Raw genomic sequence first — 51,504 nt, forward strand, 5'->3', positions numbered from 1 at the left:
TAAAGATCTATATATCCCAGGCATTAGTGAGCTGAAATAGACTGGTATTGGCTATTTTGAATCAGACAATCATATGGTCTACTATGCCAGGAATGATAAATTTGAAGAGGAATGGTGTTGTGCTTATCGTCAAAAAAGAACATTTCAAGATCTATCCTAAAGTACAATACTGTCGGTGATAGGATAACATCCATATGCCTACAAGCAGACCAGTTAATAGGGGTATTATTCAAATTTACCCACGAACCAGTAATGACAAACCACTTCTGCAGTCTGAAATTGATCAAACATGCAATCAAGATGCATTGATAATTACTGGTGATTGGAATGTGAAAGTTGGAAACTAAGAAGGATCAATAGTTGGAAAATATGGCCTTGGTGATAGAAACAATGCCGGAGATCACATGATACAATTTTGTAATACCAACAACTTCATTGGAAATATCTTTTTTCAGCAACATAAACAGCAACTGCATACATGAACCTCACTAAATGAAAAACACAGGAATCAAATAGACTACATCTGTGGAAAGAGACAATGGAGAAGCTCAATATCATCAGTTAGAACAAGGCCAGGGGCCGAACAGATCATCAATTGCTCATATGCAAGTTCAAGCTGAAGATGAACAAAATTATAGCAAGTCCACGGAGCCAAAGTATGACTTTGATTTTATCTCACCTGAATTTGCACAGCACCTCAAGGATAGAATTGATTCATTGAACAGTAATGACCAAAGACCAGATGAGTTGTGGAAAGACATCAAGGACATCATACATGAAGAAAGCAAAAGATTATTAAAAAGACAGGAAAGAAAGAAAAGGCCAAAATGGATGCCAGAAGAGACTCTGAAACTTGCTCTGGAATGTAGAGTAGCTAAAGCAAATGGAAGAAATTATGAAGTGAAATAGCTGAACAGAAGCTTTCAAAGGGTAGCTCGATAAGACAAATTGAAATATTATAATGAAATGTGCAAAGACCTAGAGTTAGAAAACCAAAAAGGAAGAACACACTGGAGAAAAAATTTGAGCCTCGAGCTGCAATTTTGAAGGATTCTATGGGGAAAATACTGAATGATGCAGAAAACATCAAAAGCAGATGGAAGGAATACACAGAGTCTGTGTACCAAAAAGAACTGGTTGACGTTCAACTGTTTCAGGAGGTAGTATATGATCAAAAACCAATGGCACTGAAGGGAGAAATCCAAGCTGCACTGAAGGCATTGGCGAAAAACAAGGTTCTAGGAATTGACAGAATACCAACTGAGCTGTTTCAACAAACAGATGCAGTGCTGAGGCGGTCACTCATCTGTCTGTGCCAAGAAATTTGGAAGACAGCTACCTGGGTCAATGGACTGGAAGAGATCCATATTTGTGCCCATTCCAAAGAAAGGTGATCCAACAGAATGCCGAAATTATCAAACAATATCATTAATATCACACACAAGTAAAATTTTGCTGAAGATTGTTGAAAAGTGGTTGCAGCAGTTCATCAACAGGGAGCTGCCTGAAATTCAAGCCAGATTTAGCAGAGAATATGGAATGAGGGATATCATTGCTGATGTCAGATGGATCTTGCCTGAAAGCAGAGAACAACAGAAAGATGTTTACTTGTGTTTTATTGACTCTGCAAGGGCATTTGACTGTAAGTATCATAACAAAGTATGGATTATATTGTGAAGAATGGGGATTCTAGAACACTCAGTTGTGCTCATGTGGAACCTGTACATAGACCAAGAGGCAGCCATTCAAACACAGGAAGGGGATACTGCATTGTTTAAAATCAAGAAAGGTGTGTGTCAGGGTTGCAGCCCTTCACCATACTTATTCAATCTGTATGCTGAGGAAATAATCTCAGAAGCTGGAGTATATGAAGAAGAATATGGTGTTAGAATTTGAAGAAGACTCATTAACGACCGTGATATGCAGCTGACACAATCTTGCTTGCTGAAAGCAAAGAGGACTTGAAGTACTTACTCTTGAAGATCAAAGACCACAGCCTTCTGTATAGATTACTCCTCAACATAAAAAAAAAAAAAACTTCACAACTGAATCAATAAGCAACATCATGATACATGCAGAAAAGATTGGCATTGTGAAGGATTTCATTTTAATCGATCCACAATTAACATCCTGGGAAGCAGCATTCAGGAAATCAAACGACCAATTGCATTGGGCAAACTTGTTGCGAAAGACCTCTTCAAAGTGTTAAAAAAAGCAAAGGTGTCACTTTGAAGACTAAGTTTTGCTTGACCCAAGCCATGATATTTCCAATCACCTCATGTACATGCGAAAGCTGGACAATGAATAAGGAAGATCAAAGAAGAATTGATGCCTTTGAATTATGGTGTTGGTGAAGAATATTGAACATACCATGGACTGCCAGAAGAAGAAACAAATCTGTCTTGGAACAAATACAGCTAAAGTGCTCCTTGGAAGCGAGGATGGTTAAGACATCCTCTCTTGTACTTTGGATAAGGACATCACGTTTGGTAAAGCAGAGGGCCAGCGAGATAGAGGAAGACCCTCAACGAGACGGATTGACACAGTGGCTGCAACAGTGGGCTCAAACATAACAATGATTGTGAGGACGGCACAGGACCATGTTTTGTTCTGTTTTATGCATGGTCGTTATGAGTCTGAGCCAACTCAACGGCACCTAACAACAACAACGATATATGTTTATTCAACACTTATTGAGCACATGGTATTTACTATGTACAGTGCTGGTCACTGAGGATGCAGTTATGAGGGAGATTATATTCAATATGGAAGGCAGTGTCTCAGGAAAATAAAACTTTCACTGCAGTCAGTGAGACAGAGGCATAATATGGTGACCATGCTATCTAATTTTAATCTGGATTTCTAGACTAACAGCTATGTTATTTGAGAAAAACATGTTTTTCTTCAGTGGTCAAAAGCAGGATGTGAAACCATATGCCCCAAGTGGTTTTAACCAGGTGATCACCTTCACCCCTCAAAATACACACACTCAGGAAGAGTGCTATCTGGGTGCTGTTGCCAACAAGATATTTTTGCAAGCCAGGCAAAGAAAATACATGTAAGCTTCTTGTGACCATGATCTAAGCATCCTGTGAAACCATCTGTAATCACTAACTATGCTATTAATAATCAGTAACAATTTTTTTAACCAATCAGAGTGTGATTATTATAATATTCATTGATTTTCCTGTGATTGCCCTCCTTATGGTTTGGTTTCTCTTTTTATACCATAAGAATACTTGTGTAACGTAACTCCCCAGGGACTACTTGGTTCCATTTTCGATGGGCTAAGTAGTTCTCCAATTGCAATTGTTTTAAACTCTTGATAAACCTCTCTGTATCAACTTGAAACAGCTTTTAAGTTTTTCTCTACAACAGCAGTCTTTAAGATTAACAGCTATTTTGAAAGAAATAATGCGTGTCATGAACAGGAAAAGACTTGGTTTATGCTTTCGTTTTTATTCGATGTGAGTGGCAATTAAAAACATATCTTTTATAGATTACAAAATTCAGAAATGTATTTTTTAATTAAAAAATTTGAATATAGATTGTAATATTTCTATCTCATCATCCAGGAATAATCCGCAGTGAGTGGCTATTGTTTTAGGCATCATCAAGTCAATTGTGACTCATAGAAACCCCATGAGACACAGTAGAACTGCCACATTAAGTTTCCTAGGCTGTAATCTTTGTGGGAGCAGATTGCTAAGTCTTTCTCATGCTGAGCCACTGGGTGGGTTCCAACAACCAACTTTTCAGTTAGCAGCCTAGTGCTTAACCATTGTGCCATCAGGGCTAGTCTTCCATATTCTTAAATACATATTCACTTTTCTCTTTTATTTGTAATTATTATTTATCATTGTTATTACATACAATAATTATACATATTTTATTATTTATGAAAAAATGGGTACATGAGATGAGGAGAAGTGCTAGGTGTTCATGCTGAGAAACACGGCTTCCCCCATGTCATGGACTGAGTTGCGTCCCCCAAAAGATGTGTGTCAACTTGGCTAGGCCATGATTCCCAGTATTGTGTGATTGTCCACCATTTTGTTATCTGATGCAATATTCCTGTGTCTTGTAAATCCTGTCTCTATGATGTGGACGAGATGTGATTAGTGGCAGTTATGTTAATGAAGCAAGACTCAGTGTACAACATTAGGTTGTGTCTTAATTCAATCTCTTCTGAGATATAATAGAGCAAAGCAAGCAGAGAGACATAGGGACTTCATACCACCAAGAAACAAGAGCCAGGAGAATAGCACGTCCTTTGGACTCAAGGTACCTGCACTGAAAAGCTCCTAGTCCAGGGGAATATTGATGACAAGGACCTTCCTCCAGAGCCAACAGAGAGAAAAAGCCTTCCCTTGGAGTGGGATTTGAACTTCTAGCCTACTAGCTTGTGAGAAAATGGATGTCTCTTTGTTAAAGCCATCCACTTGTGGTAGTTTCTGTTATAGCAGCGCTAGATAACTAAGACATACGACTAATCTGTCAGTTTGTAGTACTGTGGTGGCTTGTGTGTTGCTATGAAGCTGGAAGCTATACAACCAGTATTTCAAATACCAGCAGCAGAGCTTCCAGACTAAGACAGTCTAGGAAGAAGGACCTGGCAATCTACTTCTAAAAAAATTGCTCAGTTACTCGGGGAGCCAGCACAACTTGCCCAAGGCAACATCATGGACGCTCCATAGATAACATCCAAACTCCCCGAGGGACCAAATTATTGGGCTGATTGCTGTGGGGACTATGGTCTCGGGGAACATCTAGCTCAACTGGCATAACATAGCTTATAAAGAAAATGTTCTACATTCTTCTTTGGTGAGTAGTGTCTGGGGTCTTAAAAGCTTGTGAGCAGCCATCTAAGATACTCCACTAATCTCACCCTGTCTGGAGCAAGGGAGAATGAAGAAAACGAAAGACACAAGGAAAAGATTAGTCCAAAGGACTAATGGACTATAACTACCATGGCCTCCACGAGACTGAATCCAGCACAACTAGATGGTACCCAGTTATCACCATTGACTGCTGTGACAGGGATCACAATAGAGGGTCCTGGACAGAGCTGGAGAGAAATGTAGAACAAAATTCTAACTCACAAAAAAAGACCAGACTTACTAGTCTGACAGAGACTGGAGAAAGCCTGAGAGTATGGTCCCCGGACACCCTTTGAGCTCAGTGCTGTAGTCACTCCAGAGGTTCATGCTTCAGGCAAAGACTAAACAGGTCCATAAAACAAAACAAGACTAAATGAGCACACCATCCCAGAGGCAAAGATAAGAAGGCAGGAGGGGACAGGAAAGCTGGTAATAGGGAACCCAAGGTTGAGGAGGGAGAATGTTGACATGTCTTGGTTTGGCAACCAATGTCACAAAACAATGTAATAATTGTTTAATGAGAAACTAGTTCTGTAAACTTTTGTCTAAAGTACAATAAAAAAAATTAAAAAAAAGAATCCAATATTCAAAAAGGAGGCGTATATATATATAATTTTTGTTTTCTGGGATATGTATATATATATATATGTCAGTGAAAACCTTATAACTAGCAGGGGAACACTGTCTGATATGGAATCCCTGGTGGTACAGTGGTTAAGAGTTTGGCCACTAACCAAAAGGTTGGCAGTTCAAATCCACCAGGTGCTCCTTGGAAACACTATGGGGCAGTTCTACTCTGTCCTGTAGGGTTGCTATGAGTCAAAATCAACTTGATGGCAATTTTTTTTTTTAATTGTGTGATACAGTGCCAGAAGATAAGTCCTCAGATTGGAAATCACTCAAAATACAACTGGAGAAAAGCTGCCTCCTCATTAACCCTAATGAAGTGGATGGATTAAAACTTCCGGGACCATCTTTTGCTCATGCAGCATGACTCAAAATGAGAAGAAACAGTTGCAAATATTCATTAATAATCAGAACATGGAATGTATGAAGTATGAATCTAGGAAAATTAGAAGTTGTCAAAAAATCGAATGGAAGAAATAAAGACTGAGGCATTAATGAGCTGAAAGGCACGGGCATTGGCCATTTCTAATTGGACAATTATATGGTCTATTATGCTGAGAATGACAAATTGAAGAGGAATGGCATCACATTCATTGTCAAAAAGAACGTTTCAAGATCTATACTGAAGTACAACACTGTCAGCGATAATATCCCTATACCTACAAGGAAGACCAGTTAGTACGACTATTCAAATTTACACACTGACCACTAACACCAAAGATGAAGAAATTGAAGATTTTTACAAACTTTTGCAGTCTGAAATTGATCAAACACTCAATCAAAATGCATTGATAATTACTGGTAATTGGAATGTGAAAGTTGGAAACAAAGAAAAAGGATTGGTAGTTGGAAAATATGGCCGTGGTAACGGAAAAGACACGGAGATCACACGATGTTATTTTGCAAGACCGATGACTTATTCATTACAAATACCTTTTTCCAGCAATATAAACGGTGACTATACACGTGGACCTCACTGGCTGGAATACACAGGAATCAAATCAACTATATCTGTGGAAAGACACTATGGAGAAGCTCAATATCCACAGTCAGAACAAGGCTAGGGGACGACTGTGCAACAGACCATCAATTGCTCATATGTAAGTTCAAGCTGAAGTTGAAGAAAATTACAGCAAGTCCGCAAGAGCCAAAATATGAACTTGAGTGTATCCTACCTGAATTTAGAGACCATCTCATCTCAAGAACAGATTTGATGCATTGAACACTAATGACCAAAGACTAGAGGAATTGTGGGATGACATCAAGGACATCATACATGAAGAGTGCAAAAGGTCATTAAAAAGACAGGAAAGAAAGAAAAGACCAAAATGGATGTCAGAAGAGACTCTGAAACTTGCTCTTGAATGTCTAGTAGCTAAAGTGAATGGAAGAAATGATGAAGTAAAAGAGCTGAAGAGAAGATTTCAAAGGGCAGCTCAAGAAGACAAAGTAAAATATTATAATGAAATGTACAAAGATATAGAGTTTAAAAAAGAAAACTAAAAGGGAAGAACATGCTAGGCATTTCTCAAGCTGAAAAACTGAAGAAAAAATTCAAGCCTCGAGTTAAAATTTTGAAGGATTCTATAGGCAAAATACTGAACAATGCGGGAAACATCAAAAGAAGGTGGAAGGAACACACAGAGTCACTGTACCAAAAGGAATTGATAGACGTTCAGCTGTTTTAGTAGGCTGCGTATGATCAAGAACCCATGGTACTGAAGGAAAAAGTCTAAGGTGCATGGAAGCCGTTGGCGAAAAACAAGGCTCCGAGAACTGACGGAATACCAGTTGAGATGTTTCAACAAATGAAAGCAATGTTGGAAGCACTCACTCATCTATGCCAAGAAATCTGGAAGACAGCCAACCAACGGGAAGAGTTCTATATTTGTGCCTATTCCAAAGAAAGGTGATCCAACAGAATGCGGAAATTATCAAACGATATCATTAATATCACACACAAGTAAAACTTTGCTGACGATAATTCAAAAGTGATTGTAGCAGTACTTCGAAAAGGAATTGACAGAAATTTAAGCTGGATTCAGAAGAGGACATGGAACAGGGATATCATTGCTGATGTCAGATGGATCGTGGCTGAAAGCAGAGAATACTAGAAAGATGTTTACGTATGTTTTATTGCCTATGGGAAGGCATTCGACTGCGTGGATCATAACAAATTATGGGTAATATTGCCAAGAGTGGGAATTCCAGAATACTTAATTGTGCCTGTGAGGAACCTGTACATAGACCAAGAGGCAGTCTTTGGAAAACAGGAGGGTACTGTGTGGTTTAAAATCAGGAATGGTGTGCCTCAGTGTTGTATCCTTTCACCGTATTTGTTCAATCTGTATGCTGAGCAAAAATTTAGCAAATAATCTGAGAAGAACATGGTATCAGGATTGGAGACTCAGTAATAACCTGCGATATGTGGATTATACAATCTTGCTTGCTGAAAGTGAAGAGGGCTTGAAGTACTTACTAACGAAGATCAAAGACTACAGCCTTCTGTATGGATAACATCTCAACATAAATAAAACAAAAATCCTCACAATTCAACCAATAAGCAACATCATAATAAACTGAGGAAAGTTTGAAGTTGTCATGGATTTTGTTTTACTTGGATCCAAAATCAATACCCATGGAAGCAACAGTCAAGAAATCAAACAACTTATTGTACTGGTCAATTCTACAGCAAAAGACCTCTTTAACTTGTTAAAAAGTAAAGATGTCACTTTGAGAAATAAGTGCACCTAACCCAAAACCACTGCCGTCGAATGGGTTCAACTCATAGCCCCCGACCTAAACAATGATATTTTTAATTACATCACAAGCATTCGAAAGCTGGACAATGAATAAGGAAGACCAAAGAAGAATTGATGCATTTCAGTTATGATGTTGGCGAAGAATATTTAATATTCCATGGACTGCCAGAAGAAGGAACAAATCTGTGATGGAAGAAGTGCCGCCAGAGTGCATTTGTATCTTGGAAGCAAAGACGGAGAGACTTTGTCTCATGTGCTTGGGATATGTTATCAGGAGCGACCAGTCCCTGGAGAAGGACATAATACTCCACAAGTCCGAGGGTCAGGGAAAAAGAGGAAGACCCTCAGTGAGATGGATTGATACAGCGGTTTCAACAATGGACTCAAACATAGTAGGTATTGTGAGGCTGGCCCAAGACCCGGCAGTGTTTCTTTGTGTTGTACACAGATAGGGTCGGTATGAGTCGAAACCGAATGGACGGCACAACAAACAAAAAACAACATTCGCTTTTCTCTTTTCTCCTAGTTACTATAATTATGAAAAAAAATGTGTGCACAAGAGGAGGAAAAAAGACACGGTCTCAGCTCGCCTCTACTCCCGTTAACACCGCTTTCTCTAGCCTTCCTTGATTTGGCTCTTCTCGGACTCCATGGAGGTACTTGCCGCAGCGATTCCTGGGAAATGCAGTCCGAAAGTACAAGACTTGCAGGTCAGCCGTGGGACCCGGTGGTTCTGCAGTGTACAGGCGCACTTGCGCCGGGCGGCCTGGAGGCGGTGGTGGCTATTGTACTGGCCCAAGGTGTTAAACGATCCTCTCAAGTACGGTCAGTACCTCCGCATCCCCACCGCGGCGGGCCCAGGTCCAGGCTGGTGGGGATGGCGGGACCGGGACGTGCCGCTCCTACGGCGGAGTCGAGTGCAGACGGCTGGCCGCTGCGCGAGTCCCGCCGAATCCCCGCGCCCCTGCGGCCTGGGCAGGTGGACGCGACCCGGGTGGGGGCATTGCCTGGGGAGTCCCCCATGGAAACCAGAAAAGGGAGCTGCCGCCGCCAGATCCCTGGACCCTCAGCTCTGATCAGGTTCCTGGGGGATGGGCCCCAACAAGTAGATCGGATAGAACTCTGGCTTATTTCAGGGTTCTTGAACCCTGGGGCGGTTTTTGGCTTTTAGGGTTTGTTCGCTCACCCCTCCCCCCAGTTTAAACTTTGTTTTTATTCATTTTTGGCAGCCTAACTTGTTTGGCAGTGTTTTCCTAGAGTGAATCCGAAAGTGATTTAGCTGTTTTCTTTGGAGTAATTTTGCCCGCTTGCTAAGTTAGTTCTCTTTTCTCTAAAATTTCAAGTCACTTCTGGCTAATGATACTATATTCCTTTTCAGCCGCGTTTTTTGGGAGGGAGAGATTGGGAGTAGGTAATGCTTCTTTTACGTGTAAGCAACTCGGAGAACTCTTTTTTTCATAAAGGAAACAAAACTTCCATTAGGAAGAAAAGAGTTTAGGGTTGGCTGCAGTGGGTTGGGTCCTTGAAAAAGGACACCAATTCTTCATATGGTGATTTTCATGTAGAAATACCAAATGCATATGTATGGAACATGTGTGTCATATCTCACTAATTTAGCATCTCCTTTAATCCCACGTGGCTATGTCCTTTACTCTGTTAATGCAATCAGATGGTCACAATCTTTGTTCACAAACAGCTGGCTGGAAAGTGTTGTAGGGGAAGAAACGTCACAAAGTTTAGTAAAACAAAAAGAAAGTTTTATTTGGCATATATTCAAAAAGGCAAAAGTGGGAAGTGGACAAACATGCAGCCAGAGCTAGTGTCTGCCCAAATCCAAGGAAATATTACAGAATAAACAAGAACGGGAAAATGGACAAGCATGCTGCCACGGCCATGTCTGCCTGAGTCCAGAGAACATTACAGAGTCATCAGTATATATTAACACTGCAAATGCGCAAAACTATTGAAAGCTTCACCTTTTAACAGATTGGCTAGGAACTGTGATCTTACATTTTGAATCGTTTTTCTTAACGATCATTGGTGCAGGTTTCAGTAACCCACAGTTAGGAGGGTCTTCATTGGTCCAAAAAATTTTCTATTCACTAAATGTTAATAGAAAGAGAGGTAAGAGTGGAAAGTCTTTTTTGTTCTGTTTGATTGGCTTTATGTGAAAAGTTCCCTAAAGGATATTTTTCTTCCGTAAAAGATAATTTCTAAGATTGTCCCATCTATTGTCTTTATCTCAGGGCCCAGTTGATATGTCCTTGTGAGTCCTTGTGGGCCCACCTTCAGCTGGGTCACATTTTCTTTGCTCAAGGATAGGGAATAATGACTCCAATATTATTTCTTAAATCAAAGGTCACCGGCCCTGTGACTAGAGGTGTGCTTGCCGCATACGCCTTTGGTTTTGGTGTTCACATCCTTGAGTGCCTGGGCTGCATCAGATTCTCTCTGGCTTCCCTCTCTGCCAGGTGTGCAGTGAGTGGAGATTTCGAACCTGGTCCGGCCTGATGAGGATGGGAGTGCAGGCAGAGAGGCCTCACAGCTTCTTTCTCCATTCCAGGTGACTCTTAGCACTCTGCCCTTCTCCAAGAGGGCCAGGGGGAGGGAGAAATGGCCACAAGGTTGCTGCCAGCCCAGGCACAGGTGAGTGGAGGCTTCTTTCTTGAATTGCCTTCTGGGTTCAGAGGTGGTGAATATGTTTCCGTCCACTGTTGTGAAGTCCATGGAGGGACTAGAGGGCTTGGTGGGTGAGAAACTTTTTTTTTTTCATTGAACTTTAGATGAAGGTTTACAGAACAAGCTAGCTTCTCATTACACAGTTAGTACACATATTGTTTTATGACATTGGTTAACAACCCCACGACATGTCAACACTCCTTTCTTGACCTTGGGTTCCCAATTACCAGCTTTCCTGTCCACTCCTGCCTTCTAGTCCTTGTCCCTGGGCTAGTGTGCCCCTTTAGTCTCATTTTGTTTCATGGGTCTGTCTAAACTTTGGATGGAGTGTAGACCTCAGGAATGACTTCATTACTGAGCTAAAAGGGTGTCCGGGGACTATACTTTGGCAATTTTTCCAGTCTGTCAGGCTAGTAAGTCTGGTCTTTTTTTGTGAGTTAGAATTTTGTTGTACATTTTTCACCAGCTCTGTGGGACCCTCTGTTGTAATCCCTGTCAGAGCGGTCATTGGTGGTAGCTGGACACCATCTAGTTGTACTCGGTCGGGGGAGGGGGGAGGTGAGGAACTCTTGAAGGAAGGCATTTCCCTTGCCTCATGGGTAGTCTCATTGTGAATTCTCCACCCAGTTAAGTACTTGTTGAACAGGAATTAAAATGGCTTTGAACCCTTGCTCACTGCCACACCCGGAGGTTTGTTAGGGTCAGGAATCTTAGGTGTTCTTTTGCCCTGTGGAGGGCAAAGACATGGAAGAGTCATATAATTTCTTTGTGACACCAGGGATACAAAGAAGAAAGGCACCATCTCTGCCCTCCAGGAACTGAGGACCATCAGTGTAAGGGAATACATGGTAAGGGTCCAGGGGATTTTCTAGGAAGATCTAAGACCTCAGTGCCAGCTGGTGTGGTCTGGGAAGACTCCCTCGCAGTGGAGTGATTTCCAGCTTACACTGAGGACAGGCTCATAGAGGTGGTGAACAGAGACCATCCACAAGTCCCAGCCTGGGTAGTGGTTCCAAGGGACAGATTTGGGGAGGAGAGCCTTCCCTGAGGTGGGAAGTGATTTTTTCCCCTTCCTACCCTGCTCTTTCATGGCATTTACTCTCTGTCTTTGATAGGTCGGGGAATATCCCTGGCCTTGTGACCTCCCTCTGGGTTTATGGGGATGGGCCCCTGGATGGTGCAAACAGTTTACTCTCAACTGTTAACTGAAAGTTTGGCAGTTGGAACTCACCCAGCAGTGCCACTGACGATTTTCTTCCATAAAGATTATAGCCAGGAAAACCCTATAGAGCAGTTCTATTCTGTAACACATGGGGTTGACAAAGCCAGAAATCAACTCAACAGCAAGGAGTTTGGTTTGGTTTTAACCTTGAGGCAGTGGTGGTTCAGTTGTAGAATTGCTGCCTTCTGTGCATGAGACCTGGGTTCAGTTTCTGGCTGATGTACCTCATGTGCAGCCACCACCTATTAGTGGAGACTTGAGTGTTGCTATGATGCTGAGCACGTTCAGCAGAGTTTCCAGACTAAGATGGACTAGGAAGAAGGGCCTGGCAATCTACTTCTGGAAATCAGCCATCGAAAACCCTATATGAATCGTAACAGTCTGATCTGCAACCAGTCATGAGGATGGTGCCAGGACCAGGCAGCGTTTTGTTCTGTTACGAATGGGGTCGCCATGAGTTGGGGCCAACGTGATAGCAGCTAACTGTAACAACCTTGGGAATGATATACCTCTAGAAATGTACCCTAAGGAAATACACTTTGTACTTTTGTCTGATGATGTACAGGGACATTCAGCCCATCATTTTTTTGAGTAGTGAAAAAGTCAAAATAACCTAAAGGTCCATCAGTAGAAGATCAGTTAAACTGGTTCATCCATACAATAAAATATTGGGCAGCAATTAAAAAATGTTGAATGAGAGGTGGTTGTCTGTGTAATATGATTTTATTTTTGTCTAAGTACAGTATTTAATATTTGCACGTGAAAAGTCTAAAAGAACATACAGCAAAAAGTTAACAAGGTTTGTTTCTGGTGGTAGAAGTTAGATTGACATTTCTTGCGTTTATTGGTCTTTCCAATTTTTTTTTTTTTTTTAACACAATGATCCTTAATAAGAAAGAAAAGGAGCTACTAGTTTAAAAGAGGTGGCTTGTGGTCCAGCGAGACAGGAGAGAAGTAAAAGGCTTCCTGGAGGGAGCGGGAGCATCCTGACTGCCACCTTCTCAGCTGGGTCTTGTCGAGAGGATATACAGCCCACCACTGTCTACCCTCTCCTGACAAGGCCAAGTCTGGGGCATTCTCAGAGCCTCTCCTTACTGTGAATGTCAGTGTCTTCTTCCCCAGGGCACAGAGGTTGCCTAAGGTGATGACAAGGCTGACTGGTCTTTCTCCCAGGCACCTCCTCCCACCTCCTCCTCCCTGAGTGGTATTCTGGAGCCTCCTAAAACCTGATTCTCATGGTCTCATCTATAAAATAAGTTTGGTCTAGGTGATTGTACACTTCCAAGTCTAAAGTTCTGTGCTTCTCTCATTCTGGTTTTGTTTAATAGTTTCGGGTGGTTGCTTCATCTGGCTGTGAGTTTAAACTTTCTGAGGCCACAGCGGTTCACTCAACAGTGGGTATGTGATAAATGTGCACCCAGTTAACTGAGAGATTGTCAGGAAATACTTGACCTGAAACACTCAGAACCCTGAGTTATGACAGGGTTGCATCTCACTGTGGCGATGGCCTTTGGTGAAGAGGAATGGGTTTGTCATTACAGGAGTTTGTGATGTTCAGGGATGTGGCCGTATTCTTCAGCCAGGAGGAGTGGGGACAGCTGGACACTGCTCAGAGGGCCCTGTACCGGGAAGTGATGCTGGAGAACTACAGCAACCTGGTCTCACTGGGTAAGGAGCTTTCCTTGTGAGGCAGAATGTGCCGTGGGAACATCCTAGTGCCCTCTCCAAGGAGGAGGGGCTTGGCCAGGCTCATCTGCAGGTGGACTCAGAGTGCCAGTTGCTGTTCTCCTCAGTTGCTGGGGTGGGTCTCGGCTTGGTAGAGTTGGCAGTGGGCATCTTTACTGTGCTTTTCCTGTCTCCTGCTCCTCCAGTTCTGTCTCCTGGACCTCCCAGGGGTCTCCAGCATAGAGGGGTGCACAGCCAGAATCCTAACTTTCTGTCCAGGAGCACCTCCCGACCATCCCCCAGGTGCCCGGTTTTAAGCCCCTCTCAGAACACACCTCTCTGCATCCTTGGACTATTTCTCTGCACCGATATTCCGGGGCTGATCTGAGGGCAGGATGGCTGCTCATGTCTGCAGCCTGCATTCAGTTTCTTTTTCTTGTACGTGAACAGGGATTCCGTTTTCCAAACCAAAGGTCATTTCCCAGTTACAGCAAGGGGAAGACCCCTGGATGGTGGACAAAGGAGTTCCTCAAGGTGCCTGTCAAGGTGAGTGACAGAGCAATGGGAAGTGGGCGTAGTGCATTCTGATGGCCTGGGCGTTGGTCAGTGAGGTGGCTGCACTCAGGAGACACTGGCAGGAGCTTCCTTGATGTGCCAGCCAGGTGGAAAGTGCTGGAAAGAGCATCTCTCTCGGTCTACCTCTTTAATTACTTGGTCCATCAGATTCAGGGGGAGAGTTGATTTCTCCTAATATGGGTGCACCTTAGTCAACTTTCTCCTGTGACTTCAGTGCAGAACATGTAGTGCAGTGTATAATGGGTAAAGGTTTGTGATTCTCATATCTTCCATTTTTTTTTTCTTGCTTTGACTGGCTTGATCATTTTCTTAAATTATGTGCCTTTAGTGGCTTGAACTACTTTTTAATCAGCATAAAACATCCCTCATTGTTCCATATTGGGCTTTGACTTTGGCTTTGTTGTCTGCTATTCACGTTGCCACACTGTCTTTTTTCTTTCGTGTTCTTTTTTTTATTATTTGCATGCTATATCTTTGTCCATTTGCTTAATTTTCAGATTTTCCGACAATGTATTTTAGCATTTTTTCTTCTAAACATCATAGAGCAGGATATTTAATTTTAAAAATGCAATTGTTTAAATTTTAATGTGGATATTGAACCCATTTGGATTCATTGTAATCGTTCTTGTATTTGTTCTTATCGCTGTCTTTTTTTTGTTTTCTATTTATTATGATTGGATTTTCTTTGTCTTCTATCCTTTTATCCTAATTTTTCTCTATTGTGTACCCTAAAATTTTTGACATTTAATTTGTTTTTTAAGGCAATGTCAAGAATTAATCAGTATCAGTAACTCTTCTCCTCTCTCAAAAAAGGCAAGCCTTTTTTATTTTAGCATACTATGGAAACCCTGGTGGCATAGTAGTTAAGAGCTCAGCTGCTAACCAAAAGGTCGGCAGTTAAAGGCTAGCAAGTTCTCCTTGGAAACCCTATGGGGCATTTCTAACTCTGTCCTATAGGATTGCTGTGAGGCGGAATCTACTCTACAGCAATGAGTTTTTTTTTTTTTTTTTTTAGTATAACTGCACTGCTTCCTATTTTGTCTCCACCACCCAATCCATCTACCCTACTGCCACCCCTCCTTCAAGCTGACTACTATAGCTAAACAAGCTAAAATAATTTAAATTTCATTTTATGCTTTACTGCTCAGTTGTTCACTAGGTTTTTTATATATCACATCTTCCTCTCCCTTAAATTTTTCTTTCTCTATCTCTCTTAAAATCAGATGGATTAGATTTTTTTGAAAGTTTAAAAAAAAATCAGAAGACTATCAACAATAATCAATATCAATGGACCCAAGGCTCAAAGTTAAAAAATGATAAAATCTAAAGCAAAAAAATTCTTTTTAAATAAAAAGGACAGATAAAATTAAAGTCCCCTGTTTCCACTCTTCTCAGTTCCATTTGCTCCTCACCAGAGGTATCCAGTGACATGACTTGGGTATATATTTACTACATGTTTTTTGAAAATAGATATACACAAACACACATATATTCATATAAATGCACACAAACACATGTTGTTGTTGTTAGGTGCCATCAAGTTGGCCCCTGACTCATTGTGACCCTACGTACAACATAAAACGCTGCCTGGTCCTGTGCCACTCCCATAATATTCCAAATTGGACTGTCGTGATCCATAGTGTTTTCACTGACTAACATTCAGAAGTAGATTACCAGGTCTGTCTCCCTAGTCCGTGTTGGTATAGAAGCCCTACTGACACCTGTTCGGCATCACAGCAACATACAGCCTCCACTGATAGATGGATAGTGGCTGCACATGAGGTGCATTGGCCGGGAATCAAACCCATGCCTTCTGAATGGAAGGAAAAAATTCTACCACTCTCTTACCACTGAACCGCTACTACTACTATTACTATTACTACTACTACTACACACACACACACACGCAATCGATAATATTTTTGTATTCTAATTTTTATTATGAAATATTTTAACATTAAAAATAAAAGAATACAGGAGGGGCCAAGAAGGCAGAATAGCCAGACACTTCCGGCGATCCCTCTTACAACAAAGACCTGCAAAAACGAGTGAAACGATTATATTTATGACAAGCTAGGAGCCCTGAACATGAAAGACAAAGTTAGAAAATGGCCTGAGTGGCAGGGGGTGGGAGCGCTGGTTCAGAAGCAGAGAAGAGTTGCTGGACCTGAATCGCCGGGATCCCTCAGGAACTGTTCCCAGTAGCAGCTGTTTCGGGCTGGTGGCAACGTTCGGCTGCAGTTTCCTCAGGGAGAAGCAGCCAGCCGCACAGCCTACTCACACCTCTGGAACCAGAGAATAATTGTGCGCTCATCAAAAGCTAAGTACTCGCGTATATTTTACCGCACCCTCCACCCCCAAGCCGGCTTCAGAGGCTGTTGATTTCCCTGGGCCTGAGATAGGCCCTGCTGAGCACCTGGAGCCATTCTCCCAGCCTTGGAGAAGGAATAAATTTGCAACCTGGGGAAAAGATAATTTGCGAGCTCCACTAACCTGGGGAGCTCCAAACAAAAGCGGCTCCTGTCCAGGCATAAACAGACTGTGGACTTTGAATACCTTTCCCCACTGTGTGGGCCTGTGTGGGCCTGTTTCAGGAGAATACACTCTTGTTGGCAGACTGCAACTGTTTCAGCTGTGTGGTGGAGAGGTGGCTGTTTGATGATTGACACCACTTTGTGTATTAAACAGGATCCTCACCTACCCACATCAGGGACCTAAGGACTGGTGGCTCCACTCAGGTCACCAACCACCTGTGACAGGGGTCCAAAGAAAACTGGTATCTCCCAGTCATTACAGCCAAAAGCATTGGGTGCCCATGGTCCGTCTGTAGAACCCACACACCTGTACGTTCTAGGGAAGATGGACGCACTTCCTGAACAGTAACTTGAGGGATAATTCTCAGCCCCCTGCCTTGTTCAGAGTGTGACCCCTGCTGCAATCAGATACCGGTACCTACAACAATCACCCCTGCGCCTCTAAGACTGTAGGACAGAGCCTGTACCACACATTTGATGATCAGCTATCTGGACGCCTGAGCTGAATTCATACAAGAAAAGTGAAGGGACTCCTAGACTGATATACCAGATAACAGCTCTAACCATCTGGTGACCAGAAGCCAGAGCATCAAAGGCGAAAATAATTGAGCTAGCTCTCTCAAGCAACCCATTTGGGCATAACAAAACAAAACAAAGCAAGAAGCTAGGATGCAGTAAACAAACATAAAAACACAATAACTCATAGATGGCTCGGAAACGACAGTTAATATCAAATCACACAAAGAAACAGACCATGATCGCTTCAACAAGCTCTCAAAACAAGAATCAAGGGATCTTCTAGATGAAAGTGCCTTCCTGGAATTTCCAGATGCAGAATACAAAACATTAATATACTGAACCCTTCAAGACATCAGGAAGGCATCAGGCAATACACAGAAGAAGCCAAGGAACACACAGATAAAAGACTTAAAGAAATTAAAAAAGTTATTCAAGAACATAATGAAAAATTTAATAAGCTTCAAGAATCAATAGAGAGACAGCAATCAGAAATTCAGAAGATTAACAATAAAATTACAGAATTAGATAACTCAGTAGAAAGAGGAGCAGAATTGAGCAAGTGGAAGGCAGAATTTGTGATCTTGAAGATAAAGCACTTGGCACCAATGTGTTTGAAGGAAAATCAGATAAGAATTTAAAAAAATGAAGAAACCTTAAAGAATCTTGTGGGACTCTATCAAGAGAAATAACCTACGAGTGACTGGAGTACCAGAACAGGGAGAGAGAACAGAAAATATAGAGACAATTGTTGAAGATTTATTGGTAGAAAACTTCCCTGATATCGTGAAAGATCAGAAGATATCTATCCAAGATGCTCATCAAACTCCCATAATGTAGATTTTAAAAAGTCACTAAGACATATTATGATCAAACTTGCCAAAACCAAAGATAAAGAGAATTTTAAGAGCAGCTAGGGATAAATGGCAAGTCACCTACGAAGCAGAGTCAATAAGAATAAGCTTGGACTACTCGGCAGAAGCCATGCAGGCAAGAAGACAATGGGATGACTTATATAAAGCATTGAAGGAAAAAAATTTGCCAGCCAAGAATCATATATCCAGCAAAACTGTCTATCAAATATGAAGGTGAAATTAGGACATTTTCAGATAAACAGAAGCTTCAAGAATTCGTAAAAAACAAATCAAAACTACAAGAAATATTAAAGGGAGTTCTTTGGTAGAAAATCATAATATCAGGTATCAACCCAAGACTAGAACACTGGACAGAGCAATCAGATGTCAGCCCAGACAGGGAAATCACAAAAATAAATCAAGATAAAAAGACGCTCAAAACAGGGAAACAGCGATGTTATTATGTAAAATGAGACAACATTATAACAAGAAAGAGGGACTAAGAAATGTAGTCTTAGATCTTTCAAATGGAGAGGAAGACAAGGCGATATAAAGAAATAAAAGTTAGGTTTAAAGTTAGCAAAATAGGGGTAGATATTAAGGTAACCACAAAGGAGACTAACTATCCTACTCATCAAAATAAAATACAAGAAAAAAATAGAGACTGGGCATAAACAAAATCAACAGCAGCAAATAAGAGGAAAATGCGATATATAAAGATAAATCACTCAGCACAAAAAAATTAGTGGGAAAAAGAAACTGTCTACAGCACACAAAAAAAGACGTCAAAATGATAGCACTGAACTCATACCTATCCATAATTACACTCAATGTAAATGCACTAAATGCACCAATAAAGAGACAGAGAGTGGCAGAATGGATTAAAAAACGACCCGTCTATCTGCTGCCTAGAAGAGACACACCTTAGACTTAGAAACACAAACTAAAACTCAAAGGATGGGAAAAATATATGAAGCAAACAACAATCACAAAAGAACAGGAGTGGCAATATTAATTTCTGACAAAATAGACATTAAAGTTAAATCCACCATAAAGGATAAGGAAGGACACTATTTAATGTTCAAAGGGATAGTATACCAGGAGGATATTACCATATTAAATATTTATGCGCCCAATGACAGGGCTGCAAGATACATAAAACAAGGTCTAACAGCATTGAAAAATGAGATAGACAGCTCCACAATAATAGTAGGAGACTTCAACATACCCTTTTGGTGAAGGACAGGACATCCAGAAAGAAGCTTAATAAAGACACGGAAAATCTAAATGCCACAGTCAACCAACTTGACCATATGGACACATACAGAACACTCCACACAATGGCAGCCAAGTATACTTTGTTTTCTAGTGTACATGGAATATTTTCTAGAATAGACCACATATTAGATCATAAAGCAAGCCTTGGCAGAATCCAAAACATTGAGATATTACAAATCATCTTCTCTGACCATGAGGCCATAAAAGTAGAAATCAATAACAGAAAAAGCAGGGAAAAGAAGTCAAACACTTGGAAACTGAATAATACCCTGCTCAAAAAAAGACTGGGTTATAAAAGGCATCGGCTAAGTGCTATGGCTGCTAACCAAATGGTCGGCAGTTCAAGTCTGCCAGGCGCTCCTCGGAAACCCTATGGGGCGTCGCATAGGGTCGCTATGAGTCAGAAACGACTCGATAGCACTGAAAAAAAAAAAAAAAAAGGATGGAATAAAGAAATTCATAGAATCCAGTGAGAATGTAAAAACTTCTATCAGAGCCTTTGGGACACAGCGAAAGCAGTGCTCATAGGTCAATTTATATCAATAAATGCACAGATCCAAAAAGAAGAAAGGGCCAAAATCAAATAATTATCCCTCCAACTTGAAAAAATAGAGAGCAATGAAAGAAACGCTAAGGCACTAGGAGAAAGCAAATAGTAAAAATTAGAGCAGAATTAAATAGAAAAAGAATTGAAAGAATTAACAAGACCAAAAGCTGTTTGTTTGAATAAATTAACAACATTGATAAACCATTGGCCAAACTGACAAAAGAAAAGCAGGAGAGGAAGGAAATAACCCGAATAAGAAATGAGATAGGCAATATCATAACCCCCATTTCCCATCACGTCGAGTCATAACAGATACATAGACCAATAGAACGGAATTGAGAATCCAGTCATAAATCCATCCACATATGAGCAGCTGACATTTCACAAAGGCCCAAAGTCAGTTAAATGGGGAAAGACGGTCTGTTTAACAAATGGTGCTGGCAAAACTGGATATCAATTTGCAAAAAAATGAAACAAGACCCATACCTCACACCATGCACAAAAACTGAATTAAAATGGATCTAAAACAATAAAGATCATGGATGAAGAAATAGGGACAATGCTAGGAGCCCTAATACATGGCATAAACAGTATACAAAACATTACCAACAGTGCAGAAGAGAAACGATAACTGGGAGGTCCTAAAAATCCAACACCTATGCTCATCCAAAGACTTTACCAAAAGGGTAAAAAGATTAACTATAGGCTGAGAAAAAGTTTTTAAATACGACATTTTCCTATCAGCACCTGCTTTGTAAAATCTACGATACTGCAAAAACTCAACTACAAAAAGACAAATAATGCAATTAAAAAATGGGCAAAAGATATGAACAGGCACTTCACTAAAGAAGACATTCAGACGGTGAACAGATACATGAGGAAATGCTCACGATCATTAGCCATTAGAGAAATGTAAATCAAAACTACAATGAGATTCCATCTCATTCCAACAAGGCTGGCATTTATCGAAAGAACACAAAATAATAAATGTTGGAGAGGTTGTGGAGAGACTGGAACACTTATACACTGCTGGTGGGAATGTAAAATGATATAACCACTTTGGAAATCGATTTGGCGCTTCCTTAGAACCACCATACCATCCAGCAATCCCACTCCTTGGAATATATCCTAGAGAAATAAGAGCCCTTACACGAACAGATATATGCATACCCATGTATATTGCAGCACTGTTTACAATAGCAAAAAATGGAAGCAACCAAGGTGTCCATCAACAGATGAATGGATAAATAAATTGTGGTATATTCACACAATGGAATACTAATACTATGCAGTGATGAATAACAATGATGAATCAATGAAACATTTCATAACATGGCAAACCTGGAAAGCAGTCTGCTGAGTGAAATTAGTCATTTGTAAAAGGACAAATATTGTATAAGAACGCTATTATAAGAACTTGAGAAATAGTTTAAATAGAGAAGAAGATATTCTTTGATAGTTACGAGAGTGGGGAGGGAGGGAGAGGGGTTTTCACTAAGTAAGTAGATAGTAGATAACTAATTTAGGTGCAGGGAAGGACAACACAATACAGGAGAGGTCAGCACAACTGGAGTAAACCAAAAGCAAAGAAGTCTCCTGAATAAAGTGAACCCTTCAAAGGCCCACGTAGCAGAGGCGGGGATTTGGGGACCATGGTTTCAGGGGACATCTGAGTCAATTGGCATAATAAAATTTGTTAAGATAACATTCTGCATCCCACTTTGGACAATGGCATCGGGGGTCTTAAACGCTAGCAAACGGCCATCTAAGATGCATCAATTGGCGTCAGCCCACCTGGAGCAAAGGAGAATGAAGAACACTGAAGACACAAGGTTCTTATGAGTTCAAGAGACAGAAAGGGCCACATGAACCAGAGACTACATCATTCTGAGACTAGGAGAACTAGGTGGTGCCCAGCTATAACCAATGACTGCTCTGACAGGGAACACAACAGAGAGCCCTTGAGGAAGCAGGAGAGCAGTGGAATGCAGACCACAGATTCTTGTAAAAAGACCAGACTTAATGGTCTGAATGAGACTAGAAGGACTGTGGTGGTCATGGCCCCCAGATCTTCCGTTAGCCCAAGACAGGAACCATTCCTAAAGCCAACTCTTCAGACAGGGATTGGAATGGTCTGTGGGATGGAAAATGATACTGGTGAAGAGTAAGCTTCTTGGATCAAGTAGACACATGAGACTACGTGGGCATCCCCTGTCTGGAGGGAAGATGTGAGGGCAGAGGGGGTCGGAAGCTGGCATGAAAAGAGAGTGGAGGGAGGGAGTGTTGTGTCTCACGGAGGGGCGAGCATTTAGGAGGAGTATATAGCAAGGTGTATATAAATTATCGTATGAGAGACTGACTTGATTTGTAAACTTTCACTTAAAGCACAATAAAAATTAAAAAAAATAAAGAATAATACAACTCATGTATTCATCACTGAGACTTAACTAATGTTCAGTTTACCCTTTTTTGCTTAACTTTTTTAAAATAAAAACTTACAGATTTTCTTATTTGCTTCCTTCATGAGATGTAACCCTTGTTCTTTACGTTTGCTTGTATCTTTATTGAACATGATTTTATACCATTACCATGTATGTATGTTCCCAATACCAACATAATAATTTTGCTTTTTGTTTTTTAAATTTACATGTATGGTATCACAACTTTTTAAAAGTCTTAGTAGGTGTTTTTTATTTAACTCCTCTTTTTACCTTTATTTTTGTTTCCTGCCCCATTGATCCAATTTTATTTATTCCTCCTCTTTGCCCTCAAATTGTTTAGATATTTTACCTTCAGTTCGTACTCTGTTTATAACTGCCCTTAAACCAAATATGTAATACGTGTTGATTTGATTTCACTGAATGTAAAATTATATTAGGGCCCTGGTGGTGCACTATGGCGTGCTATGGTAGCTAACCAAAAGTCAGCAGTTCACATCCACCAGCTGCTCCTTGGACACCTTGTGGGGCAGTTCTGCTCTGTCCTGTAGGGCTGCTGTGAGTCGGAATCAAATCGATGGCAACAGGTTTTTGTGTATGTGTGTGACTGTTGTCTAGTATTTCAGTTTTATCTTTTTAAAAAAAATCAAAAATTACTTAAATTTCAAAATTGTCGATACTTTTGTAGCTTTGTTTATTAGTTGTGTCATCACGATTGCTTTTGCAATCTACTTCATCCGTTTGGGTTGAAGTTCCTTCTTCCTTTGGTAGGTCTTTCAGGCAGGGTATATGAGTGATAAGCTCTTTTAGTCTTTATTTGTCCAAATGCATTTTACTCTCATTCTTGAATATTGAATTCTAGGGTCATAGTTATTTTCTTTCATCACTCTGAAGCTATTAATCTTTTGGTTCTGTAATTGTTATGACGTGCATCCTAGCAGTCTGATTGTTACACCATTATGTTCTCTTTGTCTTTGATGATCTGTGCTTTTTCCGTGATGTATTTGATTGTGAATTTGTATTTATTTATCCTACACATGCTTTTCAGGACTCTGAGGACTCATGTCTTCTAGTATGGAAAATTTTAGCTATTATTTTTTAAAATACTACTAAACCTCTTCTGCCATTCTCTTCTCTCCTTCTGGAGCCTCTCTTAATGGGCAAGTTGAGCTTTTTCCAGGGCTTTGAACTGGTTAGTTCGTATTCAAACCCCTGCTGAGAATTTGCATTTCTAACAAGTTCCCAGGTGATGCCAAAGCTGCTGATTAGGAACAATTCTGAGAACTACTGGTAGAGCAGTGGTTCTCAGAATTTATTATCATAAGAATCAGCTGGGGAGCTGGTTAAACTGTAGATTCTGATTCATTGTATCTGAAATGGAAATATAAACTCTCAGCAGGGGTTTGAACTGGAATGAACTGGTTTGAAGCCTTGACCATTTCATTTTATTCTCCATGTCTTCTAACTGCCTTTTTTATCTTTGTCATTTATTTATATTTTGTGCTCCATTTTGGGCATTTTCTTCAGATATTTCTTCTAATTCATTCTCATACCTGTTTCTAAAACATTGTTTAACCTGTAAATTGAGTCTTCAATTTTTGTTTTTTATTTTTTGATTGGTTCATTTTTAAAATATGTCATTTTTCCAAGTGTCTTCCTATTTTTTCATTTTTTTCTGTTCCTTTAATCCTTTAGTCATCATAAACATTAATATATTTTGTCCATTTTCATTTTGTCCTGTTTTGCCAGTTTGGGGAGTATTGATACTCCAGCTTAGTGACTGCTGACCCTCATTCTTTGTTGACTAAGTCCTTGTGTGATCTGTAACTCAAAACAAAACATTATGAGCATATCTTTAAGGTTATTTATTCTTGTTTATTTCTACAACAATCTTATTTGCCTTGATTTATGAAAGTGTTGATAGACTCGTTTTCTGTTCACTTTTACCAGGGTCCTACCAGTTTTAATAGCCTTGAATCTTATTTTTATTTATTTTTCCTTTGAAAAATAAATAAAAATTTACACCTCTGAAGGTGTAAATTCAGACTCTGGACTTTTACATGGTACAGATTTGAGGATTCACCTTCTAATTGGTGCCTTTTTTCCACCATGGCTCTGAATATCTTAGATAAACAGCTTTCTTGTTGCTTTCCCAGGTCAGTGGACAGTTTTTTAGGTCCATTTTCAAAGAATGTAAGTTCCTCAGGGCTATAAGCTTCATGCTGGGGGCTCAGTTCCAGATATATTTTTACATGGGCTGGCAACCACATCTCCAACCCACAAGAATGTTCTTATACTTAGGATACGCATACTGAAGTATTTAAGAGCATAACGTCCTGATGTCCGCAAGGTATTACGGTGGTTCAGCAAAAAAGAGAAAGTATCTGTGCATGGATGCATAGACATATAAAAAAAAAAAAAAAAATTTTTTTTTTTTTTTTTATATAGGAGAGAGAAAAAGCAGGTGTGGCAAAATCTTGAATATAGGCAAGTTTGCAATATTCATTATGCCATTCTTCTAATAAATTTCAAAATAATAATGTTCCAGACCCAGCTGCAAGGACGTAGATCTGTCTCTAAAACCACTGTGGGTTATTGTATCATGAGATCTCACTCTCTGTTCTACTTTGAATTCCTTTTTTATTTCTGGCATCAGAGGGTTGCCTCTCTCTTCAGTGTGGCTGTTTATCAAGTATTTATTCTCCATGTGACAGGAGATGGGCTTTCTGCATCAGCTCAGTGTTGTTTCCATTCATGAACTTGCTTCATATTTTTTCTTTGGTGTGGCTGAAATCTTTTCTTGAGTATTTTTTTTTTTCAGAAGGGTCCATGTATGCTATATTTGGGCATGCCTAGAGTCAATTTTTTATCTCTCCTGTGAGAATTAAGTTTTGGGTACAGAATTCTGGCATCCTTTTTTTCATCCCCTCACAAGTGTTCAAACTTTGCTTCACTGGCTTCAGGTACTGAGTATTGCTAATAAAAAGTCCCATTTTAGTCTGATTCTATCTCCTTTGTAGATAACCTATTATTTTTTTCTTTCAGTCTTTTTTTCCCCCTTCTGCCTGCAATGCTACAGGATATCCTGTTTATCCTTGAAATTCAGACAGTTCATTAGGCTGTAGTAAGAAGTATGTTTTTCTTTAAAGTTGTTATCTGGCACTCACTGGGCTCTTTGCTCTGAAGCTTTTTTTTTTTTTTTTTCTGTTCTTTTCAGGGATATTTTTTCTATTGCATATAGAAAATATACAATATATTTTATTTTATGTATACACACACACAGATAATGCTCTTTCAGATTTCACTAACAACTTGAGGGAGTGGGCTGTGAGAGCAATGAAATAATAAAACAGAATGTAATATACTATAAAGAATTATCTAAATTCATGAGGGATTAGAATCAGGATCAGCACAAATCTAGCTCCTATGAGGTGGAAGTCAGGTATATCTCCACCTTCCGTCTTCATTATTTCTGACATCAGACACTCCACCTATGGGATTCTGTACTTCTCTGCAGTGTTCAATAATTTGTTGCAGTGGCCACACAGAACACACAGGCCATACTCACAGTTCTGTGATTTATTAGGGAAGTAATAAGCTACAACTTGAGATCAGGATCAACTTGGAAGTAAAAGAAACAACTTAAGCTCAGAATCAGGAAGGTACACGGGCAAGGTCTGGAAGTGTCCCCAAAGTGAAGAGCACATCCTTCCCTCCCTTTTTCAGTGTAAGACAATTTCCAACCAGTCTAGCTCTCAAAGCAAAAAGGCTCATGGAACAGAACAGCTCTAAGATGGTTCTTGGCCACCGCCACTGCCCTCAGCCAGAGATCAGCAGGTGCAGCATCTCTGCTGGGCAGCTCTGCCTTCTCTGCCAGCTGGGTGCCCCAACCCAACTTCTCTGCCACGTGGCTCCCTCCTGTGCTGGGCAGACTTCTCTGCCATTGGGCTCCCTGCTGTCAGCCTCTTTCCCATCCTTCTCTCCACTGCTAACTGGCCGAACTCATAGTCAGTATAACAGCTTGCTCAGCTTTCTTGGGTGTTCTCTGCTGTCGGGCCTCTCCACTGTTGGCTCTCTGCTGTCAGCCTCTCTGATGCTCACTGGCCCAGCGTCTATCTAGTGTAACAGCTTGCTGAGCTCTCTTAGCTGCTCTCTGCTGTCAGCCCTCTCCACTGTCAGGTTCTCTTCTGTTGGCTTCTCTGCCAGTTCTCTCAGCTGCAGCTTTTATAGCTAATCAGCCCAGCTCTTAACCAACAGCTCTTTCAGATGCAGCTTTTTTTTTTTTTTTTTTAACCCAGGCCTGGGAGGAACCCAAAGGACATATTTCCATCCCTACTTCTGTCAAGCAGGAGATCTTGGAGATCTTGGCTTTTCAGCCCTCTATATATATTTTTTTATATATACCAGTCCTCATCAGTTAAAAGGGGGTCTCCCTCAACATACCAGAGTTCAACCAATCCTCAGTTATCCATGAGATGTCAATCAACTCATGTCTTGTACGAGTGTTTCTACCCTTTGGGGTAGAAAGCACTCTGGGAGGTCCCTCAAGTTGCATCTTCAAAGAATTAAGGAAAAGGTAATTACTCCTCAGGGCTTAGGGGAAAAATCTCCCAAGCTGTTTTACAAAGCACCAAGTTGACACATAACCTTAATGATCACATTAAACAAGATCACATTAGTCCCTAGTAAATAGAGGCCTATCACATTGATACCTGGCAAGTATTCTGTTGTATGATGTATTAGTTTCCTAGGGCCACTGTAACAAAGTACCACAAATTGTACAGTTTATAAACCCATCAATCCAAACCCACTTCTGTCAGGTTTATTCTGACTCATAGCAACCCTATAGGACAGAGTAGAACTGCCCCATAGGGTTTCCAAGGAGTGGCTGGCAGGTTTCAACTGCTGACCTTTTGGTTAGCAGCCAAGCTCTTACCTTTTGGTTAGCAGCCAAGCTCTTAACCAGTGCGCCACTGGGGCACTATGGCTTATAAGAACAGAAATTTACTATCTCACAGTTCTGGAGGCTAGAAGTCCAAAGTGAGGATGTCAGCCATGACTTAGCTTCCTGAGGGCTTTGAGGGAGAATCTTTTTCCATGCCTCTCTCCTAGCTTCTGGTGATGGCCAGAAGTCTTTGATATTTCTTGGCATATAGATGCATCACCCAGTCTCTGCCTCCATTTTCGCATGGCTGTTTTCCTTCTGTCTCACTCTTTGTGTCTCTTCTCTTTTATAAGGACACGACTATACTGGATTAGAACCCTTCTTTCTCATCCTTACCCCTACCCCTGGTTCCAGTGTGATCTCATGTTAACTGATAACATGTTGAAAGACCTTGTTTCCAAACAAGGTTGAATTCACAGTGTCAGGGGTTAGGACATCAACGTATCTTCTTGAAGGATACAATTTATATGAATACTTATTCATATAAATAGGCCATAATTTTATTAAACAGTTTTTTAGAAATTTTAGTTTCCAGTTTTTCTCTTTCATTAATGTGATGCCTATAACAATACAAAGGTATAAAGATAAAAAGATTTACAAGTCCTAAAAAGTAAGTAATTACAGTATAAAGGGATGAGTGTTATGATTGAAAAAAGCAAGGAATATGAATTGAAAATCTAGGAAGGAATTTTTGCAAAATATTCAACATCATTATAATCAATGAAATTCAAATTAAAGCAGTGAGATACCATTGTTCTCTTACTAGCAAAGATGAAGACATACATGTCCAGTGTTTTGTTAGTATTCTGAATAATAAGCAGTATCACAAGTGGGCACAGTCTTTCTGGCGGACAGTTTGTCTGCATTTTTTAAAATGATTCCCATATTTAGACATTTATCTGACAGTAATTGCATAATTTTGCAGAGTTACAAAGATAGTGTAGGTGTAAAAGAATGTTTGTTTTAGCACAAGGATTACTGAGGAAAAAGAAAACTAAATCATTCTCAGAAGGGAAATTACGATATGTTCATACATTGGAATATTATTTAGCCATTAAAATGTTGATTTCAACCTATATTTTTTGACTTGGAGAGAAGCCCACAATGGTTTTATGTGAAGTGGGGTAGAGGGAAAGTTAGTTTCAATGCTTTTTTAAAAATATTTTTTTAATTAAATACAGAAAAATTTTGATGGGCTAAATGCTAAATTTAAATTTAAAGTGGAAAAGAGGAAGACCCTCAACAAGGTAGATTGACACAGCGGCTGCAACAATGAGCTCAAGCATAACAACGATTGTAAGGATGGCTCAGGACCGGGCAGTGTTTCATTCTGTTGCGCATAGGTTCGCTATGAGTCGGAACCGACTCGACGGCACTTAACAACAACAAATGGTAAATATAACAGCGACTCTATTTGCACAGTCTGCATATGGGTAAATTATATTTTCTTAACTTTTCTGTATTTTCTTACAATTATATTTTTCAGTCAAGAGGTTGAATATCTTCTAAAATGTACTCTTTTGCTTTGAATCAGTTATTCCACTTCTTGTAATGTATCCTAAATAATCCAGAGAATAGACAAAATATTATTCTGAATGATATACTCCTCTTATTCCTCTTCCAGTACTCACCATTATATGACACCCATCTCTATCCAGTTGCCCAAGCCAAAATAATTTTTGATTCCTTTCTTTCATTACTCTGTACACCCTATTTATTGAAGATACCCATCAACTCTACTTCCAAAACATTCCAAATATGCCCACCTCTTTCCATTTCCACTACTACAATACCAGTCCAAGCTGTCAGCATTGCCACCTGGTAATACTGTATAGCTTCCTAATTAGCTATTCTACGTCTGCCCTTGTCCTCTTCCCCACCGCAAATTACAGTCCATTTGTCACACAACTACCAGAGTGATCTATTAAAACACAAAACATATAATAGCATGTCCCTACTGGCTTCCAATGATGCTTACAAGAAATTTGAAACTCCTTCCGATTGCCTATATAAGACCCTACATGATATAGCACTACCTACCGCTTTTCCTCAGCTAGTAACACTGTACCCTTATTCACTCTGCTCAAGCCACACTGGACTTCTTTTATGTTCATGGATCACAGACAGCTTGTTCCTGCCTTTGGGCCTTTGTGTTAGCTGTTCTTTCTGACTGAGATAATGGTTATCCCCACAGTTTTGCATGGCTAGCTCTTGTTAGTTATATCCCATCTTCAATTTCATTTCCTCATCACCCAATTTAAAATACCAGCCTGTTCACTACTAGTACACATCACCATGTTATTGTTTTACATTTCTCATTACTCCCTAGTACTTCCTTCTTTATTTGGTTATTTGATCATCGTCAGCATCCTGCTACTAGAATGTAAGCCTCACGAGAATAGGATCCTTGTATGACTTATTCCTTGCAGTCCCCAGGGTTTTGACTTTGTGTAGTGTGTGGTGGCCACTCAGTAAATATTGCTTAAGTGAGTGAGTATCCATTGCAACATTATTTGTAGCACTCAGTTAGATGAGTCCCAAATCAGCACCACTTGATACCCTGTGTTTCATGGAGCTTTTTAGGGCAACAGCTCTTCTACTTTTTAGTTATAGCCCCTCTGCATTTTTCCATGAGGATTTACATGAGTACCCTGGTGTTGAGCTGGGAGATGAAGCTGAGTATTAAGACATCCTGCTGTGTATTCAGAAATGCTCTACTCCCTGAAGACATGCTTTGTTACTAGATCAAGCCTAGCTCCTCCTCCTATTGGGAAGAGGTTCCCTTCGAGTTTCTCAGCTTGTCGACTAATACTTTTTTTTGACCCTTCCCACTCATGCATGTTTTCCATCCTACTTCCTTCTCTTACCCTTTTTTTCCCTGTCCTTTCCTATAAGATTCTCAGGACATATTTGTTAGCTAACCTTGTATACTTTGCTGTCACTTTTCGTTTTCTCCAGTGCAAAAAGGTTTACATGTTCTGTTCATTTTAGGATGGAAGAGCTTCCTGGAAACCACAGTTTCTGAAGGAGAAACTCAGGAAGTGATAATGAAAAAGCTCATAGATGGAGGTCCTTTTAACTTCAAGTTGGGAAAAACCTACATATATGAGGGCAAGTTAGAGAAGCAACAAGGCAAAAATAAACCTTTCAGAAAAGTTTTAGTTACCTTCAAGAAAACGTATGTGAAGGAGAGAAGCTTTAAAGGTACTGAATTTGGGAAAAATCTTGGTCTGAAGTCACCACTTATTAGAACACCCAGAATCATATCCAGAGGACGGAAACCCTATTCACAACAGTATTCAACTGTACTTAAACAACTGGGAATCAGCACATGGCGTAAATGTTATAAATGTAATGTCTGTGGGAAAGTCTTCCTTCATAGTTCTTCCCTCAGTAAGCACCAGAGAATCCATACTGGAGAGAAGCTCTATAAATGTAAGGAGTGTAGGAAAGCTTTCAGCCAAAGCTCATCCCTAACTCAGCACCTAAGAGTTCATACTGGAGAAAAACCTTACATATGTAATGAATGTGGGAAAGCCTTCAGTTTCACCACATCTCTCATTGGACATCAAAGAATGCATACTGGAGAGAGGCCCTATAAATGCAAAGACTGTGGAAAAACCTTTAAAGGTAGTTCATCCCTCAATAATCACCAGCGAATTCATACTGGAGAAAAACCCTATAAGTGTAATGAATGTGGGAGAGCCTTTAGTCAATGCTCATCTCTTATTCAGCATCATAGAATCCATACTGGAGAGAAACCATATGAATGTAGTCAGTGTGGAAAAGCCTTTACTTCAATATCGCGGTTAAGTAGACACCACAGAATTCACACTGGAGAGAAACCCTTTAATTGTAGTGAGTGTGGAAAAGTCTTTAGTTACCACTCGGCCCTAATTATACATCGGAGAACTCACACTGGTGAGAGACCTTATGCATGTAAAGAATGTGGGAAAGCCTTCAGCCAAAGCTCAGCTCTTATACAGCATCAGAGAATTCACACTGGAGAAAAGCCTTACAAATGCAATGAATGTGGGAAGGCCTTCTCCTGGATTTCACGGCTTAATATACATCACAGAATTCATACTGGAGAGAAACCTTACAATTGTAAAGAATGTGGAAAAGCTTTCAGCTCCCACTCAGCAGTTAATACTCATCGGAAAATTCATAGTGGAGAGAAACCTTACAAATGTAATGACTGTGAAAAAGCCTTCAACCAAAGCTCAGCTCTAATTCAGCACCAGAGAATTCATACTGGAGAGAAACCATTTAACTGTAAAGTATGTGGGAAAGCCTTCAGACAAAGTTCATCTCTTATGACACATATGAGAATTCATACTGGAGAAAAGCCTTATAAATGTAGACAATGTGGAAAAGCATTTAGTCAGAGTTCATCCCTTACTAATCATCAGAGGACTCATACTGGAGACAAACTGTGAAAACAGAATGCATGTGGAAAATCTTCCAACTGAAGTTCATTCCATATTGAATTTTATAGAATTCATCCTAGGGAAAAGTGATAAATTGTCATTAATTGTGGGGAAAACATCAGAATTTAGATCTCATCAGATATCAGAGACTTTGTAATGCAGGGTAACTGGGAAAATTAAGATAGCCTCTAGAAATTTTTTTTTGTATGTCCTGAAGTTATTAGATGATTGCCAGAAGAACAAACAAAACTGTCTCGGAGGAAGTACAGCCAGGATGTTCCTTAGAAGCGAGGATGGCAAGACTTTGTTTTACGTACTTTGGACATGTTATAAGAATGAACCAGTACCTGGAGAAAGACGTCATGCTTGGTAGAGGGTCAGTGAAAAAGAGGAAGACCTTCAATGAGATGAATTGACACAGTGGCTGCAAAAATGGGCTCAAACATAGCAAGGATTGTGAAGATGGTGCAGGACCAGGCAGTATTTTGTTCTGTAATACATAGGGTCACTATGAGTTGGAACTGACTCAGTGGCACCTAACAGAGTTATTAGTGACTATGATATTGAGTAAATATTATATTATTACATATTATTTATTTGGATCCAAGATCAATGCCCATGGAAGCAGCAGTCAAGAAATCAAACAATGCATTACACTGGGCAAATCTGCAAAGCACCTTTAAAGTGTTAAAAACCAGAGATGTCACTTTAAGGACTAAGGTGGTCCTGACCTAAACCATGGCATTTTCAATCCTCTTATATGTGTGTAAAAGCTGGACAGTGAATAAGGAAGACTGAATAATTGACACCCTTGAATTATGGTACTGGCGAAGAATATTGAGTATTGTATGGGCTGCCAAAAGAATGAACAAATATGTCTTCTAACAAGTGCAGCCAGAATACTCCTTAATAGCAAGGATGGTGAGACTTTGTCTCACATACTTTGGGCATGTTATCAGGAGGGATCAGTCCCTGGAGAAGGACATCATGCTTGGTAAATTACAGGGTCAGTGAAGAAGAGGAAGACCTTCAATGAGATGGATTGACACAGTGGCTGCAACAATGGGCTCAAACATAACACCAATTATATGGATGGCACAGGGCTGGGAAGTGTTTTGTTCTGTTGTACATGGGGTCGCTATGAGTCAGAACCAACTCAATGGCACTTAGAAAAACAACAAAATATTAAGAATTTGTAAGATCAAGGTGTTGTATTTATTTTCTTCCTAGTGATATATGGTAACAGCCAACAATGTATACAGACATCACTGGGAAGCATGCTGGTTTATTTAAAAGTGCAGCCATAAAATCCAGACCAGATAAATCTAGGAATCTATTTTTTAAAACTGAATTTAAGTGTTATGCAAGCCAGTTGTACTTAAAAGAATATTTTAGAGAAATGTATGCGGGTGACCTGTAGCTACCTCACTGTTAGTAAAATTTGCTTTTTTCATAGTCTGAAAGCAAATTATGCATTTGCTTGTTAAAATTTTGGGGTTGTTTCTGTTTTCTAAGCTGTTCACCTGAAAAGAAATTCACTCTGTAAAGTATACAAATTTACAGTCCTGTGAATTTTCTGAACTCTCTGTTCCAAACTTTGAATCAGATCTAAAGTCACTTTATTTTCAATCACAAAATGCATGGTATTTCACTTCTTTTTTTCATAAAGTGATCACCTTTTCTATATTAAACTGAGAAAGTTTATTCAGACAACTACTGTTTTTGTAATTTCATTTACTGATAAATGGCATTAAAAAATATCTCACAGTTTAGCAACAGGGAGCTCAACTCTTGCTCCCATGCAGTGTGTATTGCTTTGAGTTTGTTACCAGTCACCAAGAAGGCCTAGGAACAGTATGAGACTCAGGTTGTCCTTCCTGTGGGTAAAGTGAGTCAGGTGATTGTCTTAGTCATCGAGTGCTGCTATAACAGAAATACCACAAGTGGAGAACTATAACAAAGAAATTTATTTCCTCACAGTAAAGTAGACTAAAAGTCCAAATTCAGGGTGTCAGCTCCAGGGGAAGGCTTTCTTTCTCTGTCAGCTCTGGAGGAAGGTCCTTGTGCTCAATCTTACCATGGTGGAGGAGCTTCTCAGGTGCAGGGACCCCCGGTCCAAAGGATGTGCTCTGCTCGCAGTGCAGCATTCGTGGTGGTATGAGGTCCCCAACTCTCTGCTTGTTTTCCTTTCTTCTCTTGAGAGATAAAAGGTGGTGCAGGCCACACCTCAGGAAAACTCCCCTTACATTGGATCAGGGAGGTGACCTGAGTAAGGGTGGTGTTACAATCCCACCCTAATCTTCTTTAGCATAAAATCACAATCACAAAATGGAGGACAGTCACAATTCTGGGAGTCATGGCCCAGCCAAATTGATAAACACAGTTTTTGGGGGACATAATTCAATCCATGACTGATGTTTACCCTTCCATTTCATCTTCACCTCTATTAGATGACACTCCTTCCCTCTGCACATTCTGAGGGCCACTAGGCAAAAACTCAGGCTCTGGGTTCACAGGTCTGAGTGAGTTTAAATGCTTTCTCCTCCAAAAACAGATTATTATATCCTTCAACAAGTTATTCTGGCATTTCTAAAATGCGACTAATAATACGAGTACACTAAATAAAACAGTCATCTCAAAAATCAAACTAAACTTATTGAGCATTAAAAAGCCTAACCTCATCTAATTTTCACCAGCTTATCAGGAGTAAGCAAACAGTGGCTGAAATGCCCGTTCCATAAAACAAAGCATTAGTGTCTCCCCCTGTGCCCACAAGATTAAAGAAAAGGAAACAAAAAAATTCCAGAAAAGATGTTGAAGGCTAAGCAAAGCAAAAATCATTGAATTCAGCTTTTTCCTCCCAGTACTAGTCAGTCTCATTGTTTCAGACTTGTGAGTAGCAAATTTTTCTGGGTCACTTAATGCTCCTTTCTCCATAACCATTCTTCTAAGCTTTTCTATCTCTAGTCTCTAAGAAGGGTAAATTTCTAGGAAAATATAACTTCCCCAACATACGAAAATCATCAGTAGTTCTTAAATCATCAAAAAGAATTTATCTGATGATATGGAATGAATCGTGTCATCCATAACTATGTGCTGTAAAACCCCTATTCCTGTGGTTATAATCCCATTTGGGAATGGGTTGTCTTTGTTGTGTTAATGAGGCAGGATTCATGTAGGGTATATCTTGAGTCAGTCTCTTTTGAGATATGAAAGTGATTGAACACAAGCTAGCAAGGACAGGGGTAGGAGGGAAGACACATGCCAAACCACATGAAGATCACTCAGGAGCAGAAGCTCAAAAGACAAGGACTTTCCTCCAGAGTTGACAAGGAAAAATTTCCCCTAGAGCCTGCACCCTGAATTTGGACTTCTAGTCTCCTAAAGTGTAAGAAAATACATTTCTGTTAAAGCCATCCACTTGTGGTGTTTCTCTAACAGCAGCACTAGATAACTAAGAATTTGGTACTGGAAGAGTACTGCTCTAACAGATAGATAAAACGTGGAAGTGGTTTTGGAATTGGGTAATGGGCAGAGGCTGGAAGAATTTGAAGGTGCCTGATAGTAAAAACCTAGATTGCCTTGAAGAGACTGTTGGTAGTATTATGGATAAAAATGGCAATTCTGGTGAGGACTCAGAAGTGAGGAGTGCTATAGGGAAAGTTGCTTTTGCCTTAGAGAATATATATGGTGCCAGCACCGGAATGTTGCTAGAAATATGGATGTTAAATGTGGTTCTTCTGAGGCTTTAAAAGAAAATGATAAATGTGATTGGACAATGGAGAAAGGATGATGCTTTTTCTGCAGTGGCCAAAAAAAAACTTGTCTGAATCATGTTCAAATGTTTGATGGAAGGTACAACTTTTAAGTGATGAACTTGAGTTTCAGCCTATTGAGATTTCTAAGCAAGATCTTAAAGGGCCGTGTGGTTTCTCCTTACCACTTACAGTGAAATGGGAGAGGAAGGAGATGGACTTAAAAATGAACTGTACAAAATGAAAACAGAACTTAAAAGATTTGGGAAATTCTGTTATACAAACTAAGGACATGTGTCCTAGAATGTTCACCAAGGACATGGCTACACAATCTTTTGTTAAAGTGATTAAGCCTGTGACTGATGGATCTAACCAGCTACCATAGCAGAAAACCCATCAGCTTAGACTGAATGAGACAGAAAGAACAAAGGGAAGAACGCTGTTTTCCTCTTGGAATTCTTATAGGGAGGAAACAGGCAAATGAGCTACATCTGCTGTCCCCCAAGAAAAGAAAAGGGATCATCCCTGGAGCAGCTCTGAGATCAGCAGACCTGTTGGAAGGAGCATGGGAAGCAAGACCTCAGTTTCAAAGGCTGTGGCCATGATCCCCTGGAGCTCAAAGGTTTGGGCCACAGCTTCCTAGGTTTCAAAGAGTTGGATCTTCACCAGTTTGGCTCTGGAATGTGGGGCTGCTGTTAAGGTATGCCAGGTTGATGAGGTCACCACCCAAACTGAGGGGGTGGGGCTGCCATGGCCAAGAGGCAGAAGAGCAGGACCTGTCAGGGCCAAGGGAGTGGGGTCACCACTCAGATGGACTAGGAGAATGGGGCTGCCTAAAGTTGAGGAAGCAGAGTTGGAGTCTCAGAGAGCCTGGACGTTGGAGCTGAAGCCCAGGGTCGAGGAGCATCCACCCAGAATCCAGATGTCTAGAGGGCAACACCGAGTCTAGAGGGCAGGACCATTGACCAGGTGGTCTAAAAAAACAGGGTTATTTTTAAACCTTGAGAGTTAATGTAAATTGTTCTTCTGGGTTTTGGACTTGCTTGGTGCCTGTTATCCCTTCTTTCCCACCAATTCCTCCCATTTGTAATAGAAATGTCTACTTTGTACCTGGTACACCATTGTACTTTGGAAACAATAACTTGTAACCTAGATTTCACAGGTTCATGGGTGAAAAGGAAATTTGCTCCAGGATGAAATATGTCTAAAGTCTCACCTGCATTTGATGTAAGTGATTCAGAAGATGAGGTTTTGGACTTGGAGGTGAGGTAAAACTTTTGGATGATGAGATGGGGTGAATGTGTTTTGCATGTGGCAAGGACATGAATTTGGGGGGGGGGCAATGGTGGAATGATATGGATTGAATTGTGTCCCCAAAGTATGTGTTGTAAATCCTAACCTCTATGCCTGTGGTTAAAATCCCATTTGGGAATAGGTTGTCTTTGTTGTGTTAATGAGGCAGAATTAGTGTAGGGTGTATCTAGAGTCAATTTCTTGACATATAAAACAGATTAAATGCAAGGAGACACATGTCAAATCACATGAAGATCACCCATCAGCAGATCAAAGAGACACGGATATTCCTCCAGTGCTGACAGAGAAAGCCTTCCCTTAGAGCCATCACCCTGAATTGAGACTTGTAGCCTCCTAAACTGTGAGAAAATAAATTTCTGTTTGTTAAAGCCACCCATTTGTGGTATTTCTGTTATAACAGTTAAAATCCCACAAAGTAAACTTTAGGTTCAGTTATTTTTAAGGCAGGAACTATCAAACTTTAAGGAAGCATGTCATTGAAGTCTTATGCAAAATCTTCCAGAGAAGACACTTATAAGCACAATAATCTTATTATAACCTAGTAGCAAAATCAGAGAAGAAATGTACAAGAAAGGAAAATTGCAGATCAGTATCATTCCTGAACAGAGATGTAAAAGTCCCTAAAGAAAGCATTAGAAAATGTAAAAATCTGAAAGTGCCTAAGCATCATAATAAATATAGAGAGAACGCATGACTGATTTAACATTAGAAAACATGTAAATCAATCACCGCTTTAATAGATTAAAGGATGAAAATCCATATGTTTATCTCAAAACTGCAAAAACAACCAGAATATGCAATATTCATTCATGGTTTAAAAAAAAAAAACTTTTATTAGTCAACAAGCAGTAGAAAGGAATTTCCTTAACCTCCTAAAGGGATTTAGGTATCGTACCAAAAATTCTACAGAATAAAATGTTAGAAACACTCGTGACAGGAGTATGGGTAAAGAGGGAACTATTGAATAATGGTTCTGAGACATAGAAATGGTTCATTCACACAGAAAAAAATGTACCCAGCCCTCACCAAAACAAAACTATAAGAGGTAAAACTATAATATTTAGAATATATAAGGAATAACTTTATGACAAGGTAGGGAAGAAATATACAAATAAGCTATATTTCTTTATACACTTGCTCACATTAAATAACTTGCTTATCAAAATATACCAAAAAAAGAAGTGAAAAAGCAAGACAGAAACTAGGATGTATTTCCACAGTATGCCCAATGAAAGAAAGATCCAGAAAATGTAAATAATTTGTATGAATATGAAAGACACTCTAGTAGAAAAAGTAGTGTGAAGACAGTTATTTCAGAGAGAAAATACAGATTTCCAAGAATTTATGAAAAGATACTTAACCTAATTTGTAGTTAAAAAACCAAACCTGTTACCATCAAGTTGACTCTGACTCATAGAAATCCTATAGGAGAGAGTAGAACTGCCCCATATGGTTTCCAAGGAGGAGCTGGTAGATTTGAACTGCTGACATTTTGATTAGCAGCCAAGCTTTTAACCACTGTACTACCAGGGATCCAATTTGTAGTCAGAAAAATGCAAATCAGGATCACAGTCAGGTATGATTTTACAGCTACTAAATGAACAAAAGATTTGTGACAATATTGAGTATTGAAATGTATGTGAAGTAACTGCAATTCATATTCTAGTGGGAGTATTTGATGCAGATGATTGATATTCATAAAGTTGGACATGTGCATATCATATGACAGAATTCCACTCTTATGTATATATGCTAGATAAATGTTTGCATATGAGCACCAGTAGTCATGTATAAGGATATTCTTAGCAGAACTGATCATAGTAAAAAATAATTGGAAGTAGTATTAATATGCACTGACAAGAGAATGGATAAATTTTGGAATATTAACAGTAGGACAACAGTGAAAATGAACCAAAGCTGTACATCACATGGATGATCTTGAGGACACATTGTGAAGTTTTAAAAAGTCATAGGAGACTACACGTATCTTTTTTTTTCCACAAAGGTGTCTTAGTTATCTAGTACTGCTATAACAGAAATACCACAAATGGATGGCTTTAAAAAAACAAGTTTATTCTCTCAGTCTAGTAGGCTAGAAGTCTGAATTCATGGTACCAGCTCCAGGGAAAGGCTTTCTCTCTTTCTGGGCCCTGGAGGAATGTCCTTGTCATCAGTCTTCCCCTGGTTTAGGAGCTTCTCAGTGCAGGAACCTTGGATCCAAAGGACACACTCTGCTCCTGGCATTGTTTTCTTGGTGGTATGAGGTCCCCTGTCTCTCTGCTTGTTTCTTTTATATCTCAAAAGAGATTGACTCAAGATACAACCTAATCTTGTAGATTGAGTCCTGCCTCATTAACATAGCTGCCTCTAATCCTGCCTCATTAACATCACAGAGGCAGGATTTACAACACATAGGAAAATCACATCAGATGACAAAATGGTGGACAGTTACACCATACTGGGAATCATGGCCTAACCAAGTTGACACACATTTTTAGAAGACAGTTCAATCCATACCAAAGGTAAATTTAATACTAAAGTACAACCTTGAGTATATCCCACTTGAATATAGAGACCATCTCAAGAATAGATTTGATGCCTTGAACAGTAATGACAGAAGACCAGAAGAGTTGTGGGATGGTATTGAGGACATCATACATGAAAAAGGAAAAAGGTTGGTAAAAGGAAAGAAACGACCAAAATGGATGTCACAAGAGACTTTGAAACTTGCTCTTCAACATAGATTAGTTAAAGCGAATGGAAGAAATGATGAAGTACAAGAGCTGAACAGAAGATTTCAAAGGGCAACTCGAGAAGACAAAGCATTACTAAAGAAATGAGCAAAGACCTGGAGTTACAAAATCAAAAGGGAAGAACATATTCAGCATTTCTCAAGCTGAAAAAACTGAAAAGAAAATTCAAGCCTCAGGTTGCAGTTTTGAAGGATTCTATGGGCAAAGCATTGAACGACCAGGGAAGCATTAAAAGAAGATGGAAGGAATACACTGAATCACTGTACCAACCATTTTAGGAGGCTGCACATGATCAAGAATCGATGGTATTGAAGGAAGAAGTTCAAGCTGAACTGAGAGCATTGGGGAAAAACAAGATGCCAGGAATTGAGAGAATGCCAATTGAGATGTTTTCACAAATGGATGCAATGCTGGAAGCACTCATTTGTCTGTGCCAAGAAATTCGGAAGAGAGCGACCTAGCCAACTAACTGGAAGAGGTCCATATTTGTGCCTATTCCAAAGAAAGGTGACCCAATGGAATGTGGAAATTATGGAACTATCATTAATGCCACACACAAGTAAAATTTTGCTGATGATAATTCAAAAATGGTTGCAGTACTGTATCAACAAGGAACTGCCAGAAATTCAAGCTGCATTCGGAAGACGATGTGGAAGGAGAGATACCATTGCTGATGTCAAATGGATCTTGGCCGAAAACAGAGGATAGCAGAAAGATGTCTGCCTGTGTTTCATTGACTATGCAAAGGCATTCAACTGTGTGGATCATAAAAAATTATGGATAATATTGCAGAGAATGGGAATTCTAGAACCCTTAATTGTGCTCATGAGGAACCTATCCATGGACCAAGAGGAAGTCATTTCAACAGAAGGGATACTACATGGTTGAAAGTCAGGAAAGGTGTGTGTCAGGGTTGTATCCTTTTACTATACCTTCAGTGTGTATGGTGAGCAAATAATCTAAGCTGGACTATATGAAAAATGTGCCATCAGATTTGGGGGAAGACTTATGCAGATGACACAACTTTGCTTGCTGAAATTGAAGAGGACTTGAAGCACTTATGAAGATCAAAGACCACAGCCTTCAATATGGATTAAAACGGGAGCGGGGCCAAGATGGGGGAGTAGTCAGATGCTTTCGGTGGCCCCTCTTACAAGAGACATAAAAAAACAAGTAAATTGATTATATATATGACAAGCTAGGAACCCTGATCATCAAAGGCAAAGTTAAGAAATCGGACTGAATGATGGGGAGGGAGAGACGGTGCAGAAGCAGCAAGGAGTTGCCAAGTTGGTGGGAGTGCCTCAGCCCTGATTCCCTGGTGTGACGGCAGCGGGGCTGGCAGTGGCATTCAGGACGTGGTTGCTTCACTGAAAGCAGGCAAGTGAGGTGGCGTAGCCCTGACCCCCTGGCGCAACCACAGAGGCACTGAGCCAGCACAGAGAATCTACGCATGCCTCCAGAATCTGAGATAAAACAGCACTCTTGGCACAAGATAAGTGATTTTGTCTAATTTACTGTGCAGATCTAATAGCTCCTTTTGAAAGAACTCTCTTATCTATCTGATTCCTCCTCCCTCTGCCCAAGTTGGCTTCAGTAACAGTTGATTTCCCTGGGCCTGAGACAGGCCCTGCTGCACTCCCTGAGCCATTCTCCTGGCCCTGGAGAAGGAGCAAATTAATAAATGGGGAAAAAATACTCTGCTGACTCCCCTAATCTGGAAACTCAGAGCAGAAGCAGCTCTTGTCCAGGCACAAGCAGTCCACAGGCTTTATCTTTCACCCCTGCATGGATCCATTAAGCAAATAGGATCTGGCAGTTATATTGCAATGGTGAATCTGTTTGAGGCCTGACTGTAACTGTTTCAGCTGTGCAGTGGAGAAGCGGGGGGGGGGGGGTTGACATTTGATACCACTCTACTTATTAAACAGGGCCCTCACCTACCCACAGTGGGGGCCTGAGGACTGGTGGCTCCACCCACGCCACCTAGCCACCCACAACAGGGGTCCAAGGATAAGTGGTGCCCCCCAGTCCTTACAGCTAAAAGCATTGGGTGCCTATGGTATGGCTGCAGATCCCACCCACCAGAGCACTCTAGAGAATAGGGACGTGCCTTCCTCATAGGCACGCAGGAGAAGGTTGTCAGCCTCCTGCCTTCCTCAGAGTATGACTCTCTGCTGCAACCAGAAACCTGTGCATAAACCAGTCACCACTGCTCCTCTAAGATGGTAGGTGAGAGCCTGCAAAACAAACTAGGTGACCGACTCCCTGAACACCAGAGCTGAATCTATACAAGAATAGTGAATGGACTTCTAGGCTCATATACCTGGTAATAGCTCTAGCCATCTGGTGACAGGATATTAGTGCTTCAGAGGCTCCAGTAATCAAATTTGCTTACTCTAGTAGCCTATTTGGGTATATCAAAACAAAACAAAGCAAGAAGCTAGACACAGTGAGTAAACATAAAATAATAAAATAACTTATAGATGGAGACAACAGTCAATATCAAATCACATAAAGAAGCAGACCGTGATTGCTTCAACAAACTCCCAAAACAGAGGGAATCTTCCAGATGAAGATGTATTCCTGGAATTACCAGATACAGAATACAAAAGACTAATATACAGAACTCTTCAAGACATCAGGAAGGAGTTCAGGCAAAATGCACAACAAGCCAAGGAACACAGGTAAAGCAGTTGAAGAAATTAAAAATTTTATTCAGGAACATAATGAAAAATTTAATAGGCTGCAAGAATCCATAGAGAGTAATCAGAAATTAAGAAGATTAACAATAAAATTGCAGAGACAATAGAAAAATCAGTGGAGCAGAATTGAGGAAATGGATGTCAGAATTATCAAGACTAAAGATAAAACACTTGGCAACAATGTATTTGAGAGAAACCCAACCCAGAACCCAGTGCCATTGAAAGAATTAAAAAAATGAAGAAATCCTAAGAATCGTAGGACTGTATCAAGAGAAACAACCTATGAGTGATTGGACTACCAGAGCAGGGAGGGATAACAGAAAATACAGAGAGAATTGTTGAAGATTTGTTGGCAGAAAACTTCCCTGATATTGTGAAAGATGAGAAGGTATCTATCTAAGATGCTCATCGACCCTTACAAGGTAGATCCCAAAAGAAAGTCACCAAGACATATTATAATCAAACTTGCCAAAACCAAAGATAAAATTTTAAGAGCAGCCAGGGATAAATGAAAAGTCAACTACAAAGGAGAGTCAATAAGCTTGGACTACTTGGCAGAAACCATGCAGGTAAGAAGGCAATGAGATAACAAAGCATTGAAGGAAAAAAATTGCCAACCAAGAATCACATATCCAGCAAAACTGTCTCTCAAGTATGAAGGCAAAATTAGTTCATTTCCAGATAAACAGAAGTTAAAGGAATTTGCAAAAACCAAACCAAAACTACAAGCAATACTAAAGGGAACTCTCTGTTAGAAAATCATTAATATCACATATCAACCCAACACTAGAACACAGGACAGAGCAACCAGGTACCAACCAAGATAGGGAAATCACAAAAATAACATAAAAAAACACTCAAAATGGGATCATTTATGCCATTATGTAAAAGATGACATTAAATCAATAAAGACGGATTAAATAAAGTAGTCACAGATCTTTCATATAGAGAGGAAATCGAGGTGATATAGAGAGATAAAAGTTAGGTTTAAACTTAGAAAAATAGGGGTAAATATTAAGGTAACCACAAAGGAGACAATAGTCCTACACATCAAGATAAAATACAGGAAAAACAAAGACTCAGCAAAAAAAAATCAGCAACAATGAAAAGACGACAATTTATTAAAAAAAACTACTCAGCACAAAAAATTAAGTAGAAAAAAGAAAAACTGTCAACAACACACCAAAAAAGACATCAAAATGACAGCACTAAACTCATGTCTATAATCATGCTGAATGTAAATGGACTAAATGCACCAATAAAGAGTGAGTTGCAGAATGGATAAAAAAAAATGATCTGTCTATATGCTGCCTACAAGAGACACACCTTAGTCTTAAAGATACAAACTAAAACTCAAAGAATGGAAAAAAATATATCAAGCAAACAACAATCAAAAAAGAGCAGGACTGGCAATACTAATTTCTGACAAAACAGACCTCAAAGTTAAATCTACCTCAAAGGATTAGGAAGGACACTATATAATGATTAAAGGGACAATATACCAGGAGGATATTACCATATTATTCATGCACCCAACGACAGGGCTTTAAGATACATAAACTCTAACAGCATTGAAAAGCAAGATAGACAGCTCCACAATAATAGTAGGAGACTTCAATACACCACTTTCAGTGAAGGGCAGAACATCCAGAAAGAAGCTCCATGAACACACGGAAGATCTAAATGCCACAATCAACCAACTTGACCTCATAGACATATATAGAACACTCCACCCAAGAGCAGCCAAGTATACTTTCTTTTCTAATGCCCATGGAACATTCTCTAGAATAGACCACATTTTAGGCCATAAAGCAAGGCTTAACAGAATCCAAAACATCGAAATATTACAAAGCATCTTCTCTGACCATAAAGCCATAAAACTTGAAGTTAATAACAGAAAAAAAAAAGGTAAAAGATATCAAACACATGGAAGCTGAACAACACTTTGCTCAAAAACGATTGGATTATAGAAGAAATTAAGGACAGAATAAAGAAATTCATAGAATCAGATGAGAATAAAAACATAACCTACTAGAACCTTTGGAACACAGCAAAGGCAGTGCTCAGAGGTCAATTTATAGCAATAAATGCACACATCTAAAAAGAGGAAAGGGCCAAAATCAAAGAATTATCCCTACAACTTGAACAAATATAGAGCAACAAAAGAAACCCTCAGGCACCAGAAGAAAGCAAATAATAAAAATTTGAGCAAAATTAAATGAAATAGAGAACAGAAAAACAATTGAAAGAGTTAACAAGACCAAAACCTGATTCTTTGAAAAGATTAACGAAATCGATAAACCATTGGCCAGACTGAGAAAAGGAAAACAAGAGACAAAGCAAATAACCCAAATAAGAAATGAGATGGGTGATATCACAACAGACACAATTGAAATTAGAAGAATCATAACAGACTACTATGAAAAATTGTACTCTAACAAATTTGAAAACCTAGAGGAAATGGACAAATTTCTAGAAATACACTACCTACCTAAGCTAACACAAACAGAGGTAGAGCAACTAAATAAACCCATAACAAAAGGAGAGATTGAAAAAGTAATGTAAAAACTCCCAACAACAACAACAAAAAACCCTGGCCCTGATAGCTTCACCGGAGAATTCTACGAGACTTTCAGAGAAGAGTTAACACCACTACTACTATAGGTATTTCAGAGCATAGAAAATGATGGAATACTCCCAAACTCATTTAGTGAAGCCCGTATAACCCTGATAGCAAAACCAGGTAAAGACACCACAAAAAAAGAAAATTACAGATGAATATTCCTCATGAACTTAGACACAAAAGTTCTCAATAAAACTCTAGCCAGTAGAATTCAACAACATACCAAAAAAATAATTCACCATGACCAAGTGGGATTCATACCAGGTATGCAGGGATGGTTCAACCTTAGAAAAACAATAAAATGTAATCCATCACATAAATAAAACAAAAGACAAGAACCACATGATCTAATCAATTGATGCAAAAAAGGCATTTGACAAAGTCCAACACCTGTTCATGATAAAAAAAAAAAAACTCTCAGCAAAATAGGAATAGAAGGAAAATTCCTCAACATTATAAAGGAAATTTATACAATGCCAACAGTCAACAGCATCTGAAATGGAGAGACTGAAACCAGTCCCCTTGAGAACAGGAATGGGACATGGATGCCCTTTATCACCACTCTTATTCACCATTGTGCTGGAGGTCCTAGCCAGAGTTATTAGGTTAGATAAAAAAAAAATAAAGGGCATCCAAATCGGCAAAGAAGAAGTAAAGGTATCTCTTTTTGCAGATGACATGATCTTAAACACAGAAAAACCTAAAGAATTCTCAAGAAAACTACTGAAACTAATACAAGAGTTTAGCAGAGTATCAGGATACAAGATAAATATACATAAATAAGTTGGATTCCTCTATATCAACAAAGACAACGTCAAAGAGGAGATCACTAAATCAGTACCTTTTACAATAGCCCCTAGGAAGATGAAATACTTAATCTAGTCAGAGACATAAAAGTCCTATACAAAGAAAAGTATAAGACACTACTGCAAGAAACCAAAAGACACCTACATAAGTGGAAAAACATACCTTGCTTGTGGATAGGAAGATTCAACATGGTAAAAATGTCTATTGTACCAAAAGTGATTTATAGATACAATGCAATTCTGATCCAAATACCAGTGACATTTTTTAATGAGATGGAGAAACAAATTACCAACTTCATATGGAAGAGAAAGGGGCTCCAACTAAAGCATTACTGAAAAAGAAAAAAAAAAAACTGGGAGGCCTCACACTCTCTGATTTTAGAACATATACTGACACAGTAGTCAAAACAGCCTGGTTCTGGTACAACAACAGATATATAGACCAATGGAACAGAATTGAGAATCCAGACATAAATCCATCTACATATGAGCAGCCCATATTTGACACATGCCCAAAGTCTGTTAAATGGGGAAAAGACAGTCTGTTTAACAAATGCTGCTGGCATAACTGGATATTCATCTGCAAAAAATAACAGGACCCATACCTTACACTATGCACATAAACTAATTCATAATGGATCAAAGACCTAAATATAAAATCTAAAATGATAAAAATCATGGAAGAAAAAATATGGACAATGCTAGGAGCTGTAATACATGGCATAAACATTACTAACAATGTATAAACACCAGAAAAGAAATAACTGGGAGCTCTTAAACACCTATGCTTATCCAAAGACTTCACCAAAAGAGTGGAAAGATTACCTATAGATTGGGAAAAAGTTTTTAGCTATAACATCTCCAGTCAGCATCTGACATGATACTGCAAAAACTCAACAACAAAAAGACAACCAATTAAAAAATGGGCAAAGGATATGAACAGGCACTTTACCAAAGAAAACATTTGGGCTGCTAACAGATATCATCTGTTAGCTATTAGAGAAATGCAAGTCAAAACTACAATGAGATTCCATCTCACCCCAACAAGGCTAGCATTAATCCAAAAAACACAAAATAATAAATGTTGGAGAGGTTGTGAAGAGACTGGAACACTTATACACAGCTGGTGGGAATGTAAAATGGTACAACCACTTTGGAAATCTGTTGCTTCCTTTAAAAGCTAGAAATAGAACTACCATACGACTCAGCAATTCCACTCCTTGGAATATACCCTGAAGAAGTAAGAGCCTATCACTCAAACAGATAATATGCACACCCATGTTCATTGCAGCACTGTTTACTATAGCAAAAAGATGGAAGCAACCAAGGTGCCCATCAACGGATGAATGGATAAGTAGGGTATATTCACACAGTGGAATACAACACAGCAATTAAGAGCGATGAATTTGTGAAACCTTCATAACATGGAGGAATCTGGAAGGCATTTTGCTGCGTGAAATTGGTCAATTGCAAAAGGACAATTTTTGTATGATACCACTACTAAAAGAACTTCAGATAAAGTTTATACAGAAGAAAACATTCTTTGATGGTTACGAGGGTGGGGAGGGAGGGAGAGGGATATTCGCTAACTAGATAGTAGACAAGAATTAATTTAGGTGAATAGAAGGGCAACACACAACACAGGCATAGTTAGTGCAACTGGACTAAACCAAAAGCAAAGAAGTTTCCTGAATACAACCAAACGCTTTGAACGCCAGAGTAGCAGGGATGGGGGTCTGGGGACAATGGTTTCAGGGGACATCTAGGTCAATAGGCATAACAAAATGGATTAACAAAATGTTCTGCATCTCACTTTGGTGTGAGTTTTCTGGGGTCTTAAAAGTTAGCAAGCAGCCATCTAAGATGCATAAATTGGTCTCAGCCTACCTGGAGGAAAGGAGAATGAAGAACACCAAAGACATATGGTAAAGATGAGCCCAAGAGACAGAAAAGGCCACCTAAACCAGAAACTCCATCAGCCTGAGACCTGAAAAACCAGATGGTGCTTGGCTACCACCGATCACTGCCCTGACAGGGAACACAACAGAGAATCCCTGATGGAGCAGGAGAACAGTGGGATGCAGATCTCAAATTCTTGTAAAAAGACCAGGCTTAATGGTCTGACTGAAACTGGAGGGACCCTGATGTCATGGTCTCCGGGCCCTTTGTCAGCCAAGATTGGAACTATTCCCAAAGCCAACTCTACAGACAGGAATTGGCCTGGAGTATAAGATATACAGTGATACTGGTGAAAAGTGAGCTTCTTGGCTCAAGTAGACACTTGAGACTATGTGGGCAACTCCTGTCTGGTGGTGAGGTGAGAAGGAAGAGGGGGACGGGAGTTTGTTGAATGGGCATGGGGGATACAAGGTGGAAAGGAGGAATATGCTGTCTCATTAAGAGGAGAGCAGCTAGGAGCACACAGCAAGGTGTGTATAACTTTTTATTTGAGAGACTGATTGGCTTTGTAAACTTTAACCTAAAGTACAATAAAAAATTTTTTAAAATCCTCACAAATGGACCAACAGGCAACATAATGATAAATGGAGAAGAGACTGAAGTTGTCAAGGATTTCATTTTACTTGGATCCACAACCAACACACATGGAAGCAGCAGTCGAGAAATCAAAAGACACATTGCATTGGGCAAATCTGCAAAAGACCTCTGTAAAGTGTTGAAAAGCAAAGATGTTACCTTGAAAACTAAGGTGTGCCTGACCCAAGCCATGGTGTTTTCAATTGCCTCGTATGCATAGGAGAGCTAGACAATGAATAAGGAAGACCCAAGAAGAACTGACACCTTTGAATTGTGGCGTTGGTGAAGAATATTGAAGATATCACAGACTGCCAAAAGAACGAACAAATTTGTCTTTGAAGAAGTACAACCAGAATGTTCCTTAGAAGCAACGATGGTGAGACTGCATCTCATATACTTTGGACATGTTATCCGGAGGGATCAGTCCCTGAAGAAGGACATCATACTTGGTAACATAGAGGGTCAGTGAAAAACAGGAAGATCCTAACAAGATGGATTGACACAGTGGCTGCAACAATGGGCTGAAACATAGCAAGGATTGTGAGGATGGCTCAGGATCGTGCAGTGTTCAATCTGTTGTACATAGGGTCTTTTTGAGTTGGAACCAGCTCAGCATCTAACAACAACAACAACTATATATATATGGGTATGTGTGTGTATGTATGTATGTATATACAAAAAAATAAAACCAAACTTACTGCTGTCGAGTTGATTCCAACTTACAGTGACCCTATAGGACAGAGTAGAACTACCCCATAGGGTTTCCAAGGAGCGGCTGGTGGATTCGAACTGCTAACCTTTTGGTTAGCAGCCAGACACTTAACCATTGTGCCACCAGGCCTCCACAGTAAACCAACATGTGAACCTTAAAAAAAACAGGCAAAAAAGGAGTTAACAATCATCTTTTAAGTTGCCAACAGTTTTTCGTTGCCTGATAAAATCTCAATCATTTGTTCAGAATTAAGCAAAAGAGAAAAATGTCTATTTTCATGGCTTCCTAATAGCCCATTTTCAAAGCAACCTGAAAAAGCAAGCTATGCTTTAACTTTGATAATATGGTTGATGTATCTGATATATTGTACTCATAGCATTGAAAGTAATTTATTTTAAAATGTCCGTTTGTCTTTTCTGGTGGTTTGGGCTATTTCTTGTCTCATTGTTGCATTATGAAACAGATGTTTCCTCATAAATAAATCTGTGAAATGAACAGGCTGGTTATTTTCTAGACTGTCCATCAGTTGGATTTGTCTGATGTTTCCTCCTGATTAGATTTATTCTATGCTATTTGGGAAAGAAAACCACAGAAGTAATATTGTGTTCTTCTCCGTTCATCATATTATCATTTTAGGAGCCATTGTTATGGATCAAATTGTGTCCCCCCCCAAAATGTGTTGTAAATCCTAACCTTTATGCCTGAGGTTATAATCCCATTTAGGAATGGGTTGTCTTTGTTATGTGAATGACACAGGGTTAATGTAGGGCGTGTCTTGAGTCAATTTCTTTCGTGATATAAAAGAGATTAAAGAAGCAATTGAAAAAAGCAGAGATAGGGAAAGAGAGATGTCAAGCCACATGAAGATCATCCAGGAGCAGAAGCTCGGAAGAGACAAGGACCTTCCTCCAGAGCCGAAAGAGAGAGAGCCGTCCCCTGGAGCTGGCTCTCTGAATTTGAACTTCTAGCCTCCTAAACTGTGAAGAAATAAATTTGTTTGTTAAAGCCATTCACATGTGGTATTTCTGTTACAGCAGCACCAGATAACTAAGCCATGTATGTCTAGTTGTCCCACTGCTGGTAATTTTAACTTTGCTCTGTTGGTTAAGATGGTATCTGCCAGATTTCCCACTGTAAAGTTACTATTTCTCCCTCTCCAATTATATATAGGAAACCCTCGTGGCATAGTGGTTAAGAGCTATGGCTGCTAACTAAAAGGTAGGCAGTTGAAAATCTACCAGGCATTCCTTAGAAACCCTATGGGTCAGTTCTACTGTGTCCTGTAGGGTTGCTAACAGTTGGAATCGACTGGATGGCAATGCGTTAATTATATGCATCTTGAGAGGAAGTAATGAGTGTGTGAATATAAATTTTTACTTGTCAACCTTGCCCACATTTGTTTTAGCATCCATTGATGACTTTTGCCTTAACTGTTACTATAGTGGTTTCTAAATGGAGATTTTATAATCCCATCATTTCTTCTACAATTGGTCATTGGCTTTCTATAAGGAAGAATTCATATTCTCTATCTTGCAAATCAGATTTTTTTGTTTGGAAAACGATGGAAGCATGGATTCTTATTTTATTCAAAGGGCTGTAATCTGTTAATATCATTTATTTTGATGCTGAAATTATCCCAGATTTGACCTTTGATATTCCCTTGAAGTTGGGTTCTTTGACCTTTTGATGTATCTCCCTCATTCTTTGAGCTCTATCTTGTGTCCAAGATATGTAGTTCAAGGAACAGCTATTTTTGTCAGTGTAGTAGAGTGTGATTTCTTTATTAGATGACTTGGGAGATTCGAGGAGAGAATTGTGGGGTTGAAAATGACTTTTGGGTGTTATGCTTTTATGCTGCAGGATCTTTTATTTTCTTCTCTTGATGTTTTTCTCCTTGTGGCATGGTTTCCACACCTCTGGATCAGGTGCCAAGTCAACAGCAGCTCACACCCACCTTTCTGTTAATGCTTTTTTCCCCTACCCCCAGAAGTACCTGTCCATTGCTGCCTCTTGGCATCCTTAGCATGCACTTTCAAGTACTTACTTATATTCAGTTCTCTTATCTCTCAGTCCACTTTTGCATATTTTCATACATTATTGTTGTTAGCTGCCTTCAAGTAGGCTCTGACTCATGGTGACCTCATGTACAACGGAATGAAACGCTACCTGCTCTTGTGCCATCCTCACAATCGTGAACATGTTTGAGTCCATCGTTAATGGTTTACCAGTCTATTTCACCTAGGCCTTCGTTGGCTCCCTACTTCACCAGGCTTGATGTCTTCCTCCAGTGATTTATCGCTCTTTATGATGTGTCCAATGCAAGTGAGTCAAACAATGTTCTGTTGTGA

At 39.7% G+C, this 51,504-nt stretch overlaps 1 protein-coding gene across 8 annotated transcripts; it reads left to right on the forward strand.

The window, feature by feature from the left end:
- Positions 1-8,431: 8,431 nt before the first annotated feature.
- ZNF879 (zinc finger protein 879) lies at positions 8,432-41,551 on the forward strand. 8 transcript variants are annotated; one of them, XM_003404699.4, is made up of 5 exons: positions 8,432-9,094; positions 10,833-10,915; positions 13,712-13,838; positions 14,286-14,381; positions 30,515-41,551. In XM_003404699.4, the coding sequence occupies exons 2-5, from the start codon at positions 10,883-10,885 to the stop codon at positions 31,960-31,962; spliced, it is 1,704 nt and encodes a 567-aa protein (XP_003404747.2). In that variant the 5' UTR covers positions 8,432-9,094; positions 10,833-10,882; the 3' UTR covers positions 31,963-41,551. The 8 variants fall into 8 exon arrangements, with proteins under 8 accessions (XP_003404747.2, XP_064135336.1, XP_064135335.1 ...); XM_064279266.1 differs by lacking the exon at positions 30,515-41,551 and adding an exon at positions 28,705-30,508; XM_064279265.1 differs by lacking the exon at positions 30,515-41,551 and adding an exon at positions 28,745-30,508.
- The last annotated feature ends 9,953 nt before the right edge of the window (positions 41,552-51,504 follow it).

Source organism: Loxodonta africana, chromosome 2 (genome assembly GCF_030014295.1).
Source record: "Loxodonta africana isolate mLoxAfr1 chromosome 2, mLoxAfr1.hap2, whole genome shotgun sequence".
Taxonomy (NCBI): Eukaryota; Metazoa; Chordata; class Mammalia; order Proboscidea; family Elephantidae; genus Loxodonta; species Loxodonta africana.

Coding starts and splice junctions, on each gene's coding strand:
- ZNF879 (XM_003404699.4), top strand. CDS start 10,883: ATGGCCACAAGGTTGCTGCCAGCCCAGGCACAG. Junction 10,916..13,711: donor TGCTGCCAGCCCAGGCACAG/GTGAGTGGAGGC, acceptor TTGTCATTACAG/GAGTTTGTGATGTTCAGGGA. Junction 13,839..14,285: donor CAGCAACCTGGTCTCACTGG/GTAAGGAGCTTT, acceptor GTACGTGAACAG/GGATTCCGTTTTCCAAACCA.